General features: G+C 37.2%; 4 protein-coding genes across 7 annotated transcripts in view; 2 read left to right on the top strand and 2 right to left on the bottom strand.

Moving 5' to 3' along the window:
• The window catches only part of SIRT2 (sirtuin 2), a 23,562-nt gene extending 5,940 nt beyond the window's left edge, over positions 1–17,622 (top strand). The window contains exons 5-16 of the mRNA XM_072426616.1: positions 2,478–2,519; positions 4,387–4,493; positions 7,067–7,123; positions 8,029–8,097; positions 8,225–8,354; positions 9,528–9,587; positions 11,528–11,583; positions 13,157–13,233; positions 13,998–14,049; positions 14,141–14,208; positions 14,691–14,757; positions 15,831–17,622. Of these exons, the coding sequence (XP_072282717.1) occupies positions 2,478–2,519; positions 4,387–4,493; positions 7,067–7,123; positions 8,029–8,097; positions 8,225–8,354; positions 9,528–9,587; positions 11,528–11,583; positions 13,157–13,233; positions 13,998–14,049; positions 14,141–14,208; positions 14,691–14,757; positions 15,831–15,950 (905 nt within the window). The 3' untranslated portion in view covers positions 15,951–17,622. The remainder of the gene's footprint in view (positions 1–2,477; positions 2,520–4,386; positions 4,494–7,066; positions 7,124–8,028; positions 8,098–8,224; positions 8,355–9,527; positions 9,588–11,527; positions 11,584–13,156; positions 13,234–13,997; positions 14,050–14,140; positions 14,209–14,690; positions 14,758–15,830) is intronic.
• A 7,177-nt stretch (positions 17,623–24,799) lies between these two features.
• Positions 24,800–42,498, top strand: LOC140341056 (ras and Rab interactor 3-like). Of its 4 annotated transcripts, none has more exons than XM_072426594.1 (6): positions 24,800–24,894; positions 31,940–32,212; positions 33,551–34,342; positions 39,026–39,340; positions 40,076–40,204; positions 41,050–42,498. In XM_072426594.1, the coding sequence occupies exons 2-6, from the start codon at positions 31,990–31,992 to the stop codon at positions 41,262–41,264; spliced, it is 1,674 nt and encodes a 557-aa protein (XP_072282695.1). In that variant the 5' UTR covers positions 24,800–24,894; positions 31,940–31,989; the 3' UTR covers positions 41,265–42,498. The 4 variants fall into 4 exon arrangements, with proteins under 4 accessions (XP_072282695.1, XP_072282706.1, XP_072282681.1 ...); XM_072426605.1 differs by lacking the exon at positions 24,800–24,894 and adding an exon at positions 27,271–27,333 and having other exon boundaries at positions 40,079–40,204; XM_072426580.1 differs by lacking the exon at positions 24,800–24,894 and adding an exon at positions 27,271–27,333.
• A 2,648-nt stretch (positions 42,499–45,146) lies between these two features.
• On the bottom strand, positions 45,147–50,929 carry LOC140322546 (probable G-protein coupled receptor 139). The gene is made up of 2 exons (XM_072399103.1): positions 50,793–50,929; positions 45,147–48,482 (listed from the first exon to the last, which is right to left on the bottom strand). The coding sequence occupies exons 1-2, from the start codon at positions 50,863–50,865 to the stop codon at positions 47,536–47,538; spliced, it is 1,020 nt and encodes a 339-aa protein (XP_072255204.1). The 5' UTR covers positions 50,866–50,929; the 3' UTR covers positions 45,147–47,535.
• Positions 50,930–54,115: 3,186 nt separating this feature from the next.
• Positions 54,116–67,912, bottom strand: TMEM183A (transmembrane protein 183A). The gene is made up of 6 exons (XM_072413980.1): positions 67,870–67,912; positions 63,824–63,986; positions 62,693–62,873; positions 60,896–60,976; positions 58,530–58,685; positions 54,116–57,809 (listed from the first exon to the last, which is right to left on the bottom strand). Exons 1-6 carry the CDS (start codon positions 67,910–67,912, stop codon positions 57,624–57,626), a joined length of 810 nt encoding a protein of 269 aa, XP_072270081.1. The 3' UTR covers positions 54,116–57,623.
• Positions 67,913–72,089: the final 4,177 nt, after the last annotated feature.

The raw sequence follows: 72,089 nt of genomic DNA, 5'->3' as shown, positions 1-72,089 counted from the left end.
GTTCCACTATCAAGTGTATGTTCCACTATCACTTGAAAATGCATGGAGACATTTCAACCAAACTTGCTATGTTCCACCATCACTCGGACACACATTGAGACATTTAAACCAAACTTGCTAGACATATGACTCAGACTCATGTGAGTGCACCACTGATCTTTGTACTGCGCTGTGGTATATGTCAGAGGTATGTTTGCATGTATGTGTGTATGTATTGCTCAGTGACAGTGTGCCTTTTGCTTACTTTTTTTGGACTCTTTTACAAATTTGTAGCCTGTAATAATGCCTTTGACAAAACCTAAGGCAATTGGCAATCAAAGGCAAAAAAAAAATAAAACAACACCATAGACAGGAATTTCCAGAGGATGGGAATAGAAGACTTGCCACACTGTGCTTGAGAGCTACTACATCTAGAGCTTCAGAGACAGTACAACAACGTGAGACCCGACTACAGGATAACAGAGATAGAGCTACTACATTTAGAGTTTCAGAGACAGTACAACAGTGTGACACACGATTACAAGAAATGAGAGAAAGAGCTACTACATCTAGAGCTTCAGAGATAGTACAACAGCGTGACACCCCACTACAGGAAATGAGAGAAAGAGGTACTACATCTAGAGCTTCAGAGACAGCACAACAGCTTGAGATCCGAGTGCACGAAATGAGAGAAAGAGCCAGACGATCACGGACTGCACAACATTTTACCTTGGCACTGGAAGGATTCCACTATGATCCAGATAAAGACTACTCGCGGCATGCAAGTGTTACCATCGGAAAAATGGAAATGGTTTGTCGTTACTGTCAAGCCAAGAAGTTTAAATCTGAGTCTCCTGGTATTTGCTGCAAAAAAGGGAAAGTCAAACTCTGCCAACTGGAAACACCACCACAAGAACCTTGGAATTACACATCAGCAAGTACCTTAAGTAGTCAAAGCATTTTCTTAATTACATCAGAAAATACAACTTTTGTTTCCAAATGACATAATTCGGCGCCACATCAGTTGTTCAACAGCCTGGATTTCCATCCACGTTCACGGTGCAAGGGCAATTTTACAATAAAGCAGGATAATTTTTTCTGCTGCCAAATCAACCACCAAAATTTCCACAACTATATTTTATTGAAAACAAACTAATAGAAACTGACCAGAGGTGCACCTACATCTCAGGAACAACATTTCAGATTGTCTTAAAATTACAAAGAATGTTTCATGAGCACAATGTTTTATTGAAACATTTAAAACAGCATTTATTTAGGTTAAACTATTTTAATTGTATTTTATTTGTATTTTGAACTTATACTTTAAAACTTTAAAAAAAAAAACATTTCTTTGATTTAACACTATAGCTTCATTTGATTCCTCTTCCTGTATAATGTAAGATTGCAATAAATAAATACCCGGGCAACACCGAGTAATCAGCTAGTAATATATAGTAGCTAGTATAAATACATATATATCCTTTGCAAAAATGGCACAATTTGGTGATCTCCATATTTCAGAAATAAAATCAGGCCGCAGGAGCCGCAAACATTTTTTTAGATAAAAAGTTGTAACAATAGGATGATTTATCCTTACGTGTTTTTCAGTGTTATTGTACTGCCCTCCTTAATCAGCTGAACAAAAAACAGCAGTTAATGCAATTTTTTTGTAAGGAACATGCTGACAAGAGAAGACAGTATGGTGTTGACTTTACACTATTTCTATGGTGCTACAGTGGAATTTGAGCATTTGTTGTTATAGCTATTTATATAGTTTCATAAAATTTAATATTGTTTGACAGATAAAACTATTTCTTTTTTTGTTTTTAATTTTGTATTTAACTACTTTCCTGGAGTTTATCTTTAAAGAAAAGTTAACATAAAGATACACTGTTGAAAGAATATTAAATAATGATCTTTTGTAATATAATATATACATTTACCTATTTTATGCATGGTATTTACCTGTAAAAGGATTTCTTGTGTAGACATCCAAACATCTTCGACACTCTCATCTTAGATGAGATGTCAGCAGCTGCAGCACACTTTCACACACACTTTTTCACATAGCTTTTGTCCTGGAAGCTATGGTATGTATGGTGGTGGGGTTGGGGGGCAAAGGCATTACCTGCAGGAGGGAAGGCCATCCCACTGGTTTTGATCTTTGTACGTCTTGGTTGGCTGGGCTGGGATAAACGTAACTCCGGCGCATGCCAGGATCTGATGCTGCATTCGCAGCTCAGCAGGCAGGTAAGTATCTTTTATTGCAGAAGAGACATCGCCTGTCCCTTTCTTCAGTAAAGACCTGCCTGCTCATTAGTTTTTAAAGCAGAGCCTTAGTTCCGTTTTAGGAATATGAAACAATTATATTAATACATTAAAGCTAAAACTATTTCTTATACTTGCCACAGTAGGAATGGTAAACAGATTTTTGAAATATTTACTTTTACGAAAATGTCTGTAATACCTCCTAACTAATATTGTCTTTTTTATTATAGGCAAGAATGTTGTGTTTATGGTTGGAGCAGGCATCTCAACATGTAAGTTATTTGTTTACTTTTAATTCAGTACTATTTTTTACAATAAATTATTTAATCTAAAACCTTAAATCTGATGTTTAATCTGCTCATATTTTGCCTTCCCTGGTACCTAATTTTCTCTTCATCAACATGCTAATAAAATTCTTAAATTAGATCCTTTGCTTTTTTTTTTTTAAAAGCTAATGACAACATCACTAGGTCTCTGTGCCTCCTCATCAAGTGTAGGCAAGGTACTATACAGTACAAAGTTTCCTAGAAAATCTAAAAGCATCCTTCTTCAGTACTCCCCTCATGAACCCTCAGCACTGAACGCAGTGGGCTGACTCTTGGGGGAAACGGGCAAATATAAAAATGCCTTGATGAGTAGATGTCCCTCCAAAGAGTGGGCATTCCTGGACAGACAAACCTTGCGTGCAGACAACCTTTTGTAATGCCCACATGTCTAGGTGATACTGGAATTTTTACTGGAAACTTGTGCTGCAAGTACAATGAGGAGTAAGATTCATGGAGGGCCAAAGTGCTGCTTTCTGTGAGAAAGTAGCATTCCAACTGTTCTGTGTTCTGCAAGTGCCTTTACTGCAGTACTCAACAGTGGGGGAAAAAACATATCTTTATTGTATATGCATTTATATGCATTCTCCTACCTTATAGTAATTAACATCAATAGTTTAATTGGGCTTTAAAATGTTTAAAACAAGGGTCATACACAGTTTTCCCCCCAGAAACTTTTTTGAGCTGGGTGGGAAGTAGCTGTAGGCAGGTGTGCTGGGGAACACATGACAAATTTAGTACTCAGTCGTTGCTGTAGGAATCCAGTAAGGCCTATAGGTCAGTTTTCTATCAATTCCCCCCCCATTCCAACTTTGTAATACCCACCCTCCTGATATGTCCTATTTTTCTTTGTAAGATGCTCCAACCATATTGAACCCCTGTGTTGTGACCCAACTTTTCAGTATCTGTTACTGAAAAGTGCTGAGTGGTGCACCTGGCTAAAAGGGGCTGGAGAGAACACTGCATACAGCCATTACACAGCTATAGAATGTTCTTTTAATATAGTTAAAATGAAGGGATTGATTTTTGAATTTGATAAGTTAGCTGGCTTAGGTCCCAGCTGAACTTTTAGTTGAAATCAGCTAAATGTATTGCAGGTGCATTAAAACTTGCAAGTCCGTTTATTTTCTTTAAAAAGCTGCTACAGCTTGAGTAGAAAAGCTTCACTCCTGCCAGCATCTCAGAGTTGGACCCTTGCTTTTTGTGTAGACCCAGTGGTCTCTGTGTTGTTAGAACTAGATGTGTTCCCAACAACATCCCAAAAGTGGAGCATATACTTTGCTGATTTCAGAGCTTTAGGTCAGACTTAGTATTATTAAATTGTGGAGCCCCTGGGTTAACTCTGATTAACTCTAGTTCTGCATCAAGCAAAAACTTTTATTCTATTTTTTACTACCCATAAACAAATATGGTATTTATGAGCATACCCTGGATAGACAGAATACCTATCCTCCGATTTTCTACCTTGACCCTTACCCTTCCCTCCTTCCTTCTGGCTTTCCACTTCCACTTTAAAGTGTAGGTTCTAACACCTGGCCATACACCTTTCCATTTTGTTAGCATTCAATTGTATGATCCACCAGCAATATATTGATCAGAATGTTTTCTTGTTAGACTGTAAAAATGTTGTGTATAAACCCTAACAATGATAGGTTATGTAATGTAAATTGTATGAAGGGAGAAAATTATGCTCACGCTCACTTCTGTTTAGTTTGAACTTTTTGTAACGTGTACTTTTTAAGTTTGGATAAAGATATACAATGTAAATGTTCAAGTTGTTAAAGCCTTCAATTGCTGTCCATTGATTTTTTTAAAGCTGCAGGAATCCCTGATTTCCGTTCACCAGGGAGTGGATTGTACTCAAATCTTCAAAAATACAATCTTCCATATCCTGAAGCCATATTTGAGATTGGATTCTTTAAGGTGAGACCAAGTTGTAGATGAGAATTTATTTAAGAGTAAAAAAAATGTTTCCAAAAACCCTTCTTAGACATAAGATTACAACACCTATGGGAATCCAAATTTTGAGTCTAAAGCTACGTACACACGGCAGATTTTTATCGCCCGATAATCGGCATCGGCCAATTATCGGGCGAAAATCTTCCGTGTGTACAGTCGGTGTCGTCCATCGTCCGGACGACCGACCTGCCGGATCCACGGACGATGGACGACAGCCGATCGTAATGAAAGGGAAGGGGAGAGCGCGCAGCAGGGTGCCTCTCCGTCGCTCTCCCCCCTCCCCTCTCCATAGAGCATGAACGGTGCTGTATGTACAGCATCGTTCATGCATCTTGCAGCCCCTTGTCGTTGGAAAGGATCGTGAAAGATCCTTTCCAACGACAAAAATTGCAAGTGTGTACGCAGCTTAAGTGCTTAAATAATTCTCAAACCAAGGTTTAAAAGGTTTAAAATCTTCCCTAAACCTAGATCTCAAGGTTGAACAACACCCACAGAAAGTTTCATGTGTAACCAAATGGGAAGCAGACTTGTATGGTCCTTTAGAGGATACCAATTAGGATGCTATATGGTTACTGGTCTCCTAATATTGTAGCCTTGGAAACCTCACAAGTTCTATTAAATGGTAACTCTGGACAGGATCACGGAATGTACCTTCTTCATTGTTTCTGAGGCTGCCCCACCTGCAGATCCATGCTTCACATTAGCTTGGATCGTCCCATAGTTTAAAAACTGTGGATTAGTTATTGTTTAGGCTATTTTAATTTAGCAGATTTATGCATTCAGTTCACTCCATGCACAGATCAAACATGAAAGGTGAATTGGTTAGTCTATAGAGCAATGATGCAATATTATTCCCAATAAACTTGTTTGGGTTACAATTAATCCAACATTGCACTTTTACAAAAGTATACCCTTTTATTGTAATAGACGATTGGAGGTAAATTGAGAAGATGGCAGAGGCAATTTGATTTTTTTAACATTGTGGGAATCTCTGACATTCAGGGCAAGTGACAGTGTCTCTTGAAAGGACATCCTCAAACCCCCATATTCTCTTTTTCTGTGCTCCCTTTAAGCTTTTTGCTCCTCTACAGCTGGTCAGTACACATTTTGCGTATGGGAAACTTACTCTCTTGACCATGCTCAGACTTACCAACAAGTAAGTAGGCCCTGTCACATGACTAAAGGATTTACAATATTACTCACTGATTCAGTGCCAGCAGTGGAGGAGGAAGAAAGTGCAGGTAAGGTGAGTATATGGGGTATTTAAGTTTCTTTTTAATGTATTGTGCAAATGGTTAAAGCTAAACTACATATAGATAGATAAAAGACACAAAATTAATGCATCTCTTTTTTACATAGAAGAGCTTAGCACAAAATGTTTTCAGTTGTGCCACAATGCTGTATGTAGACAAGAAGCATTCTGTTCAGAAAGAACAGATAAGTAAGCTCTTCCACTGCCCTTCTTCCTTTTTCATTGTTCAATTACATCCTTGGGAAGAGCTAAGACTTGTAGGTGTTACTTAACTGCAAAAGATAAAAATTAGGTGCCCTGGCCTGCCAGACATTGCTGTGCTGTATGGTTAAGGTGTGTAAAATATCAAGGCTGGATGTACAAGAACACAAATTATTGGTAAATATAGCTGTTTGTCTAGAATGAATTATTAAGGCCCTCTGTGCTATACTGTACTTGGTACATTGGTAAGTTAGTCCAGTAGTGCAGGCCAGGTTCATCACCCTTTCATTATATTCTGAATTCTCCTACATTTAAAAAGGGCAGTTTACATCCTCTATGTGCATATGTTTTAAAATCATGTTTTCTCCAACACAAGAGGTGCATTTTAAATAGACATTATGTGACAGATATAACAGGAAATCCTGGTCATAGTGAAGAACTTGTCAGTCTGCGGAGAGGTGGTTAGTTCCAGTAGCTGTGGTGTACCGTTACCACCTTTCATTTTCATGTTGAGCATTTCATGTTCATGTTAAAATTGCACCATACTCTAAGACAGACAAAGTTGTAAAGACTTCTCTACAGATTGTCAGCTCTTTTTCATATCTTATGTAGCACTTCAGAAAGATGCAGGGACTTTCATATACAGCTGCCACTTATGTTTCAAATGCCAGTTGTCAGTCATATCATCATAGTGTAAGGCTTTTGTATAGATCCTCTGCTCATGTTTAAAATACAGACAGTATTTAGGGTCTACGACATTGGTGTATCTCTGTTGGCTTTGAGCTTAACTGTAGTGGCCAAACAGCAGGTTTTTTATATGTGTGTGTTCCTGCTGCCAACCAATTCACCCTTTGCAATTCTTCTTAGAAAAGCCAACATTGTTGCCCGTAATGACACTGCTGGGACATGAAAAGTATAAAACCAAACTAAACTTGATGTTCACATATCAGAAAGAAAGCTTAGGAAGTAGATTAAACAAACAACCACACAGTTTATCCTTCACAATGTACTTTTTAAAGTCCCGATTATTATGTTACTATATACACTTAGAAAATCTCTAAATTGGGAAATTCTTCTTTTATAGGAAAACCCAGAACCATTTTTTGCTTTGGCTCGAGAACTATATCCTGGCCAGTTCAAGGTACGTTCAGGAATGTTAAAAAAAAAAAGAAAGGAAAAATGTTCATGACATTAAAACACTGTATTACTGCTTTATGATACCAAAACTTAACCCTTAAATAAAACCTCTCCAAGTAGAAACAAGCTTCCACTGATTACTTCATCCTGTAGCTTTTAGTTGCTTGGCTGCCCTATTGCTACTTGCTTATGTATATTGTGCCATTGACTGAGTAAAAGTATACAAACAAAAGACTACTCTAATTCTAAACTATTATTTTTTTACAGCTAAATGAAGCATTGAAACCAATGTGTAGGCCAAAACAGCCAGGCAACTAACATTTCCAGGAGGATAGTCGTAGCAGCCCCAATTCTCTTTTTTCTTTTAAGGGTCCTCTCTTCCTCCTTTATCACTGTCTGTATCTGTCTGTCATATTCAATGCTATTTAATGTACAGCGCTGCGTACAGCCTAACCCTATAACTGAATAACATCTAACAGGTGGATTTAGCATTTACCAATCCTGGGTGGTAATCTTCCTAGTCCGTGTGTATCAATGGTGGTGAATGATTCTACACCAGGGAATGTTTAGCAAATGCCAAATTCACCTCATTATAAACAGACCTCTAATAATTAAGTGCTAGGTTAACATTATCACCAGGCTAATGAGGAAACCAAATCCCTAACATTTATACTAAAGATAACACCTAATCATAAGCCTTACTTTCTTTAATTGCAAAAAATATCACTTTACCTACTGGGCTCATACTTTGGTGCTAACTAATACCAGTTTTAGTAATGTATGGCACTAATTACCTGCTGCCTGCCAATTAAAAAAGACCAAGTTTCTAGTGAGCCTACTCTTTCATTCTTCTTCTGCATCGTTTTATATTACAAGCATTAATAACAACTTTTGTTTTTTTTTTTACAGCCAACTATTTGTCATTATTTTATGCGCCTGATGAAAGAAAAGGGCTTGTTTCTTCGCTGCTACACTCAGGTATTACTTCTTAGGTCTCATGTGATTAATAGTAGGTAAATATTTAAACACTGTATACATTAAGATATTAAGTATTGTTTTTCTCATCTGCTTGTGAAACATTTTCTTGATCCTATTTGTTTCTTAGAACATAGACACGCTCGAGCGAGTAGCCGGCCTTTCTTCTGATGACTTGGTTGAGGCTCATGGAACTTTCCACACGTCTCACTGTGTGGGGACATTTTGTAGAGAGGAGTATCCTCTGTCATGGATGAAAGGTAACATGCAGCTCAACACCAGTGATTACATTTTCTTTTGGAAGTTTTGTTAGAACTGGCCTTAGTTTATTTATATATACACAATATTCAGCCACTGCACCCCTTCCTGCTATGTACATTAACTGGAGGCTTACAGTTACTATTGTAACTAAATATATAAATGTAAATAGTGCCCACATTGTCCAGGTAAATAGCAGAGAGAATTTCAGTTGGCTGGTAGTTGAGGTGTTCCTGTTCCCTGAAGTTAACTGTTAGGGCCAACTACAAAAAAACAGTTCTTATTGGGTGACAGTGTTCTCCCAACTGTTCTTGTGTTGACATCCTGTCATATAGTGACATCCTGTCCTACTAATAAAGAATAAAGGCACTTTTGGCAATTTTGGCCATCTTAATTTTGAGAAAAAGAAAAGTTGAAAATTGAAAAGTCAGATGTCACAGTAAAAATTGGCTCTTAAGATCTTAGCAAATACTCATTGACATAGTCCAGTGGAATGTAAGCAGAACAGGACTCTGTGTTGGACTCTCCCTGCCAGCATTGGATCTATGTTCGTATATTATATATATATATATATATATATATATATATATTCATAAATATTAGTTAAAAATACATAGGGGTACTTTAAACCCTTGTACTCATTCCTCAAGGTGACTGGGCAGATATCTGGGGTCCCCCTATTAAGGGAGCATTGGGATTCCAAAAATGCTCCTTGCAACACTGAGGTCACATTGTATGAATGTATTAAATAAATACCTCTATACACTTTTTGTCCCCTTCCTTCTTTGGCAACCTAGGTTCCAAAGAACCTTTTTGAGTAGATTTTGGGGCGAACACACTTGCTGCCCCATGCTACCTATCCAAGAAGGTCCCCAGCTTACGGGAGAATCTGTCTTTAACTTTAGAAGGGACCCTGGCTAATTTTTTTAAGATTATTTTGCCAATAAAAACAAAAATGAGCAGTGCATTTAAGACTTCCTTCAGCCATACTATGATTACTCAATTTGCTTACATTGTTATCTTTGAAACTACAATGGTCTCCCTAGTCTTATGTAATACAATATGTGTTTTCATTTTTGTTTTAAAGTCACTTTATCATAGAGATGTAGAAAGCTGACAACTTTTGTTGATTTTAACAGACATCTTCCTAAAAAAAGGTTCTTGTATTTTTTCAGAAAAGATTTTCTCTGACCTGATCCCTAAGTGTGAAAAGTGTAACAATTTAGTGAAGCCAGGTAAGTTGTGAAAGGTACAAGGTGGTGTATACATAGAGGAAATCCCTTGCGAGATGCAATTTTAAAAATGATTTAGTCCTGAGTTACATGGAAGTCTTGCGAAAAACATCTGACACATGGAACTTCCTTAATTTTTTCGCAAGATAACTCCTTTTAACTAATAAAACCTTGAATTACTTCCGTGGCCAAAAATGCATTAGCACATGAAGAACTGTTGATGTAAGCTCTGTTTCCTGATAACTGTACAAAAAACATTACAAAAGTGTGTCCAGCAAAGCAAAGTGTCCAGTAAATGTTCTCTCTGCATTGTAGTAAAAAGAGATTTCCCATTAGCAGTGGTGGTTGGGTAGCCCAAACAAAGCAGCACAGTAAATATATGACAGAGACAAGTGAGCAGTTTTTCTCTCAATGTTACTTTCAATCAATATTACAGTTAGAACTATAATATATTAAAATCAGTCCTCCCTTTCCACTACATATATTCCACAAACTATACACCTGTACAAAAACTGATCAAAGATCTATTATTTCCACAGGGAAAGATGAAGTGAAAGCACAACAATAACAATAAAATGAGTTAGGTACATATTTGTCAAGTTTAAACAGGACAAACTCAGAATAAAATAAAACATCTGAACATAAGTGATAAGCAATAAAAGCAAAGGTATACACTGAGCTAATCTCATGACTCTCATATTTATAATAATAAATATAAATGAATGTAAACAGATAAGGTAAATGGGGGATAAAGTTAGAATAGAGAGGAAGAGATAAGAAGGAGAAGCACCATAGCTCCGCTGCTAGAAAGTTGTGGGCATGCTCCAGGATTATCATGGTTGTATATGGTTGTATCCAGTGTCGTCAAATACTTTGGAGAGGAGGTAAACGTGGTTTTTCTCTTTTGTCATTTACTGGAAATATAAATTAAGTTAAATCTTTCATTCTTTAAATATCTTGAATCTTAGGGAACCACTGCTCAATCCCTGGGCACTTTGGCTGTTGCCACAATTCAGGGATGTAGGCCTTGGCTCTAACATACATACAAACAGTATATTATGGGGTGAGAAGTTTATAGTTCATTTCTGGATACGAAGAACTAATGCAGGATGTATTGGCAAATGGAAAAATTTTAGCGGCCTCATCTTGTTAGTGGGACTACAATTCAATTCCGTGTACCATTTTAAAATTGCATGTTGTGTTGGCCCGAGGTCAACACAAAGGGTCTCAAATTTTGTCAGTGTGCAGGAATAGTTCCCCTGGGGTGAGAGGGAGGAAAAGTAATGATGTAGTTGTAAAGTCCTCCAAAAACCCAGAGGTGAATATAGTAGATCATCTAGCACTGCTAAAAGAATGGGCCAGTTTTGGAAGTGGGCAAAAATAAAATACAAAAGGCTGCTGGGACACGGCTCTAAGACCCAAACCCAGTAGGCCTAGAGAAAAGTTAGGATTACCCAGAATAGGAAACAGGAGAAAGAGGAGGAGATGCAGACTGACGAGATTAGTATTTCTGTAAAATCTGATCAATTTTACGATTGTATGGAAATATTAATTATAACACAAAAATTGGTTTTGATTTCAATACATTGGTCAACCATTCAACAAAATAAACCACCTTCTCCAATGAATTTTCAACTGCCTATCATATCTGAACATGTATAAAAAATGCGATTGTAAATGTAATTGTTTTGGCAATTTGATGTAATTAATCATCCACATATTTCACTGAAACTTTTGCATAATATAGGACAGGCTTTAGACTATGGTGTGTGCCTAGACACAGAGACAGAAAAAAATACATTTCTGACGTAGGATACAGCAGGTTTATATTTCGTTACATGAAGAAGGTGATTGCTGTTTTATGTGCCTGCTTAAAGTTTCCTTTTTTCTATATTGTAATGGAGAAATTCAATGCCTAATAAAGGTTTTATTTTTTGCTTTAGATATTGTGTTTTTTGGGGAAAGCCTGCCATCCCGGTTCTTCTCTACTTTAAAGCTCGTAAGTAGATTGCAACTGCTACAAATAAGTTAAATAACTACTTGAGATTATATGTGATAGTCAGCATGGCTTCAAGAAAGACCGAAGTTGTCAAACAAATTTTACTCTCTTTTTATGAAGAAGTAAGTAAACAGGTAGACAGTGGAATAGCAGTTGATATAGTGTACTTTGACTTTGCTAAAGCATTTAACATGAAGCCTGAAGTTCTGAAGCCTTCTTCGATAGTCCCAAATCACTCAACTCATGCTGGGGCCCAAGACTTATCTTGATCACCAAGTTTAACTTTGAAATATGCCAAATAGGCTTGCTCTACAAATGTGCTGATGTTCGCCCTTTGACTGGGAATGGTGAAACTGCCACAAAATGAATCAGGGTTGTTTAGGCGCTTACGACAAGAAACAGCAGAGCCAGACATGATCTGAAAGAAAGGAAATATGTGTACAAGTGGAAAAATACATTTTGCTTAGTCACTAAGTAGAGCAGCACACAACCTCTGACCACACTGTTTTGCGTTTAAATGAATGGCCTATACAAATCCACGCTACAGTAATCGCATTAATATAAGCGGTAGAGAAAATAGATAATAGAAGAAAACTAACTGCACTTTCAGGATCAGCATACCTATTTTAGTGTAAATAAGCTTAAAAATTGAAGTCAACAAAAAATGTGTTTAAAATTGTTCCCCAGTGTAATCTACAAGCAGACCTGGATGTACTGTTTGATTGGGCAGCCAAGTGGCAAATGATATTTAATGTAGATAAATGTAAAGTTATGCACTTGGGAGCTCTCAACATGCATGCTTCATACTGTCTAGGGGGAAAAAATTGGGAGAGTTAGAAATGGAAAAGGATCTGGGGGTTCTGGTAAATCATAGCCTTAATAACAGCATGCAATGCCAAGCTGCAATATCAAAAGCTAGTAAAGTACTTTCTTGTATTAAAAGAGGAATAGACTGCAGAGATGGAGACATAATCTTGCTCCTGTACAAAACATTGGTCAGACCACATCTGGAATATGCAGTCCAATTTTGGGCACCAGTTCCCAAAAAGGACATTGTTGAATTGGAGAGAGTCCAGAGAAGGGCAACTAAACTAATAAAAAGGAATGGAGGAGCTCAGCTATGAGGAGGGATTAGCTGAATTGAATCTATTCTCCCTTGAGAAGAGACATTTATACAGGGTGATCATATCCCCCCTTAAAAATATAAATGGTCCAAATTGAGAACTCTCTCCCAATTATTCAATTTGAGATCATTACAAAGAACAGGAGGGCACTCTTTGAGTCTGGAGGAAAAGAAGTTTAAGCTCTGGATAAGGAAGGGATTCTTCATTGTAAGGTCTGTAAAATGTGGAATCGGCTCCCTCAGCAAGTAGTTTCAGCAACTACTATAGATTGCTTAAAGAAAAAGCTGGATGTTTTTCTAGAAGCACAGATATAACTGGGTATTAAGGATTTAATGTAAAGACAACAGATACTGTTGATCCTGGAAACATCTGTTTGCCTCATGGAATAAGGATAGAATTTTTTTACCCTGTTGAGGCAAATTGTACCAGGGTTTTTTTTGTTTTCTTAGGATTTTCCCAAGGCCGATCTCCTAATTGTGATGGGAACATCTCTTCAAGTTCAGCCTTTTGCTTCTCTTGTTGGCAAGTAAGCATTATTTTGTTCTGGCTTCCTGGTATTTTTGTGTATTTATTGTGTGAATTTTTTAAATGATCGGTCTGAAATGGTATTCTTAGTTACTAGCAACATATGACACTTGTATGTTTATAAGTCAACTGCTGAGATCTCTTCCAGGTGATCCCCATTGCCACTGTCATTATGAAGCTAAATTATGGTGTCACGCTGCCTAAATTGATTTTTAGTAATGTAGAATAAATATTGACTTTGGCTCTAAGAAAGTGACGCTATTATTGCTGGATATATATATATATATATATATATATATATCTCTCAATATATGTAGTAAACAACTTGTTGATGCATTTCTGCAGAGCCTAACCACTTCTGAAATTTCCAAACTGACCTACATTTTTGCACAAATTTTAGACTGGTTTTTAAATTTATCTTTTAGTGTCATTAGGACTTTATTTTTTTATTTTGCTGTCTTGACTTGGCTAGAATTTCAGGAAATCTCTTGTATGGGGTCCATGCAGTACCAAACAGTTAGATATAGCTTGCAGATAAGCATATGTAGATAATGGAATTCATGACGCTATTCACTTATACTATAATTGTTTCTGGGAGGCTTTACACAGTTCTAGAAAGAGAGCATATGCCAGATCATTCATCTTTACAAGTGTGCAATTAAAGTATTTTATGCATGGTATTTACCTAAATATCTGCTCTTGTGTACAAATTGAAGAACAGGTCACTAGGTATACATACAATTTATATTCTATGTTCTCTTCCAGGGTGCCAAGTAAGACACCGCGTCTTTTAATCAACAAGGAAAAATCTGGTCAGGTACTGTCACAATAAAAAAAGTAATGTTGAAAAATTGATGTAACTTTATTTGGCACTATTGTATTACTGAATTTGTTTTAAAACTTTACAGGGAGATTCATTTTTTGGAATGCTTGGTTTAGGAGGTGGAATGGATTTTGATTCAGACAAAGCTTACAGGTAATGTAATTTTGGTATTTACTCCCTTTTTTTATCTGTTAAATATTCATTAAAAGTTTATCCTGCCAGAAATCCAATGCTGATTCATGTATTTTACAATGTTTTGTTAAGCAAAAAACATGCCCAGTTCTCCTCTGTGAATTATAGAGAATCTCAGCCGGTGTTCCATAGGGCTCACTGTTTGTGATAATGATTTTTTTTTTTTTTTTAGATAAAGAGAAGGCGTTCTGTAGTCTTAACATATTTTTTGTCCTAGGGTGACAGTGTTGCTTCTTCATATATACAGTGTAGTGCGTGATCATTTTGACCCTGGGACAGGAAATGAGTTTCTAAAAAAAAAATTTATGGCTGATTTATCTGCTTAAACAAAAGACCTATTTTATCAACTTTGTTATCCTCTTGACATGTTTAAAGAGCAAAAAAGTTTAGGATTTTTGGATAAAATGTTTCATTATCATTCTTCATTAAAATTTTGTATTTAGGGATGTAGCCTGGCTTGGAAATTGTGATGATGGTTGTCTTGCCTTAGCTGAATTCCTGGGATGGAAGGTATGTAAAATGATTAAAATGAAAATAGCCCAGGACATATGATGATCAGTACTCTTCTGACTTGGTTCTTTTCATAATATGATTATATGTGACGTGTAAAATGACATATTTGAATGTAACCAACAGACGTAATCATATTAGTGATCCTACATACTGCATGCAGTAAAAAATGATTAAAAAAGATCTTCTGGCTTATTTTGTATTTTAGGCTTCCTCAATGAAATACTTTATAATTTTAGTTTATAATAAGCCTGATCTTTATTTTTCTTGTTTAATAAATGACACAGAAGGTAATATACGGTCAGGTTATACTGCTGTCTACAGGAGGATGATCTACTGGCAAACTAAAAAAAAATGTACTGCTGTAAATGCTACTAGACACATAGGAAGCAAACTATCTGCTCTGTGTCCCTCGGCTTCTCTTCATTTTTATTGGCAGTTTAGGTTTCCTAAGTTTCTTGGCCTCCAGGTTGGAGTTTGGTTCCTGTGGGATACCATTTTACTCTCTATTTTGTATTTCTTTTTGACCTGTTGAATGTTGTGGTTGTGCCCTCCTCACGGATGACATTGGCTTTCCCTGTGGTATAATAATTCCTGTGTTCTTAAATTGTCAAGAAAGAAAGACAATTTTTGTAAAACTTACTGTAAAATCTTTCTGGAGGGACACAGGTCTCGCTTACTTTGGAATTCTCATAGGAGGGGTTATCAGCCAATCCTCAGTTTTCTGCATACAAGTGTTCAATCTTCTTGTAGACAGGAGCGTAACTTTATGGCATAAGACTTTGTTTTTTTTCAGGGACTGAAAAAAAACTTAAAAAAAAAACTTTTTCTTAGACAAAGTTGGGTTGTTGTGTTTATTGTCATCAAGAAGCTGTTGAGTTTGTCCCTCAAATGCAGTTGTCATTACCAGCCATAATAATACAAATCATTTTTTGTTCACAAAGACGTCTGAATGCTGTTGTATGGTCTGATTATAAATCATAGACATATGCAAGTGATAATGATAGCTTAGTTAAAATTTTACCTCTACAAATTAAGTTTGCTTTCTTATTTACATTTGTAACACTTCGCAGGCTGAGCTACAAGAACTGGTGAAGAAAGAACATGCAGCCATTGATGCAGCAGCTAAGAAATCAGACAGTGCATCAGGGAAGTCGGAAGCAAAGCAGTCCCCTAAGAAAACGCAGGAGTAAAAACCATCAGAATAAGAATAGACATTTTCAAAAGTTATTGTGTTTTTTTTCTTTTCACTTTCATCAATGCACCATAAACACTGCAGGTGCCATTCTCTGGAAATTGATTTGCTTTTGAGAATTTTCATTGGCCCTTTATATAGGGAGATGACAGATTTCCATGTAATTTCTGCAGAATTGGTAGCAGTTGCATTAACTGCACTTTGATATGGACAGATGAGTGATGAGTGCTTGTAGTGAAGTCGCTGCCACTGCTGTTTTTTAATTCTTGACAGTGTGTAGTTAATGATATGAGGGACTGTCTAATATTTCTGTGCTTTAACCAGTGTTGACCTCCTATTGTCAATTACCTTTGCATGTATATAGTATTATTAAATGGCCTGTGATTGTGTAAATATTCAATTTAACCTTTCATTTTATCTGAAAATGACAGTCCGTATAATAGAAGTAATTAGGGAGCATATTAAAATATTTGTAGAAACAGCATTAACCTTTTTAACATAGCATTATACAGTATATACAACACACACACACACACACACATATCCTCATTACAAAACCTACATTTTTGTACCCTTGCCCTGTTCACCCATTATTCTGTTTAATAATAACTCAGCGTCAGCTCTTGGTTGTAACTGTTCCAAATGAAATAGAAGTAATTTTACAGAATATTGCACAATATCTTATTGATGCTGCATTATGACTATTTATTATAATTACATGAGCTATTTTACATACATAGGTCATTAACATAAATAAACAAAAAGATTCCAACTTAAAACCCTTATAATGGGCCACTGAATCTTTTGAGGTACTTTCAATGTTCCAATATTGCAAGTGGGTTTCCTGCAAGCTGTTCCTACAGACCCCCACAACAAGGGAGCTATGCAGGTTATTCTTTATGGTGTCTGTTTATAAAGAAATGCATTTGATATTCACTGAAACATGCCCTGGTGGAAAGTCAATTACTGTCATTAAAACAGGGATCTGGAAGATTCTCCATCAGGGAACATTTCAGTGAATATCAAATTCACTGTTTTAATAATAGACCCTTATATGTTTCCTGGATTGAAAATAACTTCTCTAGGAGGTTCAAAAGTGGCATTTTAGTTCTATTGAAAATATGAAAAGCATCCATATTACAGTATGAATCCATCTGTAATGTTCTATTTTTATTGATTTTGCCAAGACACATGCATTCATTTTATCTTTATGTTGTACTGAAGACAATTGTTTGCTATCCTTCTTCAAGCCCTCGGAGCATTTCAGTGATATGTGAAGAAAATGTTCCCATAAGAGAAACATAAATTGTTATAAATGATGGTGAAAGTGAAAAATAACTCAATTTACACAAAATTTTAAACATTATTCTCAACAAAATACATTTATATTGTGTGTAAAATACTAGCATCTGACTGCAAATTCTGCTACAGCTTTTGTTGCAAGCAGTGGTTTTCATGTGCGGTTTTCCTTTATATCACACTACCTTAGGATGCAATAAACTAGAAATATAATTCTTCCACATTAAGGTATTGTACAAATTTGCCTAATATTTTACCATTCATCATGTTGCACTGTAACAATGTATAATGGATTGCAGTGTTAATGATGTGTACATATTAACATGAATCATGTTGTTGAGTTTATGTTGTAGTAAAATAATTTAAACATATTTTTCAAGGGTGTATTTTGCTTTTTTTCTGTTTAGGTATGTTTTTGTTATTACCCCTTCCCTTATTTCCACATCTAATATCATTCAACATTTGTGAGACCACTCCTTCTACACATAAAGTACACATCCTGGCAGAATACTGGCTACTCGGGTTGCCTGTGGTTGCTTTCTAAAGAAAATGAACTGTAAGACTTTGCGCATCTTTTGTTTTGATGCTTCTGGAATCTTTAGCTGATTTAAACTAACTGGGCTTTATGGCTTATTGTTACCTAGTTTGTGTCTGAATCTGAATATTGTTCTAAAGCTGCATACACACGTGTAATTATTGATCTTTCATGATCCTTTCCAACGACAAGGGACTGCACGATGCATGAACGAGTGGTGTACATACGACGGAGCCGCACCCTGCTGCACGCTCTCCCCCTTCTCTTCCATTAGGATTGTTTGTTGTAAGTAACCAACTGGCCTCTCACCTAAACAAACTCTCATATTATTAAAGAAGCCCTCAAGCATAACAGGGGTTTCAACTCCCACGCATTCCGCTATATTTTATTGCCAATGTGGTCTGGACTGAGGCGATTCTTTGAACCAATCCCAAGTCGACCATGTCAGTTTGTATTGCTCCAACTTATTCTCATCCTCAGCTATTAATCTTTCCATATGTTGTATTTTTTCCATTTCGGCCAACCAATCCCTCATGGTGGGTACCAAGGGTTGTTTCCACTTACGAGGAATAATCGCTCTGGCCGCAGTAAGAAAATGGCGAAGCACATTGTTCTTACAGGCTTTGAGGGACCCAGGAAGGATGGACAGTAGAGATATTTGAGGAGTTAGCTTTAAAGTAGATCCCGTCACCTCATTATAGATATCAGCTATTTGATCCCATAATTTGCGGATGCCCGGGCACTCCCACCAAATATGTAACAAGGTGCCCTGTTGGGAAGCACATCCCCAACAGCTATCAGAGACCGTAGGAGAAATATGATGGATATCAGTGGGACATAAATACCACCTGGAGAGGATTTTATAGTTGGTCTCTTGAGCTTTACAAGGGGGAGCCATTCTATGGGTCAGAACAAACGCCTTTTCCCAATCCAATGGGGAAATAACCATCCCCAGATCTATCTCCCAACATCTCATGTATAGAGGGGCCTTGTGTGCATAAATTCCAAGCAATATCTCGTAAACCTGAGAAATAACATGTAACGGTCTATTTTTAGAGCGGAGTAAAGATTCAAATGCCGTTAAACTCCTTTGTGTGGTATAGGAATGTAAAAATTGCATAATAAAAGAGGACAATTGAAAATGCAAGAACCATGCGTTCGGCAACTGCTGCACCCCGGCGTCCAAGGAGGAGAGGGGCGGAACCCTCCCGTTCTGGAGTATACTACAGATCTGCCTATGATCCTCAGCCGTCCAAGATAGAAACTGGACCACATTCATTGCCGGTGCAAACGAGGGGTTGTCAAACGGGGGTCATGGGTCCTATTTTAGAGGACACTAGTCCCCTCCTAGTCAGGGTATCCCACTCCTTTAAAACATCAAGTGTGACCCTTGGTAGCGATTGAGGAACATGGAGCCGGGTCCTGTCTATCCACAATAAGGAGCGAAGATCAACTGGGGATAAAATATTTTCCAATACAACCCAGGTCTTACGGTCTCTGTTGTGAAACCAGTCAACCACCCGAGTCAGCATCGTCGCCCTGTAATAGCTTCTAATATCAGGGACTCCAGCCCCGCCCATTGGTTTAGGTCTGATAAGATACCTAAGAGCTATTCTGGGGCGCCTCGAGGACCACAGGAACTGCCTACATAACCGTTGTATTTTGCCTAAATAGGTCTGCGATAAATAAATTGGGATCCTCTGAAAGACATATAATAATTTAGGCAAGATATCCATTTTAAGAGGGTTAATCCTAGCGAACCAAGAGAGAGGGAGGAGAGTGTATCTCCCTAGTTCTACCTTCAATTTATCAAGCAATGGTTCATAATTACAACTAAACAATTTGTCCATATCCGCCGTTATAAAGATCCCCAAATATTTGAGCTTTTCGGTACAAAGCCGAAACTGTGTATGGGATTTAATGTATTGAATTTGGGAAGGCGAGAGAGAAATATTTAGTATGTCAGATTTGTCAAAGTTCACTTTAAAATTACTCAACATCCCAAATCTCTCGAACTCCTGTAAAATCGCTGGGATAGATAGCTGTGGAGATGAGATATACATTAAGACATCATCAGCAAACAGGGACAACTTAAAATGGAGTTTATCTGTCTTTATCCCCTGGACATGTTGATTTTGTCTCAGCGCCACTGCCAAGTGTTCCATCACTATGGCGTATAAAAGGGGTGATAGTGGGCAACCCTGTCTAGTACCATTACCAATAGGAAACGGATTCGACAGGCCTCCATTGACCCTTACCCGGGCTGTGGGGGCGGAGTAAAGTGCGGCTATTCTGGCCATCATCAATGGCCCTAGGCCAATCTGGCGTAAGGCCTGATACATAAAAGCCCAGCTGACCCTATCCAACGCCTTTTCAGCGTCTACCGATACCAGACATACCGGAGTCCCAGACATTTTGGCAGCGTGAGTAAGTAGTAGGGTTTTGAGTGTATTATCTCTGGCCTCCCTTCCATAAATAAAACGTACCTGATCTGTATGAATAAGGCCTGGCAAATAACGGGCCAGACGGTTGGCTATTAATTTGGAGAAAAGTTTGGCATCTACATTGATTAAGGAAATTGGTCTATAATTAGAACAAATGGAATGGTCCTTGCCTGGTTTAGGGAGAACAGTAATGTGCGCTTCTAGACTTTGAGTAGGGAAGGGACTATCCCCCGATATAGAGGAGAACACCCTAGTCATGAACGGTGCCAGGGTTTGAACATGTATTTTATAAAATTTGGGTGTAAACCCATCTGGTCCTGGGCTCTTGCCTGCTGGAGTATTTTTAATAACTGCAGTCACCTCCGCTTCCGTGAACGCAGATTCCAGGCTAGTTTTTAGCTCTGGGGCTAATTCCGGCAGTGCTGTAGAGGCTATATAGTCCTGGAGGGAAGGAGGGAGGAGTGGTGAGGGTTGAATATTGTATAATTCCGCATAATAATTATGGAATACTGTTAATATCTCCTGGGGAATGGAGGTGTTATCTCCCGAAGCACTCGGTATAGAAGGGATATATGTGGCCGCAGGTCTGGGGTGCAAGCCCCTCGCCAAAAGTCGGCCACATTTCTCTCCATGTTGATAAAAGGATTTGCGGTATTTATCCCTAAACTTTAGGTGAGCCAAATCATAAAGTTCAAGTAGGCGTCGCCTGGCAGAGGTTAATTCAATAAATACATCCGAGGACATGTTATTTTTGTGTAACCTTTCTAACCTCTTTATGTTGTCAAGTGTGAGGTTAATCTCTTGTAATCTGATTTTCTTAAGCCTAGAACCTTGCTGGATTTGCTGGAACCTTGCGTGGACCCCACGCAGCACGGCTTTAAGAGCTTCCCATTGGAAAGGGAGAGAAGTCTCGTCAGACCTATGATCATTTAAGAAATTTTGAATAGTGTCCAATACAGCCCTTGCACAGACCGAGTCTCTAAAAAGGGAATCATTGCATTTCCAGGTCCACTCTCTGAACTCTCTTATAGGGATCTGGAAAATAGAGGAAACCAAGGCATGGTCTGACCAAGGGCAGCTTTCAATATGGGCTGTAGGCTGCAAGTCCAGTAATCTATGGCTAATGAAGATATAGTCAATGCGAGAGTAAGTATGGTGGGGGTTAGAATAGAAAGTATAATCCTTGTCGCCAGGGTGCAGGGTCCGCCAAACATCAATCAAGTGTAACTCATTCAATTTGGCCTTAAACAGATTCAATTTGGAATAGGAAACAGAAGATTTCCCTGACGATGTATCCACTCAAGGGTCAAGAGGGAAGTTAAAATCCCCCCCAATTATCAAAGCACCTTCCATGAACGAGTTAAGCTTAGTCAGAAACTGGACCGCTGCTTGAGTCGGCTGTTGATTAGAATAGAATGTGGCTACTGTATAAATCTTATCCCATAAGGAGATCTTTGCAAACACAAATCGTCCTTGCGGGTCAACACAGGTGTCCAGTATCTGAATCTGGATAGATTTGTGAAAAGCTATGGATACACCTTTCGTTTTACCTCAGGGTTGGAGCTATGAGTGGTATAATACCGGTTTCGTAGAACCGGAATCTTATGGGAGTGGAAATGAGTTTCCTGGAGCAGTAAAATATGAACCTTGGCTTTATGTTGGTTATATAGCACCTGGGAGCGTTTATTAGGGCTATTGAGGCCTTTAACATTGAGGGTACGGACTTTCAACCCTCGGGAATCGTGCGAGCATGTGTTGGACATAGTGACAGGCCAGTCGGATCTAAAAAATTATTGAGAGTCAGGTAAGGGGGGAAAGAGGGTAACAGGCGGCTGGGAGGGGCTGGGTCCCAGACGTCAAAGGGGTACACTAAGTGAAGGGAACGCCAAAAGATAACCTCCAAGACCATATATCCACCCGGGGGATAAACCAACATCGTTATAAGCCCTCAGGGCTCTACTCAAATCTTGTATATATAAGGAGCATAATAAGCAGCGACAATTTCAACATAAAACTACGAGCCAAGGGATAAATAAAAGGTAGTCCACTCAGTGCCCTAGGAAAATATTTATCCTGCCAATTACTAAAACAAGGCTCTATTGTAAGGGAACTGAAAAAAGAGAAACATATAATTCCATACATTACCAACGAGCCGATCCGCCCGTGCGTGTTCCCGAGATGAACATAATAGAAAATATGAACAACCGCCAATAAAACACATGTGTCCACATCTGAGTGCAACTGTTCAAACGATTAAGTCACATTAAAAGAGAGAAAAACCTTCACCGTCCGTCCTGGAACATCTTAGATGAGCAGTGGGGTATGCCTCCAGGATGAAGACAAAATAAAGAGGGCAATCAAGGATTTGAGAGCTTTGACATAAGGGTAGATGAATCTGTCTCCGGGCCAGTGCTTTGCTGCCTTCCAGGCGAAGAAGAAGTAGAGGGTGCGATTGGCCGGTGATCTGGGCGGTTGGAGGGTCCAGAGGGAAAAGACAAGGGAACATCAGGCCACGCCAGGAGCCGCACATCTGGGAGCTGTAAATTTCTCAAGAATCGTGGTAAATCATCGGGGCCTCTGAAGATGTAATTCTTGCCGCCTGATCTAGCAATGAGGTGGAATGGATACCCCCAACGATAAGGAATATTCCGATCACGGAGCACATCCAATAAGGGCCGAACAGCCCTCCGAAGATCCAATGTATGTTTGGACAGGTCTGGCATCAGTTGTATTTGGGCCCCAGCATATTCCTCATAATGTCCTCCTTGGTTCTGTAAAAATGAACCCGGCATATCACATCCCTGGGGCGTTGGGGATCCTTTCCCTTTGGGCCCAGAGTCCTATGCACTCTATCAATTTCAATGTCTACTTCTGGGGGGATCGCCAATAACTGAGCAAAGATAGTATATGCAGCATTGTACAACTCAGAATTAGGCACTGTTTCTGGCAACCCGCGTATACGGATATTATTGCGCCTGTTGCGATTCTCCGCGTCATCTTGCATTAAGTACAACATCTGAATTTGGGCAGCCTGACGTTCCAGAACAGCCTCATGAGACAATAGTTGAGAAGAAAGTTCCGCACATGTGTTCTGAAGGGTATTGGTAGTACTGGAAACTTGTTGTAAGGTCTGCTGGATATGTAAGAATTCCGCTTTGCAACTGGCCTCAAGCCTCCCGATACTATGATCTAAATCTGAGCGCGTTAAGTGCCCTAAGATGGGCTTTCCAGTCCCAGGTGTCTTCCTCTGCCCCCTGTGAGAATGAGGCCCTAGGAGAGTCTCCCATAGAAGATGGGGCACTAGAGGGAAACTGTGTATGGTCAGGGGAACGAGTTACCTGGCCAGATGGTGGTGTCTCCATGTCTAGGGCAGTCCTTTGTTCCCTGTCTGGAGAGGGAACTATGGAAGCAGGGTTGCTCCGGGCCGCGTCCGTCCGCGATCCGGCCTCCTTCACTAATTGAGGCCCCGGCTTTGCGGCCTGGTCACACGCGGCTTTGGGGCCTGTGGAAAACAGGCTTGGGATGCCTCTAGGCGCCGGCGGGTCACCTCCGGTGCGGCTCCTCTGTCCCCCCTTCACTTTAGGGCCCATCAGGCTTGAATTGCAGGCGCTGTTGCGCTGATATATGCGGCTTCCCCCCCCGGTGGAACACGGAGCAGAGCGGATGTGCTGCCTACTCCGCCATCGGCTGGCCACGCCCCCCAGATCCATTCCAGGTTTGCTGAATCACCCGGCTTCAATTTTTTTTCTAGAAACACCTGTTAGAAAACAATCAAAGAAATGACAAGAAAAGGTTTTACAAAGTGTGACAAAGCTATTTGCAGTTTGGGAAAAAAAGTGTTTTTTTAGTTTTGCACGTTTTCCTTTATTGTGAGAAAAAAGTATCAAAGAATTAAAATGAAAAATGTAAAACCCCACATTTTATGTTTGATGCTGATGGTTTAGTTGGTGTCACAGAGCATTATGGATTAATAAACATTTTATATTACAGTTATGATAGTGGTGTCACACAGCATTATGGATAAAAAAACATTTCATGTATGATATGGCAATGATATTGGTGTGACAGAGCATTATGGTTTTTGGAAGAGAGAAGAAACGGTTTGCATTTTGTCTCTTTCTCATTTACTCCCTAAGAGGGTTCCTAAAGAACTGTTGATCATGGTGTGGAACATGAGATTGGGTATGTTACTTCTCCGATGTCCTCAGAGCAAAAACTAAATGTGTAATTAGCAGAACAAAAATAATAGCTTTCTTTTCACAAATTAGTTTTCTACATATACATTATTTTCATAGAATCTTTCTGAACATATGTTAAAGAGGAACGTGTGGGAACGGAGTAGCAAATGTTTTTTCTTTTTGTACCCACAAATAATTGGGTTTATAAAAGCCCACAGCTGGAAAATCCATATTTCACTGCAACAAAATAGCCTGCAAACCCCACGTTTTTAGGTGGATTGCTGGCAAAGTCTGTTACATTTATTTGTTTCATTCTTTCTGCGGCAGATCTGTACTCTGCTTTTTGTTTCTGTTGTAGACACTTCAGAGCAGTACAAAGGAAATGAGAAGGTGTAAATGCAGTAAATTCCAGTAATGTCTCATTTACTTTTGTGACTTGGTTAATTTCACACCCTCCTATTCATGTCTTACTTGTGGCCTTGCAAGGTAAGTACTAATATTATTGTACTGGTGATTAAACAAAATATGTTATTCCGATAAAGCTTTTATTAACGGTGCATTTGTTACCAGTGTATAAATTTCCTCTTGCTATCCAAAACTATAGTGAATTGGCAAACTCCTGAATTCCTACGAGAATGTATTTGTGTGGTAGAGAGTTGGGACTTTTAGCTTGTTCTATAATACCAGTAGTTCTGTGGGCACTATATTGCAAAGCTTTTGATATAAAAATGATAATAGTAATTATTACCATTATATTGTAGTTACAAGTGGCAATGGTATACTACTCTTCTTTGCATTACTCAGATATGCAGTTTTAGTAGTAATGGGTATCTGCCCCAGCAAAAGTATTTATTGAAACAAGATTTGCTATGTTTTTCTTTCAATTTGTTTTATTTAGTGTGTTTAATGTGCTTCCTATTTGTCTTTGGTTAATCTTGCCATAAGTAGGGGGAGCATTGTGTATATGTTGTAATTAGAAAAGTGGTAATAATAATGCAATGTATTTAAAAAAGTGCCAACATACTATGCAACACTTTACAGTACCAACTGCTTCCAGTGGAATGTCCCGAGAAAACACAAGAAAGCATGAGAACTTAGAAACTCCATGCAGATAGTGTCCTTGCCTAAATGTTTACCTAAGTTCATATTACTACAAATCAAGAAAGTGACAAAGCCAGAGGTTCCTCAAAGTTTTTTGAAGGTCCCTCAAACTAGTATTAATTCATCTTCTATTTGATGATGCCTGCATAGGTTTAGGACCAACACCACGTGGTACAGCAGGCTATTCTATTCTATTCTACCCACCACAGCAGGGGTGAGCATTATTTTCAATGGCCACCAATATTAGAGATTTTAATCCCAATGACTCACTGTATTTCTCTCTGTGTTGCTATTGGTGAGTTCCCCTTACTTTCTTTTTGGTAAAATGCAGTTAGCGAGGTAGGAACTGCTGCCAATAATGTATCCATGAAACCGTTGAGTAGAGATTCATGTCCTCGGGATCACTGCGCATCCTTGGTGATGCACATCATACATGTGACATGATTGACAAATGGCTCTGCCTCCAACCTTAAAAAAAAATAAAAATGGTGGTACATGCTATACGGTTCCTTGAAAGGCTGTTAGATACATTCATGGCTATTTCAGGACCGTCTTCAGTAAACTTCAGATGAGAATGGGGAAAATGGTGTTTTTTTACTTGCACACTTTACATGCATAGACAAAGAGAATCTGAATCTATTGGTTATGTAGAATACAGATACATCTTAATTACTAGACCACAGGCATGAGTTCATAGACATAAACAAACCACAAGGCAAAGAATTATTTTGAAAAAATGAAACTATTTGATTCTACTGTGCAAGCTTTACTGCACTCACAAGCAGCTGGAAACCTTTAACATTTATTGGGGATCAGTGGATCCCCAATTTTTATATAGACACGTTTTATATAACCTGTCTATATAACCACCTTCGTATTGCAAATTCAGCTAGCACTACCAAGTAGCATTGACCCGTGAACATTGCATGCGTCATCAATTGGGGGGTCAATCCGACAAAGTTCCAGAATCTCTAGCAACCTCTGGGGGAACCCTGGTTGGGAATGGCTGGTCTAAGGGATAAATCCAATCCTGCCTAATATTGATTTTTTTTTTTTTTTTCTGCGCTGGCACAACTTTTTGGCACACACTTTTACACATAACATTTCCTTGTTCCTAACCAAGCTTACAATATTGTGTTAATATTAAATTACAGAATATAGGATCTTTGTACTTATAATGATAAACAACATTTGACAGAAAGATATAAAAGAAAAAGTCACCTATTTGCTGAGATTGGCATAATTACCTTCTTTTCTTTTTTTATGCTTAATTCATTAAATGTCCTCTGTAAAACAGTATGAGTTGCTTTTATGTTCTTGTCAATACAGACATACTTCCTTTATGCAAGTGTTCAGGAAAAGCCTATTATATATAAAGTTCAAGGTATACATGTTGTAGACAGTTTGCTTTGGCAAACTGAATTAAATTAATGTTTTAGGATTATGGCGTGACAATAAAGCAGTCAGGTGGATATGAAATAACAAATTGTTGTTCACATTATTTAGGTATATTAAGAATATATGTGTGCTTACAAATAAAATGATTACACTATCAGCATAACCTGTTTTTTGGCACTGACCAAAAAGAAATGCAGTCTATTTGCTATTCATTGTCTGAGTGTAAATTTAGACATGAACAGTAAAATGAAGCTATACAGATAATTATCTTGGTTTGTAGAGGAAATACAGGGAGGAGAGAGAATGGACATAATAAACTGACCCCTTCCTGTAAGAGTTTTTAGGAAGTCTTGCATAGAAAGTCTTTATGCAGTCTTCTCCTTTTTAACTTGGCAAGTCACCTCTTAATTGTTAGGACATCGCTGGGTAAGTGGGACATACAGCTTTTGCTAACAAAATTTCATTAATGCTTTGAAAGTTTTTGCTGAAGTTTTTATTCAATTATTCTAAATTGTTATGATCAGATTATGTAGATTATTTTAACTTCATAAATTATCTCAGAAAAGTATATAAATTGTATTATTGGAATATATGGTATAGTGTGGAATCCTAAGTGCCAAGCACTCAGGATTACACTGTAACCTTGAAGGTTTTTTATGGTATTTGATAAATGTATGTATGAATTACAAATACAAACAGCACAAAAAAGAGAGTTACGACTTTTAAGGTAGTAAAAAAATATTTAAAACAAAAAACAATCCATTTTTTAAAAAACATTACATACATTAAAACAATTACATTTATTCTGTTTATTTTTACAATTCACATAAAACCTTCACCAATTATGATGTACAATTTCAGATGAAATGGGGTTCTCGTTTATATATGGGGTAATATTATATTATATATTATATGAATTAGAAATAATTATGTTTATGTTATATATTTGTATTTTGGTAAACTTGTGCTATTCTTCGAGTTATCTTGTTTGTTTGATTATAGTCTGGGATAACATGTTAACATATTGGTGATGTTACTATGTTATCCCATATTATCATGTATTAACATATGTGTGGACATAAATATTAAGATGGAATAACAACTTTTGCTGGGATGGGTAAATAAAAGTAATAGATTACAATAAATACTTCATGGATTTTCTCAGCAGAGGTCACAGACCAAATGCTTATGGTTTTACATTATTGGCCTGCTTTGAAAAGTAAATCAATACAAAGCTGATATTTCAGTTTTGGGTTGATACTGTAGTGTTAAAGTACATGATAGTTAATTATGGGGCAATAAAGGATTTAACTGGTGAGTTCTCTACTCGATTCTCCAGTTGTGTACACCTAATATGGCTATTATGAGGGGTTTTTGCTGTTCTTAGTTTGCATTTATTTTATGATTTTTAAAAATCCACAGAAGAAACAAATATGTGCAGGAACACCCAACATTTCCAGGTGGATGGGAACAGGGTTAGATTAATGGCGGAGAATTCTTCTTTGTGAAGTATCAACGACAGATAAGAAATCAAGAGTGGCTCATCCTACCAGGTTTCGCCTTTAATGACACTTTTATGTCGGCTGATCCTGAAGATGGCTTCAGAAAGTATTAAGACCCCCTTTGCAAATTTTCTTAAGCTTATTCAGGTTGGATGGGGACCGTTGATAGACAGCCATTTTCAGGTCTATCCAGAAATGTTTGAGAGGGCTCAAGTCAGGGCTTCTGGCTAGGACACTTTAGGACATGCACCTAGATTGGAGTCCACCAGCCGTAAATTAAATTGATTGGACGTGATCTGAAAAGGAATGGCCTGCAGAGCTCAGAGACAGGATTGTTGCAAAGAGAGGGCTACAAATTTTTTTCTGCTGCACAAAGGTTCCCAAGAACACAGTGGCCTCCATAATTTTCAAATGGAAGAAAATGGCCATAACCAGGGCTCCTCCAAGTGCTGGTTGTCTGGCCAGGAAAAGGTGATTCAACTAAGTATTAAGTAAAGGGTCTGAATACAATGATACTCCGGCTAACGAGTTGCTTTGCTAATAAATTTTTCAGCTAACATTTTTTTTCACTGTTTATGGGACTTGGCTAACAAATATTTACTCGGAAGTAAGAGACACGATAAATCCTTTCTATATACTGTATCACAGGGGTCCCCAACCCCTGGTCTATCCGACAGGTGGGCCGCAGCTCTGGCCAGTGCCAGAGAGACCCCGCTTGGGGGGCACACGGGGCCAGAGCCACAGACCATGTCTCCCATACTGATTGCAGGCTCAGAGCGGTGGGCAGGTTGTGTCTTTGTACCTGCGATGGGGGAATGGGTGGGTTCTGGAAATATGAAGTTTCACAGGACGGAGGATTTTTCTCCTTTAAGTGACGCGGTCCGGAGTTTGTAGATTCAGTTATCTGCAAGCTTGAAAAAGTTGGGGACGACTGCTGTATCAAAAAGTGAGCGAAAGACATAGCTTTGACCTATATAGAGGGGGGCTTGTGTAGCTGTGAATTTGAGAGGTAGGTATTATTTATAGCATTTATTATTTACATACAAAAATCTTTTTCTAAAATCTTTTGCTTAACAGCTGAGCTCTTCTGTAACATTTTGTAACTGTTTAATGACCAAGACAAACTCTGCAGTTGTTTCTTTTTGCATATCAAAGCACGGTTTGCTGCAGAAGTTAATGAATGTCTAGGCTTCATAATTTTTTTTTTTTGCTTTCTTTGTGATTAGCTCACAGTGAGGATTTTATACAGTAACTGACACCACACTGCTTAATATTATGTTGAGACAAACATCTGTCCTAATTGCATTTATTAGAATAATGTACCTGTTACCTGCTGTTTCTTGTGCAAGCTGTTCATTTTAGGTGAGTTTGGTGAGTTTATGACCTTTTTAAATTGTGCTTTTTAATATTTTTTTTTAAACCTTATCTTTAAATTGTGATAACATCCGGAAAGAATTAAATGATTTTCTATAGAAACCTATAAGAAATCACGTTTCGGCTAGTAAAGATTTTGGCTAACAAATGTGATTTCGGAACAAATTATCTTTGTTAACCGAGGTATCACTGTACTTCTTTTTTAATACACTTAGACATTTGTCTACAATTTATGTTTTCACTTCGTCATTGTGTCATTTAATAGGAAAAACAAGGAATTTAAAGATTGTAGCATCAGTCCGCAACATATTACAAATGGAAAAAGTGAATACTCTAAAGACACTATATGCCAATGTGAAATTCAAGAAAGGTGCTTGTTATACTACTGAGAACTCAGTTACCTTATTCTTTTTCCTCAGTTGATATTTCCTTCTACTTCTCATCCCCTCTTAAGCATAAATGAGTATTAGTGCATTCTTTGCTTTAGTTTTTTCCAAGTTCCCTGACAAACAGAAGCACGTACTACAAACAAAGGTGTTCTTGTGTAGACATTTGCCCATGCTTGATTAGATTAATTTTGTACTTCTTGTTCTGTATTTTTGAAATTACAGTAGCATTTCTAGTCTAGTAAGTCATTGTCTAAGCTTCTGCATTTCCAACCACAGGTAGAACAATCCTAACTACTTTAAACCCTCTTTTCTTCTTTACTAGACCAGTCTTTACATTTGCGAATACAGATCACTTTTTACAGACTTGAGAGCATTATGGCCTGTTTGTACTTCCAATAGGCATGGTCTCAAAGTGCTAAAATGAATTTGAAGCCAAGTAGAGAAAAGTTGGACTTATGTCAGATTTTCATTGCTGTCTTTGTCCCCGCTGTGGTTTACCCACTCTAATAGTCCTGTAACCCTTGTCATCAGGACTGAATTCCATGTCCCCATAAGAAATATGCTTCGAATTTTACTCCTTGACAATGTATTAGTTACCTTTAGGTAAAGCATATTACGTGCTTTATTAATACCAATCAATAATATATTTATCAACATTCAGTTTTCTTTTATTAACAAAAAACTGTAAAATACATTATTTGTATGCTCGAACTTTCTTATCAGCCTCTGAATAGCTATGATCAGAAATAAGGCAATTATGTCATACTGGACTTCCCTAAACTTCTTCATAAGTAAAAACAGAAGTAATATAGCAATATCCTGCTACCGTATATTAACATAAACATGAGCTGTTAGTGTTCAGTTCTAGTTATTAAATGTTTTGCAAAGTACAATTAAAACCAACAAAGTGTTCATTATGCGAACAAATACATAATATTTAGTGCCAAGTTAGGCCTGTTGTGAGATTTATCAACTATGGAGGACCTAAAATAATCTCATATGTGGACTGAATTTAAAGACAAATGTGGCAAAACATTAAGGGACGGACATTGTGGAGTATATGCACTACCTAAACTGTTAGGATAATTTCGAACATGTGGTGAACCGCAGAAGTTTGCCCTATGCTCAATCCTTTTCTAAGCTGCTCCCATTCAAGTGCATTGGGGTGGCTGGTAACCATTTTGTGCACACATTTGCATTGAAATGGTTTGTGTTACTGTTCCTGGATGCAATGTGTAGCTTCCGTCTGCCTTTGAATACCCAGCTGCTTCTAATACAATGAATTGCACAGCAACCGCAATATAGAAAGAAGGAGATGTTGAACAATACAGGATTCAGCAATGGGTTATTTATTCTGGATTTTTAGTAGTAGGAATTGTGTAAAGCCAACTGAGCCAAATATTTTCAGAATTGGTAGAGGAACCGTTGTTAATAGGTGATTTCAAGAATGCTAAATGCTACCTTTCTGTTTTCCTGTCACACCTTATTTTTGACCTGGTGACTATTTACTGGGTATTTCTGCTTCTCTGTGCAATGCAGGCAGATGAAGGCTGGTAAAGGAGGTTCGGCAGGTACTGTATATAGCTTGTGGATCCTCAAAGTGGGGGGCTTTGAAAAATTGTGACAGCTTGTGTGGTTGCCCTGATCTTGAATATTGCGGATTTGAATAGGGTTTAATGTTGTCATAACTTCAGCTGTTACAGTATTGATATATATGTCCAATGTTCAGGCACAATTTTAATCTTGTTTTTATTGTTTTGTTTCTAGGAAGTTGTGGAAGCGTATATGCATTTCCAACTGGATTTTTCCTTTAGAGAATGAAACTGGATCTACCACAAAGCAACAAGCCGGGGCAACATTTCTGTTCAATACAGGTAACATCTGAGAATGGAGCCCTCTGTATCATCAATCCTCTGTTTCTGCATGAACACGGAGACAGTTGGCTCACACATAACCAAGCAAAGGAGAAAAGGAAGAGTGTACCATGGATATCTGGAGAAGGCCAGGAAGAAATAAGACTTGGACCTCCTGCAGAAGATGGTGAGGGAAACAAACCTGACAAAAAACAGTCCCATTAGTATTTGCTAAGATGTGGTTAAAAAGTTCACAAACCTATACTTTGTATACAGGTCAGGTGACTGTTGCCTAAAACATCATGCTGATGTCGATGAAAATCTGACATGTACATCAGTCCACTGGCATCATTTATCAATCCACTGTGGTAGATTGATAAATGACTGATCACGAATTACCGCTTCATTCTTCCTAGAAAAACATATACCGTATATAAAAATATCTAAAATAAAGGAGTAAAATCATCAGTATCAACGGCGTATGCCTAACTTGGATGTATGCAATGATCCCCTGGCTCAACTCACCAGGTCCTCAGGGCTTCATCTACAGTTCCCTTGCTTTATCCTGGGGCCCTAGGCACTGGCCCAAGAGCGTCATTATGCAAAATGCAATCTTGTCCCTAGGAAAGCATAATATCTTGATAGGAAGTCCAAACTGAAGGTTCATTTTCCAAATGTGTAGGCATTGACAAACTTTTTTTTTTTTTAATTTTAACTAGACACTTGACAAGATTCAGCACATAGAAAACCATATCTGCACTTTTTTAGGGCAGTGCAATGCAACATACAGTGCATTTATATACGTGCACTAAAATGGTGAGCTCAGCACAACTACTGACATATGAATCTGCTATTCATATGAATGACCCAGCACACAGATATGCTGTTGGAGGATGGGACAGTTTTTAGCAGTTGAAAAAGCATGACAAATGTTTTATGAGAGGCAACCACACAGAAAGATGTTTATCTGCCCTACATTGAAGAGAGAGTAATTAATATCTGTATCTCTATATGCAGATTTCAAGGTGCTTTCAAATACCACAAATAACCCTTAATTAAACATATTCTAATTAGTGTTGCTGCTCACAGATGTAAATCCAGCCGTTCTATATAAAGCATGTTGTTTCAACAATGCATCAGAGTTTAAACTTTTTCAGCAGCAATAATTGCATAAAACACCACAATAAGAGGAACACATCTTCTTTGTATAATTAACTTTGCAGTCACTATCATGTGCAAAGAGATATCCACAACAGGGTCCAGGCATTCAGTAAATGGAGATTCAGGCCTCTAGCAAGGCAACTCTATGTGATAGATGTTTTTTCTTAATGTAATCATCATTATAGTCAGAAATAATATAATACAAATTGTATAATATGCAATTAAGTACGAGAATCTTGTGTTATTGTGTCATTCAATCACCATCCACCATGAATAACTGTTTTTGTACATCATAAACAGTGTGAAATTAAAAAAAATTACCACTTCCTTGCTTAACCTGGGGTAACATCTATTATTCCTGCAGATATACAAGATGGTCATCTCAGCAATCCAGATAAACCAACAAATGTTTGTGAAGATTCATGTATGGAGGAACCTAAAGTTGTTGTTACTAAAGATGAACACCTAAATGCTTGCTGCAAAAGTCAAGAAAATCAAAGTACTCCAAAGCTTCTAAGAAAATCTGTGATACGTCTACATAGTGATCCAAAAAGAGAAAACATGGTGGAGATAAATGAAACCCAAACTTCGGATAATATTTTAATTGAAAGGAATAAGACACTAAGGCTATCTCGGGAAAGGAAATCTGCCCTGCTTCGACACAGAGTGTCCTGGATTCAAGAAGAAGATATTTTAAAAACTGTTTTGAAGAAAGCTAATTCAGACACTTCTCTGAGTTCCTCTGACAGTTTCCTCCTCCCTCCTCCACCAGAGCTGGACTCTGTTTCCATTAGTAGTGTTGAGGAGGAAGGAGACCGTTGCTCCTTGAGGCCAAAGAGACACCATTCACATGGACTTGGAGATATAGTTAGGCACAGTCTACTAGCTGTTAGCACTGCACTAACTGGACTTGTGTCCCCAGAGAAACACCTGGGAAACAGAATCCAACAACTGGCAGAAGACCCTTCATCGTACTTGGGTGGAATAGTTCAAACATTCACAATCCAACTCCAAAAACGATCCGTTGTGTATCTTTCTTCTACAGAAATGCTACAGGCTTTACGTCAACTGCTCACCAACTCGAAAAACCATCTGTTGGAGAGAAACGAGACATTGGAAATCCTGGAACGCCAAGAAATTGAAGAATTTAAAATTGGTATGACTATTATATTTTTTTACTAAGGAGTTTTAAAGTTATTGACATCTCATATAGTAAGAGATCAGAGGGAAAATAAAATAGAGAAACAACTGGCTACAGCTTAGTGATAGACATTAGATTACATGTTTAAAAGGTTTTTGGTAGACCCCATTGCTGTATACCATATACACCCAACATTTAAAGTTTCATTATGGACAAATTTTATCATTTGTGGAGTGCTTAATTGTTTTTTTTGGATAAACGTTGTACATATGTGTACAGGATGTATAGTAAGAGCAGTGATGACAATATATTTCTTGATGATATCATCTACTGGTTCCCAAGAAAATGTATGCATTACATTGCACAAATTAGAAAATGTGCCAATTACTTAGAGGAAGCATAACAAGAGTAAATACATTTATGTTGACGGTGCATGGCTATTTTGTAACATACCAGTGGTTAAGCAAGAGATGGTACCGTATGTGTCCCATGTGTCAATACTGCAGTGCTTTTAAAGAGATTTATTTATAAAGGGACACATAACACCCAAGATACACCATGTAGCTGCCAACAGATCATTTATCTCAGTGACCTATATACACAAGTTATTATTTGTTAATGTGTTCACCTGGTAAAGAAAGAAATACCAAAAGTTGGATTTCACCTTTGTTTGTGAACTTGGCCTGGCCTAGAATGTGCCTAGAAACCCTAACAATAGTGGTAAAGTATGAACTTTTGTTGTTCACAGTCTTTCAAACTGATTTTTGTGTTCTTGGAAAGCCAATTAGATCCTAGTCCCAAGCTGGAGAGAATACACTTCCATCAGTAAAGCCGGATGATACAGAAAACCTGGAATGGATTTCCTAAAAGTCATTAGCTACAGTTAAGTCCCCATACATATTTGGACAGAGACAACTTTTTTTCTCAATTTGGTTCTGTACATTATGAAAATTAATTTTAAATGAAACAACTCAGATGCAGATGAACTGCAGACTTTCAATGTGACTGCATTTAGCTGGATTTGAGCAGACAGTATGTCTCTGAACACCTCAGAATTCATTCGTCTGCTTCTGTGTCACATCATGGATAAACACTAGTGTCCCAGTGCCACTGGCAGCCCAAGCCATCACACTGCCTCCGCCATGTTTTACAGATGATGTGGTATGCTTTGGATCATGAGCTGTTCCACGCCTTCTCCATACTTTTTTCTTGCCATCATTCTGGGAAAGGTTGATCTTGGTTTCATCTGTCCAAAGAATGTTTTTCCAGAACTGTGCTGGCTTTTTTAGATGTTTTTTTTAGCAAAGTCCAGCCTAGCCTTTCTATTCTTGAGGCTTATGAGTGGCTTGCACCTTGCAGTGCACCCCCTGTATTTACTTTCATGCAGTCTTCTCATTATGGTAGACTTGGATATCAATACGCCTACTTCCTGGAGAGTGTTGTTCACTTAGTTGGCTGTTGTGAAGGGGTTTCTCTTCACCATAGAAATGATTCTGCGATCATCCACCACTGTTGTCTTCCATGGACGTCCAGGTCTTTTGGCGTTGCTGAGTTCACCAGTGCTTTGTTTCTTTTCTGTTTCTGCAGCTTAAGGATGGCTTGTTTCACCTGCATGGAGAGCTCCTTTGTCCGCATGTTGTCTGTTCACAGCAAAATCTTCCACATACAAGCACCCCCACCTCAAATCAACTCCAGGTCTTTTATCTGCCTAATTGCTAATGACATAATGAAGGAATTGCCCACACCGGCCCATGAAATAGCCATTAAGTTAATTGTCCAATTACTTTTGAGCCCCTAAAATGAAGTGATTGTGTAAAAAAAAGGCTTTAGTTGCAATCTTTTTGTGCAACCTACTGAATTAAAGCTGAACTTCTGCAGTTCATTTAAAATTAATTGTGGTAATGTACAGAACCAAAATTAGAAAAAAGTTGTTTCTGTCTAAATATTTATGGACCTAACTGTATTTGTTAGCAAATGTTTTAAATTCTGGACCGGATCCATTCCAGGTTTGCTGGATCACCTAGCTTCACTGATGAAAGTATATTCTCTCCAGCCTTAGGGGACTTTAATAAATCAGGGCCATTGACATTTCAGATTTGAATAATAAAAAGTAAGGATGCAAGGAAGAGACAGGGCCAAATCTAGTTGGAGAATAGGTGAAACCCCATGTACAACCTAGGCATTCCAAAGAGGTTTACTGGATACAGGATTGATTTCAGTACTACCTTTAGCATTGCAGTTAGGTTAAGCACTTTGTGTGTTTTTGGACTAAATGATTTGCATTGAATGTGTTTTTCCAATACCAAGGGCATTGTTCATAAAGAAGAAATGTTATAAGATTTGTTTTTTAAATGTAACATTCCAAAGGTTTCTTGTGAAGCTTGCAATTCTCTTTAGCTTTAGACTACAGTGAAAAACAGTTAACACATATTTGTCATTGTTGACTGATGCTTTACCAAAGATTTGTCTAATTTTGTTTGTTTATATTTTGGTTATTTGTTCTTTGCAACCATTGCAAAACAAGCTTTACAAATGCAACCAATGTTGCCCGTAAAGTCCATTTCGGTAAAGGTTTCTGGATTGGTCCAACGTAAAAATAATGACACACAGTAATATACAGTAAACCACAAATATATTGCCTTATATACAAGAATTAGAGTTAGATATATGAATATTTTTTTCATTCTTACAATTCTAGACATTGATGAAAGAATCAACAGTTTTAATTGTGAATACCTTACCACAGAATGTTTTTACTATTGTTGCCTGTTCTGGTTGTCTATGCTGGTAACTCAATCAATCAAAACTTGAGTGTAAGATAGGGAAACTCTCAGAAATAACATGCTTCTGTGGTTTTACATTACAAGCTGAGACTTCCGTTCACATTTTAGTGCTTACTGTGGCCTGCACATCAAAGTAGAAGAGATAATGCATTTACTAAACTTGGGAAATCAAATACCCGTATTAGCCTCTGTATACTACACATCTAACCTTTCTACCTCCAGAATTTCCTGTACTCATTCTGAAACTAATGAAGATTTTCCTTATATGGGGAGTCTACTCATACAAGGATAGAACAAGAACCACAGTTTTATATTTTTATATACACAGACTAAAAATACAGTTTGTGAATTACCATATTGTTATTAGCTAAATGGTTTAAAACTTTAGATAATTAATGCAAAAGAATATGTAATGCTCAAATGTTATGATTAAAGAAGGATTATTATAGGGATATTATTATAATACTCCAGTAAGGTGTTGAGCTAAGGTCCAGTTTTGACCTATTTTATACAAAGTATCTGTATTGTTTGTCTGTTGTATGTTTATGTCTGCCTAGAGTTTAGCTTTAAAGATAAATAGTTTTTAAGAATAAGGGGGTTGACAGTTTAATGGGGAACATCATATAATGTCTTATAAACAAAAGGTAACATTAATATCAGTTACGAAAGTAGTGACATTACATCTAGAAGTAAATAAAATTACCAACATTTTTGTGTAGTTAAAAATGTTGTATTACTACTCCTTGAAAATCAATAAATATATTTAAATAAGGTTTAATTTAAGGTTTAACCTTTAATAACGTTAGGATACAAATAGGAAACAAACTAACCTAAAAATAACCTAAGGTAATTCCAGGATTTTCAAGGAAGTAGACCAAATCAGGGACCTAAATAAATGAAAGAAATGTATTATTTAGTAGAATATGGGATCTACTGGTTCCATGTGATGTGAAAGTCTGGGGGGTTATATTTGAGAGTACTAGTGGGTTTGTCATTGATCAAACACCATTGTGGTTTGGGCTTAATTCCATCAAGTGAGAGCTGCTTGGGTTGCCATGATTTAGCTAGGTTGACTTGGGCTGTTGGGAGCATATATCTAAGTAGGCAATAAGAATGCTTGGGCAAAAGTAAATCCATTTAGGTAAATTAGGCACTAAAAGGGTTGGTGGACAACTGAGTATCTAGGACAGAGGTAGGCAAACTCAGGCCTTTAGGCCAGTTACGGCCTAGCCTGTAGTTTGTTCCGGCCTAACGCCCCCTTGCTGATCTGGCCTAATCACAGCCGGCAACCTGTGGTGGAGCCGGAACAAACTACAGGAGCCAGAGCCGCGGAAGCTCCGGAGCCGCATGCAGCTATTGAGCCTCCATGTTGTGGCTCCCTTCGCTATTTACTGTGGCCGACATTAACACTGCCGCTGCCAGGGTAAATAGGGACCATTCCCTCTCCTCTGTATTCATTGCAGAGGAAAGGGATTTCCCTTCAGGGGGCATTCCTGGTGAGGGGTGGAGCCATTAGAGTGGGACTCGAGAGGGAGTCCAGCCTAGTGTGCTCCTGCCTACCCCTGAAATGGCCTAGTGGCCAAAAAAGTTTGCTGATCTTTGATCTAGGATCCTGGAACATAGGACACAAACTGCTCTCCAATATTGTTGTTCAATGGCACAAGACCACCAAATATATTCCATTGTACCTTAGTGCCAAGGGAGGACAAGAGGTGTGCATAATGGAGTTTATCTGGCACCAAGTACTACCTTAAGAGAGTTTTATATTTGGATTCAATTATTGATATGTTAATAGATATTTTCAATATAGAGTTCAGCTCTATATCAAAACTGAACCAATAGAAGTATTCAGATGACTTATTTCTGAAACAAATAAAATCAGTTTATAATACATGTTGCTTTACTTTACTTTTAGCCTCTGTCATCGAATCATCTTTGTACAAGTGTGTTTTGAAACCCCTTCAAAGTGCAATTTACTGTCAACTTCTGGAGATGCACAACAAAGATGGCTCTTTAGAGATGTTGCTAGATAACCAGAAAAAGATGAAGAAATGGAGCCTTAGTGATCAAAAGCCACGAGCAGGAATGCCTGGGTTGGCCACCATGGAGAAGATCAAACAGAGACTGGCCCACATGCACAAAGCTTATTCCCCAGAAAAGAAAATAAGACATTTGTTGAAAGTCTGCAAACATATTTATGAATCAATGGAAGCATCCAGTGGGAAGAAAGGTAAGCTTAATCATATGTGGTTTTATATTCCCCCATTGGTTTGTTATGTATGTTCTAACACTAAGGAAACATTGTTCATCAGAAAAATATGATGTCTAAAAAATAACCTTTCAGCTTGTGTTAACCGCAAGTTTGAAGGGTCAATTTTGGCTTTGGACATTGGATGACATTGGTACACAATCTGGAATTCTGGTCTTATTTGTTGAACAGATAGTAGCTTAGAAAAATTGACAAGTGGTGGTTAAGCTTGAAGGTCTATGCGTGAATTAATGATAAATTCACAATTAAAAACATTTGACTGGTGTGGCATACAGAAGTATGGTGGTAGCCATAGGCATAGGTAACTTTATCTAGTTTATCATTGGTAAGATCAAATGATACACATCTAATATCCGTGTACATCCTTATTGTTTGTGAAATAGTAAGATGCTCATGGTTTTTGGAGAGTCCCAGTGTAGAACCTTTATTTCCTATAAAAATAAAGTACATGGGGAGACTGCGTTTAAAGAGCAAGGAGACACAGTAGACAACCTTAAATATACGGAAGCATTAACATACTTTAGATATTTGTGCTGAACCCCTCAAGAAGGAAATGATTTGTTCACACTAAGAAAATTTAGGCTTGCCATGTGATTTTTTTCTTTCCATTTCCCACACTATAATAGACTGTTTTTGTTTAGATTTATTAAATGTGGCTTACAATTCTGACTTCAATTCTTAATTTATTTCTCCCAGAAGCATTTGGGGCTGATGACTTCTTACCAGTTCTGATAAATGTGTTGCTGGAATGCGACCTCACTTGTGTTCAGTTAGATGTGGAGTATATGATGGAACTTGGGGATCCTTTTCAGCTTCAAGGAGAAGGTACGTTTACATTGATTGTCACGAGCTCATATACATCATATTTTCTTTTTGTCTTTATTCTTTTCCTTTTTTATCTATATACAACAAACATTAACTCTAGCTTTTTGTTTTACTCTTTTACTCTACTCTGTCCCAGTTGGAGAGATTTACTCTTTCTAGCTTTATGATTCTTGATGCAATATCCACAATAGGTGCTAAAATGACTAAAATAAAGTATGAAAATGTTTAATGTTGAATTGATTTGGATATGACTCCAGGACAAAGTGAATACATAAGACCTTATAACACATTCGTTTTGGGCCTCATTCCCACTATGTGCAATGTAATGCGGTTTACTGAACTTCACATACTCAAGGACAACAGATATGGTGTAGAAAGCAAAGTCTGATATTTGCACTTATGTGTTGCCCTGCAGTGTGTTTTTACAATATACTACTGCACGCATTTCTGTTTGTTTTAGTGCGTTTCCCATTCAGTTTAATAAATGGGGTCAGCACTATGCATTGCGCTATAACACACAACAATGCACTTTCTTTTAGCAGAAACAAAGCCTTGATTATGTGGAGGCCAGATCCATTCTGTCACCTGTTACTTTGGCTCATAAAGTAACTCTCGCTTACAGGAAAAGTATTTTTTTAAAACACAGCTGAATGTGGGAAGGGGCATACAAGCGTTGCTTGATCAAAAAAGACTGTAGGTTCCTTCTATACCTGTAATGCCTTTTATACCCATTGGCATTTTAAAGAAAGGTGGCTTGTGCTTATTGAGCTTGTATTAGCAATAAACTTACCATTACAGATCTCTCTGTTTATCTTGTCATACTAATTCTTGTATTTTATTTTCAGGAGGTTATTATTTGACTACTTTGTTTGGAGCTTTGTACCATATAAGCACCTTCAATACCGTATCAAGACAGCTCAGTGTGGAAGCCCAGAATTCCATCCGCCAATGGCAACGAAGACGAACTATTCATCACAAACAAACCTTTCGAAAAAGCAATCAACTGAATGAGAAAATGTCAGAAAAATATGCATCTCTGCTGGCCTTAGAATCATCTTAGAGTAGCCTAGAACTAGTTTACAAGCTGGCAGTGCCTTTCGATAGAAAGCAATAGGAAAAAAAACTAAGGATTGTCAAACCCAAGGATGAGTTGTTCCACAATGCCTATAGCTACAGAGTTGGGTGAGGGTTTGTTGTAAAGTGCGTTAACTGCTTAAGCCATGTAAATACTTTCGTGTGCAGTATATTGGGCTCTCCTTATAGAAATTGTATTTGTATTTGTGCAGTAGGGCTAAGCAGTGTAAAATCGGCTTGTACTGCTTCTGAAGTCTGTCTTTTGTAGATAGAAGAGGTGTGGTGGAACCTGTATGGGATCATTAAAAAAACGGTATTCCTGTACAACTATGGGTCCAATTAAAAAAAAATTGACATCTGATGCAATCTGTTATTAGCATTAACACAACCATTTTTGTTATTCCAATCCCTGTTATTTTTATAACATATTTATATGATATAAATCATTATATTACCTAATAATTCCTGCCAATAAATCTCTTTTTCCTTCTACCTGTAGAAAGGGTAGTTGATTATGTGCATGCAGTTTTAAATATATAGTAACTAAAACTGCAACTAACACCTTTTAGTTAGTTACACTTATTTTTAGTTACAGTAACAGTTTTTGTTTTTAATATTCCAAAAGAACTGACTGTTCTAAGCACCCCCACCAGAGCTGTAACTGTCATTTTGCTACACAGATTGGACTGGTAAAGAAAATAAAAAAGTAACTGATTCACAGGTTAAAAAAAAACAATTTTAATAGGGGTCCCAGTAAAAAAAAAACTGCTTTGTTAATACTATTACCAGTAATACCAATATTACAGTAGTATACTGTATATCTCATTTTGAATTTTGCCTATTGTTACACATTATTTGTATGGCCACCCAAAGTAGCAGACACAGTCTAGGATGGATTTTAATAACATTCGGGTTTTAGAAGGCCAAGCAATGGAATAGGTTAGAGGACCAATGATCTTAACAAGACATTCTGGCCAGAGTTTTTTGACATTGTAAGAAGTTAAGAGATTATGTTCACTGTGTAATACATTTTTTGTGCTTACATTGTAAATTATTCTCATAAGCAGTTAAATGTTCTATACAAATCCAAAGTATCAGACTTTTATCAATGTAAAAATATTTTATTATATTATATGTACATTTTATTTTATCAGTACATGTCTGTATCGGCTGTAAAATAAATCCTGTACATAGAAAATAAAATGGCTTTAAAGTAAAAATCCAGTATTTCAAGACTGTAGTCTGTACTTCTTCAACAAGACATAGGTTATGATCAATATTTTTTTTATTTTTTAATTATTTTATTACATTGTACGGATCAGCATCAAACAAGGAACTGATTCGCGTTCTAAGCTATTAGAAAACTTTTGTCTTCAAAGAAGGATAAGACTTTTTTCAGTATTTTTTGATAACATGTCAATACTGAAGATACAGATCCTTTCTGCCGAGCTAGTTATTTCAATGACCAGAGTCAATTTTTATTCTTTTTACACTTATACTAAAGCCAGGTTCACACACTAGATCTTCATCACCCTATTGTTATAATGTATTTACTGTGGAATAAAAGCTCAGTTTACAACATACATTTTGTGAATACAACATGTTATGTGAAAATAATTCCATTTTCTGTAACACTCAGCTTTGAAAGGTCCATGATATGCTTCTTTCCTGAGAGAAACATGGTGACTATCAGTGGGGACTTCACTGATCATTGTGCAAATTATGGTTGTCTGGTTCTCTTACTGGCTCTCTTGCTTTAAATAGTTTGAGCCACAAAGTCAGGACACATACTGTATCCATATAAGAAACTCAGACTTCTCACTTACTCTGCTAATCTGCGCACTTATTCTAGTGTTAGTGACTAATAAGATCCAGGAACATTTAGGAAACACCAGTATAAAAGAAGCGTAAGAGTGAAAAAAAAAAAGAAACTGTGGGTTAACCATAAATTATTTTTGTAATAAAGCAGAACTATATTTTCAATGGTATGGATGAGCATTTGCCATAATCTGCGTACTTGGCAACTTTGGCACACCCTTATTTTTTACAGGAGCAGATCCAGCTCTAAGAATCTGTCAAAGCTGCACCCCCTGAATATCCCAGGTTTGCCTCCAGCTGGGTTCCAAAGCCCTAGGTGCCAGGGTACATTGGTGCACAAGGAGGTTGTACACGTACTGAAAAGTCTATTGCTAGTAGACACAATGCTTTCTTCAACATGGTGGCTGGAATAAAATGTGAGCATTTCTCTTTGAGCGGCACAAACACTTCAGTGTCCAGTAAAGTAAAAACAAGACAGGAAATAAATACTGTTTTTGAACATTCCCGTAATGTTTCAGCTTATATATTTAAAAAAAACGTGATGTAAAACCAAGGCTAAATTTACACTTCCTTCTTGCTACATTAATTGTTCTACGCCCATCCCCTCCTAACCCAGACATAAGGTAACCTTAGTACAACAGTAACAGAATTAAAGGGACCACAAGCTATGCAGAAGGCAGGGAGGCTGAAATATGCAGTGTGCATTCCCTGCATAATGTAGAAAGTAAAAGGAAATAAATAAATAAAATAAAGGAAATAAAGTCTAGATGTCATTTTACTGTACACTGGTTGTGTGCTCTCCTAGGCGACAGCATATTTTAGCAATGCAGAAATTCTGTCCTAAGTAAAACTTTAACAGCTGTAGAGATATTATCAATATCAATGTGTTTGCAACACATTCACTTTATCAATATTATAAATTATCAATATCTCACAATCCTTTCCAACGACAAAAGGCTGAAGGATGCATTCTCCTGCTCTATAGAGAACAGAGCTTTCATTGCTGTCATTCATCGTTCGTTATTCATGGATCCGCCAGGACGGATCCATGAATGATGTTGGACGACCTCTGTACACACGTCAGTATACCGTCTGATACTAGTCCTAAAGTGATAATCGGACGAGAATCATCTGACGTGTGTATGTAGCCTTACTTGTGTGCAGGCACCCAGCAGGATTAACAGGTCCAGGAACTGCATCTTGTGGAGCCGCTGTCTTTGCTGCTATCTCTAATGGCAGACTTCTGGGTCCTCTTTGGCCATTGGATAGTCACTGATGTTGTAACTCCTAAGCATGCGCAGGGATTACACTATATGTGGCACTGTTGCATAGAGAACCAAGCACAATGCATTCACTTTGCAGTTGGAAATAAAACAAAAAGCCAACTGGAGTCAGGGCTTTGTTTTTTTGGAGAAAAGTAAAATGTTGCATGTATCTTTTCTCAATTAGCAAAACTTTTAGTTTTTTCAATTTAGCTCTGTTTTAGAGCTTTCTGAAAACAGTTAACTAAACATGTGTTAATCCTTTGGGATTTTGAGCCAATGTAAAGAAAATCCTTCTGCAAATAGTTTTAAAGTAAATGATCTCTTATCTTCTTTATTACACTTCATCTTTGTTATTGGCCCACTGATCCTGGCACTCACAGATATGAACAGTTCCATATTATGACAACCTGCTGTTTTGTGCTTGCTACATTTTGTGGATGGTGACTCATCAGTTATAACTTCCATTGTTTGAGGATGGAAAAACAAATAGCCTCGTAAATTATTATAGCACAATAAAACAGTACAGACAGTTCTCTGCACTGTAATAAAGGTAATTTAACTCCAACTGCCTAAATTAAACCTTCTGGATGGCTGTAGATGGATGAATGGGTGCTCAATCAGGTAAACAATCAATATGTCTTTTATTGTGTCAATATTTCTATTGTTTACCTGGCTAAACCACCATGCAGCCATTTACCAGTCTGATCAATTGCCACAAATCTGTGAGGAGCACTCCTTAACAACCAATGAGAATATTGCATAAAGGATCATCATGTGCAATCTGGTTTACTGAGATAAAGATACTTTAATTTTATAGTAAATACAAGAGAGGTATTAGAAAAAGATTTAATGTTAAAAATGATTTTTTTCAAAATTAGTTTTCATATACATATTGCAACCTCAGTTAACCATCATAAAGTCAACAAAGGTTTCCAAAACCCAATAATACATTATATAGTACGTCCTGCTCTCTGAAGGCAGAGAATCATTAATTTATCTTCTGCTGGTGGTATGTGCATGGTTTATACCAATGTAACCCTACAGAACTAGAGGGATTGGCACAGGTCACTGAACATCATGCCAGGAATAGCCTTCTTCTCACTGACAGTCTTCCTTCCACTGATACCAATGTAAGGCGCCCTTCTTCTCACTGACACTAATGCAAAGGGCAGTGTTTCTTCCACTGATGATATTGTTAGGGTCAGTCTTTCTCCTACTGACACCAATGTTTAGGTTTGTCCTCCTCCCACTGCCATCAATGTAAGGGACAGTCTTTTACTGATATCAATGTATTGGCTTGTTTCCCCCCAATTACACCAATTTTGTAGAGATGAACAGTGAATTTGTTTTTTTACCACTGCCATCAAGAAAAGAAGCAATAAAAAAAACTTGTCTGAGTCTTGTTTGGGTGATGCCTGTTTACTTCCTTGCCCTGGAGTTACAGAATAAATATAAATAGAGGGTTCACTGGTTGGCGAACATTCAATATAATACATTAAATGCCCATATGCCACATCCCAAATGTAGACCAAACTGATATGTGCAGAGAAACGGGAATAATGATATTATGATATGATATGTATATGTATATAATGATAATATGATGTACCAATAAAATGTATCAATAAAATAGGTTTTATATATGCCGTTAAAGTTCTGTTTCTCTGCACATATCGATTTGGTTACAGAGTAAATAACAACCTAGTCGTAGGTTGTAAAGTTGAATTCTGCTTTTCTTACTCTATCCCAACTAAAGAAATGCTTGAGGAAGGCTGTAGGGTGAAACTTTTCTCCAGCACTTTAAGTGTATCTTTAGGCAAAAAGACAGAGTAGCAGTCCTCTGTAATAGTTTTTATTACTGTCTGTGTCCCCATTGAAGAGTTTCATCCTTCTATTTGTACTGGTAACCATTACCATAAAAATTTGGGGAATTACTGAATTTTCGAGTTGTCATGAGAGCAAGAGGTGAGGGGATATCTTCTAGCTGTGGCACCTGTTCTCCTAAGAAGCGAATTTCTCTCATTTTAAAATTTAAACTTCCTCATGCCTCTAAAGGATAGGAATGAAACAACGCTATGATACACAAACTCTTCTCTTCCCTATCCAAAGAAAGTGTTTGCAACACATTAAAACTTTAAAGAATATATAACTAGAGAATCAAAACTCCTCCTTGTAATTATTGTAGATCAGGCATTCCCAACCACGGTTCCAAATAACCCCAGGGCTCCAGTGGCTGCTAAGGGTTTTTTATTGACTTCCTATCTGTTGATGTCTGCATTGTTATGGGGCAAACACTACTTGGTAGAGCCAATTGTGTGACTTATTATGAAAATTACACAGTATTTATATAGCGCTGACATATTACACAGCGCTTTACAAAGTCCATAGTCTTGTCACTACTTGTCCCTCAAAGGAGTCACTACTTGTCACTACTTGTCCCTCAACCTAACAATCTAATGTCCCTACCATAGTCATATGTCTTTAATACAGGTCAATTTTGGGGGAAATCAATAAACCTAACTGCATGTTTTTGGAATGTGGGAGGAAACCGGAGTACTCAGAGGAAATCCACACAAACACCAGGAGAACCTGCAAACTCCATGCAGATAGTTTTCTGGCTGAGATTTAAACCTTGGAACTAGTGCACCATGCTGCTCTACTTAAATGCTGTTTTTAGGTGTTAATATAGTGTTATTCCCGCCACCACTATAGGGATCATTCTTTCCACTGGCCACCAATTTAGAAGTCTATTTTTTCACTAACCCCCCAAAAATTCTAGTAGGAGTTTCCAAGACCTGCAATTTATTTCATGGTATCCCCAAGGTTAATAGGTCAAAAAAGCTGGTCTAAATCTAGCACTAAATCTAGCTGGTCACTAACTCCCCAAAAATTGGTTCTAGTAGGAGTTTCCAAGATCTAGCTGGTCACTAACCCCCAAAAATTGGTTCTAGTAGGAGTTTCCAAGACCTGCAATTTATTTCATGGTATCCCCAAGGTTATTAGGTCAAAAACAGCTGGTCTAAATCTAGCACATTTACATTAATGATAAATAAAGGTTGTATTATCCTTCAGTAATAGTTTTAGTAGACTTAGTGCTTAAAAAACAACTATTTTGGTACAGTGTTTGATACATACGGATAAATCACAGTAAAAATGAATGCAGTTTTTCCAAGTCTAAGAAATCATATTTTGTGGATTACAACAGCGCTTTCTAGATGAAATGTGAAAGATGGCAGGAAGATTAGTGTGCAGAATGTCAGTTTTGCATGGCTTTACCACCATTTTTACCATCTGTAGTAGCTCCTTCCGAAACCTGGATTGGGTGCAGGCATAAAGGTACATGTTGACAGCAGTGTTTGTGAGGTCCAGCATGGTTCCAATGTCAGCAGCAATGTTGATGCTCTGATTATAATCTTTTCTTTCTATTGTGTAATGCATTGTCTTGATGATGATTTGGGTAACAAATCTGGTGGTACACAAGTGGACAAAAGATAATGACACGGTCAGTAAAAGCACCACTGATTTCATTCTCTGTTTTCTGAAGTTGCTGCCGTCTTCACAATGGACTTTGCTCCTGTGGCATATTTTTCTCAACACAAAAGCGTTCAACGTGAAGATGATAATGTAGGGTAAGATATACACAAGAATGTTTTGAAACCACACCAGACTTTCCACATAGAGCTTAGGTCGCTTAGTGTTGTAGATGCATATATAGCGTCCAGTTTCATTAACTAGCTTGGACTCATTAGCCCAAAAATATGGTACAGAAAACAGGTGACTGAGGGTGAACACTGACCCTATCACATAAAGTGTGCATTTCTTAGTATTTAACTTGGATTTGCGCCACAGAGTTCTGGCAGCAATGAAGCGTTCAAAGGTAAAGCAGACCACCAGCCAGACAGATGAATTGTAAGCTCCATAACTTAGTACATCCCGAATCATACACCAAGGCGCTCTGCTCCAAAAAGGTTCTGGAGTGAAGTTTTGAAGAATCAGTTCAAGGATGACGATATGGATGAGGACCATTGTATCTGCTATAGACATTGCCACCATGTAACAACGGCAAGATGGTGAGAGCCCACAATCTCTTTTCCAGAAAATTAGTAGTGTGAGAACATTGGCTGTAAAGTAAGTTAAGTATGGATGAAAATTTGGCTACAACATTTTTACAACCTCATTTTATCACAGACAAGTTTTGCTCAAACATTCAAAATATTTGCACACTTGGGCAAAGGCAGCAACCAAAAACAACTGGATTTGCAAAAGTCAAGACTGGGCATTATCGGCCATTGGCTATTTCTCACAATATTTTGTTACCAGAACTTTTGCTATAATGTGTAAGTGCATTACCTTTTCTTCATTGTTCCGCCACTGGTTCTTCTACATTCTTCCCAAATTATTGTAATCTTTTAGCTATGACTTCTAGGAATCTTTGGCTATGTTGATTAGCCAGGGCATGATGATATAATGGGATTTCCGCTTATAGAAATCTCTCAAAATGTTTTACTTTTCAGACTTAGTTCTGCTTTAAATAGGGCTACCTGTAGATGTACATTTGCCATTCTTTTTTTTAAAACATAGCATGACGTGCCACATATTATTATAATAACTTCCTTAAAACCAATAGTAAGAAAATAAAAGTCCACACATAGCACGTTATTTGTAATTGTGTGGATATTGACAGCTTGAGTAAGCAACCAGCTGTTCAGGAAACCTGCCTGAAAGACTTATCCACAATGACAGTCACTGTTCTTGCTATCCAATGCTTCAAGCCATCTAATTATTCCTGGATTCATATATTCCTATAGAGAATCCAGCTTTTAACCTTTCTGGAAATGTATTTTCAATGCAAAGAAGTTGTATGTGGCTACTGGTATCTTGGTTAGAAGAAAAAAAATGCCACCAAATGGCTGAATCAAATCAAGTCTAAAACAACCCAACAGCAGTTTTGGGTGGTCTTAACTTTTTAGGCACAATAAAATTCTATTGCAATTTGAAGAAAAGATGTACAGTTCAGGACTGGTTTGTGAAAAGGGCACAGCAAGGTATACCAAAGGTGGCACATTTCCATTTTATGTACACTACTGTAATATAGTTTCATGCACCTTTAAAGCATAATTTATTCAGCAAATACTTTAAAATGTATTTATTAAAACAAGTATTAGATGCAGTAAGAGACAGCACTTGGTACACTAAGTGCCCAAGAAATATGAGTATGGAAGCCATTAGACACCAAAGGAATAGAAGCATAAAACAACACTAGATTCTAGTTGGATACCGGCATAAAAAATGTTGGACAAGGAGATAACAAAAATCTCATTACCTGCCAGAGTCTACAAGCACATGAAAAATGCCAGCCTTCTACATATAAATCTCAGCATCTGATTAAAAGAATAGAGGAAAACACCAACATGGACATCATGCATATTAAGTAGTATCAAGGGGGAGAATTGCAGGATTTATTAAGCACAACCAAGAAAAAGTCTTCATGTCATATTTTATTCCACCTATTCCTTTGTGAATTATATTGTGGTGAATTATGGTTTTGTGATAGTGTTACTATTTCATGTTTTATTGTGAATGTAAAGCTGTTTTTATAGGCAGAAAACTACGGATGGTTGATGAATTGTAAATGTAGTCTTTATTTTCCAATAATTCATAAATACCTAATAAATTAGTATATAATTCTGGTTTATGAATTTGTATTTTAATATTGTGTTTTCTCTTCTTAAAATTAAAGAAAAGAAAAAGAATACAAGAGTTGTAGGCATTGCAATTCATCATATAAAATCCAATGATGTGAGACGCTTTGTTTGCTGCAGTGCAATTCTGCAATTACATCAAACACGATTCTCCAAATTAGAAAGGACAGTAACTATAATCTTTGCAACAAATTACCCATTCACAGTTACTATTCCTAAAAAGGTATTAGTAGCCAACTAAATAATTAGTAAAAATATATTTAAAATAATTAAGACTTAAAAGAAGTTTTAAACAAATGCATGAATAAATTCCCATATATTTACATACATATTATACTGTTATTGGATCACAAAAATCTGAATGTATAGAATGATTGTTATCTGCTTATTTTAGGATTCCTACTTGGTAAAAATTAGTATGACTCCTGATGAAGTTTCCCATTGGGGAGTTTTTCCTATTAAGATTTCTATTTGCAACAGGAAGTGAAAAAAAGTCCTAAATAATGTGGGAAATTTACCCTTTAGACCAAAACAGATGTTCCAAATAGAAACTTTTCATCTCCTCCTGCTGTTCTGACAGCTCCAAAGTTTTGGAATATTACTTGTGAGTATAAAGAAAATTGGAAAGTATCCATCAGGGAACCAACTGAGAACATGAATTGTCTAAATGCATAAGAGTAAGATATAAAATAAAACAATGAACACAGTAAATATCATACACATACTTACATGGGATTCCAATAACAGCCAAAAGGGGATAGAAAGTTTTCTGGAGTGTTACCATCCAGTGCTCATTCCTCATTGTACAGCATCAAGACATCAGTTGGTGCTTAGGTTATATTAATAAAGCTTATCTAGTTAAATCCACATTTGATGAGAGTGATACCTTTTGAGTTTTATTTGTATCTCATCTTTAATCAAACTGAGTTTTTAATTTACTTAGGCAAACAGTGAAAACCCAAACAATAAAACGATGGTAATAATTAACTAAGATGGGGACTGACACATCCATTAGAGTCACATTCTATCATGCATATAAAGAAAACAAGATGAATGTGTTTAATTTAGAAAGGTATTACAATGTGTTCCCTGCTTTGGCTGGTTGGAAGCTTTATGCCCTTTTATCTGCCATTTGTCTATAATGCTCTAGAGATCCAAGAATATTAAACAACAGTGTTTAGGTATAAAGTATAGGAAAATGGAGACCTCCTAATACTTTATACTGTATTCTTCTTACCTGGGACTAGTAAACTAAACTGAAAATCACTTTATCTCATGTTGACAGCACAGTCATTACACATAATATTGTAATAATAATAAAATAATTTCATGCTGATATGATGTCAGAAAAAGGTGAAATCATTAATTTAGCAATTTGAAGCTTCAGATATGAATAATAGTACAGACTCCTCTCCTGTACTGACACAAACTGCACTCTTTGAGCTTTATACTACAAACAGCTCTTTTAACAACTGTCTATACATTGTTAGGGCAAAATAAAGTCCCCAAGCCTGCAGGGGCAGTGTTATGATCTGGGGTCAGGTCCAAGTTATGTGAGGTCAGCTGACTACCTGAATATACTGGATGACCAGGTTTTTACATTAATGGATTTTTTATTTCCTGATGGCACAGGCATATTTCAAGATGATAATGCCAAGATTCATTGAGCTGTGACATTTTATAAGCTTATTGAAACATAACCATGGTGACTCCATGCTGTGATAAATCTAAAGGCCACCCAATGAAATATTTTAGTGTGTGACCTTTTTTTGGCCAGGCTGTATATGTTCCAAGGCAAGCTCCAGTCATGATTTAAAGTTCATTATGTTTCATGGCACACCTTCCATGTAGTTTTAATTGCTCTGCAATATAATTTTGTGGTTCTAAGGCAGGCATAGGCAAACTATGGCCCAATACAGTGGTTTCTCTGGCCCTTTGGGTGTTCCGCGGCTCTGGCAGCTAGGGGAGGGCGCACCGGCAAGAGATGAGGAAGCTCGTGAAGGTGGGCGGGCTGTGTCACTGCACATAACCCACCCACTCTCCCATCACAGGCTCAGATCTGCAATGGGAGAGTGGGCAGGGTCATGTCATCATGATGTCACGTTCAGTGGGATCATGATGGCATAACCCCACCCACTCTCCTATTGGCCTGGCCCCTCCTTCAAATTTTATTATGCGGCCCCTGATTGAAAAAGTTTGGCCACCCCTGTTCTAGGGTAACAAATATTCACTTTTTAGCCTGATTTTGCTGGACCAGCCAGTCCTGGACACGTAAGCAATTCTTAAAAATCTGCTCTTGTAGATTATTTTTTCCTTACAGTGGAATGTCTGAGTTTATAAATTGTTGATCTTTTGCAATCCATTGCTAGACTCTTAGGTGTTCACAACCTTCTTTCTGTGAACCTGAGATAGTTCTTTTAGCATTGGCATGTTAGCATCACACACATCAATAGCAAACAGAACACCAGACCCGCCGTATTAGATTCTACATTTTCATTCATGAAAATTAATACGTTAGTTTTGATTTTGCAATTTGTTTCTTTCAAGACTATGGCTACAGAAATAATTTTCTTAAATGTATCTTTAATTTGCAACATTAACAAGATTCAGGTTACATACTGGTGAAATTCAGACAAAAACATGATAGGGTGAAGCAACAATTCTACTGGTACTATACATAGCAACAGCAAATAAATATCATACATGGTAAAATAATCAGACAACTATTGGTTAAGAAATTGAGGTAGACCCAGTACATAATTTCTAAGTATTATCACACACATGGATACAAGACTTCTCTGGAGCTGCCCCAACTCACTGGAATGCTCTTCCTCGTCCTATTCGGCTTGCTCCTAATTTCTCCTCATTTAAAAGAGCAATCAAAACTCATTTTTTTCAAACATGCCTACCCATCTTCTTCTGTCTTTTGAAACCACCACTACTTCCTACCACTACATATCCCCCTCCTATTGTGTGTAAATTCCCCCACCTACTGGATTGTAAGCTCTTTGAGGCAGGGTCCTCTCCTCCTGTGTCACTGTCCGTATTCGTCGGTCATTTGCAACCCCTATTTAATGTACAGCGCTGCGTAATATTTTGGCGCTATATAAATCCTGTTTAAAAATAACAAAAATAATAAGGTTTTTTGTATTCACAAGAAATTCATAAGAACAGAGTTATAGGAATGTTGAGGTTTGGAAGGGTGGTGTTAGGTCATTAAAAAAAAAGCAAGAAAGTTAGAATAGCCAATGCAGTGTGTCTGGTACTGGCAACAAGGATGGATAAAATCACGTGGGCATATTTAGCAGTTAAATCACAATAAAGAACAATATTTATTCAACTGAATTATCAAGATAATGGACAAAAAAAAGATGGATGATGTCAGTTTTCCTATTAGGAGGAGACTTGCCCCAGAACCAGGGGTTATACCTGACCCGCCTCAATCTCTTTAACTATATATTACAGGAGGGATGGCGTGACATTTGTGACATGTGGGTTTGTAGGATTCATACCAGCAACACCCAAAGACAAAGCATGCTATTTCTGTTCATTCCTGGTGGCCATTGAGGAAACTGTGTGTTTAGGGAAGAATCACAAAGATACATAACAACCTGTTATACCTCATGCAGCAACCCTAATTACTCTAATTGACCCTTAAATGTTGAGAACACTGTGGAAATATAGAAAAGAAGGTCCAGTTCAATAGATTTGCCACAATATTATTGCTCCAAGGAAAATACTTCTATTTAAAAATCAGTTCCTGAAATGGTTAAACTTATTTCGCTTCAGGTTGACAGACTCTGCACCTGCTGGAAGAGAATATTTATGTATATTCAATTATTTTTCTGTGTACTTTTTTCCCTCTATACCCAACTCTGATTGCAGAAAAGAAAATCCAAACCATCTCCATCCTCAGATGTCTTGTGAAGTTCATGATTTGATGAGTGAGAGCTGTTTTAGGGGCACAAGAAGAACCTATATATTATCAGGTAGTTTTGATGCTTTGGCTGATCAGAGTATGTTGTGCTTTACAAAAATGCAAACTAAACCAGTGAAGCAGACATTCTTTTATTTTGCATTCATTAGCACATCTGGCTTTCATTATGATTCTTTAGCAATACCAGTAAAAGAAAAGATTTATTCTCATGTACATCCAGGAAATATTTCATTATTATTTTAATTGTACAAAGACATACACATCTGAATAAAAGAATATTTTTCTTAAAAAATAAAGATTCCTTTTCTTAACACATCCACACATAATTATACATAGAGATCAGGGTTTTTATGATTTTTCTTTTTCTACGAGTTCAAAAAAACTTGTCCAGTGCAAATAACTATTACAGAGTCCATAAAGAAACTACAGTCATAGAAGCAATCATAGTTTGCAATGTGGCCTGCTAACAGCTTACGGAAAACAGCAAAAAAACACCCTAAAAACCTCTGACATAAACACTTCAATATAAATAAAAAATGTAATCTCACCACCGGATTTATGATGAAGCAGGACTGTACCCAGTGGCAAAGAAGTTTATTGAATTTGACTACAATAAAGTGAACTGTAACTGGTTGAGTTGTGGCACTGCCCTACTAAAAAAGTGCAGGTGTGGACATTATTCACATAGTTATAAAAACATCTATATGTGAATAAAGAACAAATCAGAAAATAAGCGTAAAAGTTAGAGATGTGATCTCATTATGCTTAAGTAATATATCAATTACTGTTGCCTATACTCCTTTCTGCTGTAGCAATACCAGGTCTGTGAGCTTCCTCACATTGTAGACATCTTTGTCTCATCTTCTTCAGAATTTTCAGCCTGACACTTGAGCATATTGACCTGTACACCTAACTGCAAAGCACATGCATACTATGTTTCTTCTGCAAAAATCAAGTCTTGTGCATTATCCCAACACGAAATAACACATTACTGACAAACCTTTATTGATCCAATGATTCAAGGATTTATAAATAAAACACAATTGCTTGGCACTATCATGAAGTCAATGTTCCATGATTCTGGCAATAAAGCTGAGCGGTGCATATGCAATATCAGCTTTGGTTGTCAGGATACCCAGCATTCCCAGCTTTCTCTGCACACAGCAGAAATGAACCAACTCCTGCCCATCTACAACATCCCAGCTTGGCCAATCGGGATGGCCAAAGACTCCTGCAAGGTAATAGGGACAGGTGAGTAACGCAGGGTTTAGTTCTGCTTTAGAATTACTTAATATTCTCAGCAAAGCAAACCATTGGGTGTACCAGGCACTGCACTGGCTTCATTGCATATATTATAGAGGTGAAATGGACCCATACTGTCATGTTTTACCCCTGGTTCTTTACGATTTCATTAGGTTTAGTGTGACTTTCACGATTTGCTGGAATCAAGACATAGCTTTAATGATTGTCAGCTAGTATAATTAAAGTTACTTAATCTTGTTTGCATTTTGCAGGTTCAGGGTGATAAGCAACACACCACAATCAGCCTGAATTTAAGACTGAAACTACAATGATCATTTGAAATATTATGTTAGGAAATTAGAAGTAGAAAAAAAAATGTCAATGTGCCAAAATATAGCATGCTCCTACCTGCTCTCTTTAATACGATTATTCCTAAGCACAGGTTTTTTTTCTTCTTCTTATTCTTATACTTTTAAGTCTTTATAAATCCTCCTTATCATGTTTGCTGAAATTAACAAATATATTTTACACTGCTCAAATGTAACAAGGCATTTTAATGGTATATTTAGTAGAAAATAGGAGAACGTTATTGTTTGTGTCGATATACAATTATAGAATAGAAAATATACATCTAACTAAAATAATTCATGAAAGACAAATATGAAAATTTTTATCATTTTCAGTAATTTCAGAATTCCTTTTTAAACTAATAAATAGTACATTTCAGAATAAGTCTTGTAACAAGTTGTGTTTTCAAGCTTTGGCAACCCTTCAAAAAAAAGTAGGAATTCTTTGGAAGTTGGTCAATCTACTGTAATACTGCAGCTTTCTATTTACAAGAGGTATGTTCAGTGTAACTGGAAAGGCATTTCTACAGCAAGGGAAAAAGAAGAAGGCAATCAACCAACACAAAGTTAGGATTTTAGAATTTCGCCATGTATTACACATCCTAACAAGATAATTAAAGTATATCTAAACCCAAAAACAAAATCTCTTGAAGCTTATTAGTACTTAAAAGTGGTGGCTGCATTAGTTTATATTTCCAAAGCTTGCTTTTCTCAATTTTTGTCTGCTAATCCTGCCAGTAATACATTTATAGTCCTACGGTGACAATATTCACTCTCTGCACTTTATGAAAGAGCATAGTTGTCACCCTAGTACAGGAAGTGCATAAGTACCACAAAACACATCATCCCCTCAACTCCATCACAGGGAGTAGGTGTTCTGTAGTCAATGATGAACTAGACAGGGCTGATACCACTGTCAGTGATTCCAGTTCAGAAGCAAAAAGCATAAAATAAACAACCTAATTGGATTTTAAAATTTAATTTTTCAAACACTTTCAAAGGGTTTATTTAAAAGACTGAGGGCACAAATAATAGACGCGTACTGTTAGGGTTTAAATACACTTTAATGAATGTACTTATAATAGGCATAGTGAGACTAGAACTGCTCTAGAAATAAACAGGCTCTAAGACTGAACAGATTTGTCTAAAAATGGTAAAATGTATATGTAGTAATAAACTACACCAGAAATAAATCTATATTAGATACAGATTTATATCTGATATTATATTACAAATAAACTAATACTTTCCCTAAAATAAAATTATATTATTTTTTCAAAAGCATCAAGTTTGCACTTTGGGGAACATTTAGAATGTGGTGAATCTAACATTCACTGCAGATAAAGCTTCCAGGTGTATGTGTTTAAAATAACAGTGAATGATTCACCATTGGAATGTTTACCGAAAAAAGACAGTTACTGCTTTATAAATATACCCCAAAAATATGATTCCTGTTGCACTTTGGCACTGTAACAATAAAACTGCCTGTTAGTTTGTGTTTTATTTCTTTTGGCTAGAGACTTTTTTTTGACGGTGTATTGTAGCCAGAATTTCTGGAAATTCCTCCAAATTGGCCAAAAATGAAACACCATTTAATTTCTTAATGGACTCGCTGTCAGACAATGTGTTTATTGCAGTCACTGCTGTCTTGTTTCAATGACCACTGATCCCTTTTTATCACAGACATCATCAGGGAAAGAACGGGAGAAACATATCCCAAATAGGACAGAAAAAACTTGGCTGCAAGTAAGTCTTTCAGAAATATAAAAGAAATTTGACGACACCCAATGCTGACCTACCTCCTACCAACAATACTAGCTACCTGGCTGTCTCTAAGTCACTGACCAGAAAAGAATCAAATAGTGGAGCTCTACAGGTTTGTTTCAGTCAGTGACTCAAAGTATTGAAGCCTTTAGACAACTTACATATTTTCTTGGATTACAAACAACCCTGTAATTCACAATATTTGAACATAGTTAATGCTCTTTGGTTCTAAAAGAGGCTGCTACCAGCAAGGAGGTCTCAGTTGAAATACTAGGCCTTGGTTGAAAAGGGATATTTGGGATGCCACCAGTCGAGAAGATGGAGGCTGTGGACAGGATCTAGAACTATTTGGAGTCCTTGTTCGCCACGAGACTTCTTGCCATTCAACACTGGACAGTCTTGGAAGACCAGTCGAACACGATGATGCCTCATGTCAGTACTGACATTTATTGTGAGCTAAAAGGATAGGACAAAAAATTAGCTCCCAGGTCACCACCGAAAACAGTGGGCAATACTTGATCATAATGTCAATGTGTATAACACACAATCACAGGTTGTTCTCACAGACAGAACAAAGAGGAACAGGAAGTAGGTTTTCTTCAAACCTATCCCCAGTCTATCCACAATTAAATAGGTTTTGGATATAATTATTATTATTATAATAATTTATCCAACTGGGTTTCAGTTGACGTCTAACAGGTTAGATTAGCTTGGTCATATAATTAGTGAGAAAAATGGAATTAGTTGTATATTAGTTTATTATATATGTTGTATTACTATATTAGTGGGAATTTGGCAACAAGGGGCAAGGCATAATCTTGCTTTAAATAGATATTACTAATATGGAGATAATTTAGTGTGCATTGCTTGGACACAGATTAGCATAATATAAATATTGGGGTGAGGTACTTTCCCCACCTAAACATATAAATTATGGAAGATCCATACAACTTAAACCTAAAGCATTACCACAGCAGCTTTTTTCTCCTAGTGGTGTCAACACAATGAGGCATGATAACTGTGTAATATGCTTGCCGCAACATAAGCCATGATGGATATGATGAAGTGCAATGTTTAACTGATTGAGACAAATATGGGATTTGCATAAAAGCAAAACTTCCAGTATAACTGAAGAAAAAAATAAATAAAAAAGGAAGGACAGAAGAAAATACTTACATAAGTCAGTGTCATGCCCATGGCCACAGGGATGAAAATAAAGTTTAGGGTAGTAATCTGAAGTAGGCAACAGTCTTGGTCTGGGTTATAATGTACTTCTTTGTACTCTGCGGGAGGCTGCAGTCCATTAACACAATGATTCTTCTGTTTTAAAGGCTAAATAACAGGGAAAAGGTTTATGAGACCATATATACCAAGTCCTTTTCAGTAAAGAACACAAACATTCACCTAATCACTGATTTTGTACACAGAAAGGAAATAAAGTACACCTTCAAGAATGAAGTACTGTATGTATGATACAATGGCTATTGGACAATGCTAGTTTCCTGGCTGTAATGTTTTACACTAATTTACAGCATGCATAATCCAAAGCATTGCAGCAAGGCTTACCCTGGCAATTTACATTTACAAGACGCATCAACAGCAGCCCCTGTATTTTTCCTATTACAAATTAAAGCTGGGTTGGTTGGTTGGTTTATTCCTAATTGCAATCCATTTTGTGTACCGTGTTGCAAACATATGACATGCCCTTTTATGACATAAATAGGCTGTCACAGATACATGAACATTACGGTGCTATGTAATAGGTATGTGTTACTAAACTGCCGATATGTGAATGTGGCTTTATTCTTTTAGCTGCTCCCTGGAGGATTGGTATATGACTTTTGGTCCTGGCAAATACTACTGTTACAATGCACCGAGAAAGTCTGCAGGAGAAAAGAACCCTTACAGAGAAACCATCCTTACTTCAAGAGTTAAATTCCTATTTTATCCAGGGGTAGAACATTAAACAGATATATTTGACCTACTCTACTTTCTACAGCAGCAATGCTCTGGGATGTGGCGTTAACAGTCCTCACACACAATACAAACAGTTTTGCACAGTACATGGAGACATCAGAAAGCCTGTAAAGCACACTTGGTTGTACAGTGCAGAGGATGTCTGCAGCATTGTATAGCTGGTACATATAACTGCTAAAATACCAGCTATACCTGCTTGCTCCTCTACCCATACACAAAACAAACACTTAGGTCTTGCAATGTGGGGGAATCTACTGCAAGGGTCAAAACTCACTTTTAAAAGACTAGTGTTATTTAAAAAATAAAAAAAAAATAGACATTTTACATGAAACTGAAAGGGTTAAATATATAATGCATGCATTAATTATACTATAATTTAAGCAGTTAAGATTGCATTAAAAATGGCCAGTATTTCCACATATGTACATGTGAAATCCACATAACTGGAGTGGCATCATGAGCTAAAGTGATGTGTGAAGACTGATCTGTTGTGTGGAGGATTAACAGCTCTGTAACATTTCTTTATGTGTCATAAAGAACATTTAGGTAGATTAATTTTTCTAATGGAAGTTTTCCATTAATAGCACAAATGAAATCTATTTTATTGCAAATATTAGCATGACTTTAACCCTTTTATCTGTACAAGGTAGGCTCATGAAACAGCCTGTACAAACTACCTTGTACATATCTTGGATCAACTACTACTACGGCTAACGTAACAGGCAACATGACCTGATACAGTAACTCCAAAACTAAAATAAAAATTGGTAAAAAAAAAATAAAAAAAGAAGGTATTGTGTGCTGGTAAAACCCCCCAAATATATATATATATATATATATATATATATATATATATATATATATATATATATATATAACTTGGCATAATGAATAATGACAAGGCAAAAGCTAAATATGTAGGCCCATAGCAGAAATGAAAAAAGGGACTGCTCTATGAGTATTTTACAGATGAGAGAGCTTAGTAAATGACCATAAATTTAGGGAGAATTTGGTGAGCAGAAAACCTGCCGATCCTGTGTAACACTCTTCTAGATGTCAGAGGAGCTACCGTAAAACTGTTTTTTTTGTTGTTTATGGTGAGGTAAACCGTATTATGTTTAACAGGAAAATTGATGATGTAAAACTGTTTTTTTTGTTGTTTATGGTGAGGTAAACCGTATTATGTTTAACAGGAAAATTGATGATGTAAAACTGTTTTTTTTGTTTTGTTAATAATTTGAATTAATTTTTGGTAATAATTTGAAAAATTGATATTGCAAACCTACCTTTATTTTTTTATTGTGTTATATGTTATAATTTTTGTTCTGTTAGTCTAATGTTGTATGGCAGCAATAAAAAAATAATGTGCTGAAACTTTTATAAGGAACACTACTTGGATGGGTAAGACCAGCTCAAACCATTGCTTGACTCAGAAGAAAAAGAACTACACTATTTGTGTAGAATATTTACTATCAGTGTACTTAATACAGGTCCACATAGTGCTTCAGCTACGAATTCTGATTTAAGTGAAATATTATAGAAGTTATAATATAGGTACACCATACCTGCTTCATGAATTTGAAGTAAAACTCCCACAATGGCTCAGGCCTACTTCCAGTTATTTTTTTGCACCAGAAAAGTAAACACTGAGGAAACAAAAAAGTCAGTATGTTTTAGTACCAAAAACTATTTATAGATATACGGGTGACTCTGGCACATGTTATACACATATTCCAGATTTTAAGTATAGGAGCAGTATAAAATAAAGTGTAACTGTGCTCAGACTAAAGACATTAACACACAGCTTAGGCCATGCTTACATGGACAGGCTTGAAATCCACATATAAAGGATGTTTGCAGATTTCTAGGCATTCATATTCATTATATGGAAGAAGCAGCTATCCATGCAGTAATGTTGTATATGTTATGAAGGGCTGCAGAAAACTGCCTGACCATTCAATCATCTGTGGCTGTTGCCTGCAGAAAATTGCATATCACAGGTCCAATAAATATCCTAAGAGTGGAACACACAAGCTAAATAGCATTTTCGCACACAAGGTATGGGAAAGGCTGTCAGAGTAATCTTCCTTTTTTTAAAGTTATCAACAGAGGCACTGAAAGAACAGCTCTTCTTTACTTGTTATATCTACAAGGGAGTACTAATATAAGAAAAGAACAAAGTTAAAAGTTTCTAAAACCAAACTTCAAAGTTTGTATTGTGATCTTTAAAATATATATCACAGCGCTTGCAGCAGTGAAGGTCAGTAAAGATTTCTTTTTAAAGTTCCTTTTTGGCTTGCCGAGAATGTATTTGAACACTTAACCATTCATAATCTGTGCACAAGTGCACCCTTATGATTGCCTTTTATATAATGGTGATCAGATATTCAGAGAAACACAAACATGTCAGCTCCGATTTCACAGAAACATTACCAGGTACATACTGTAATTATGTGCCATAGAAAAGGCTGGGGTAATATTCCAATAAGCCTCACCTATTAGATTCATAAATGATTTTTATTATTTATGCTTTAACCTCCTGGGGGCTTAATTTCTGTCTGGATTTATATGTCCAAAAGCGGTACATTGTTTTTTTATGAAAATTTACCTTACAGTATAATAAAATAGTATGAGTATAATAAAGCTTGAAACACAAAATCATATCATAATAATAAATTTAAATAAATTTGACATTTTTTTAAATAATTTAAAAAAAATTTAAATAAAAAAATAAAAATAAATATTATACTCATACTATTATATTATACTGTAAAATGCAAAAAAACCCCCCAAAAAAACAAAAAAAAAAACAAATGCATTAAACAATCACCTGGGTGCCCTCTCCCCCTTATTCTACCAGAAGAATATCTTTCTATAGCAACTTTTGGGACCTATGGTCCTAGTATTACCTGTATTATAGCTGTGGATAATTTCACCAAACAGCCCAATGAGTGCAAATTAAACAGAACTAAACCAGTCTGCAAATAATAAAATAAATATAATATAATAATACATATAATAAAGTACAAAGGCCCTCTAGTGGACATTTGCAATACTTCCAATGCCTTCCAATGGACAACAACAAAGCTACAGCACATCAAAAAATTCCTCCTACATTCCAATGTGCAACCATTTTCCTTTTTCATTGTGCTATATTTCCACAAGCCCAGTAAATTGTGCAGGTAGTACCAACCTAAAACAAAGCTGGGACCCTATATATAAGAAGATACCTATATTCAGGTGTCTCTTAATTTTACTAGCAACATGATTTTTTTGGAATGCTTAAATAATGTCATGTGACACTGAATAATAATGAAAAGACACTCCTAAAGTGAAAAAACAAAACAAAAAAACAAACTTACTTTTGAATTCAGTAAAGTGCTTGGAGTTGACTCAGGCAGAGCTGGATTTTTAGCAACTCTTGAACTAAACGGCTCGTACATGTGATATAGGGAACGGATAACACATGCACGTAAAGATCTCAGCCTGTACATACACTCTGGAAGAAGACGAACAGGAAGGTAGGTGCTGGTTCTGTAATATCTGAAAAAAATAACATGGAATAACATCAAAAACGGGCAACCACTTTTGTAAGTTTATTTTATGACCTTAACATTCCTGAGATTTCAAACCCAACCTATGTTTCCCTGCACACACATTTTCAGTCCAAGAAAACAGTTTTAAACTTTAACAGGTTCAAATAAAGGTATTGTTAGTCTTACAGGGAAGCAGATAGATGGAGGAATGGGTAGTGAGAACATGAATTTACTCTAAAGGTGGCAACATCATAGTACAAACTGTAATTTAAACAAACAAAAGGCTTTGTAGCAGTTTAGCAATCACATGTACATAAAAAGATTGTGTTTTTTTTTTTTTTTTTTTAAAGATTTGTCTCCCAAAGAGTGATATTTCAGTTATAGATGCATACAGACTGAGAAACACTTAACATATACCTGGGGACCTCACTGTACTCAAATCTAGGTATGAACCAGCCTGGGGTAAACAGTCCAAAATTTCAACCCAATGAAAGGCATTATCATCCACGTAACAGACAAACTGTATTCCACATTTTACACAATGTGTTTTTAGCAAACTCTGGACTTTGAGCTTTAATGCTCGTATGCACCTTCCATGCATTTTGCTGTTGCTATACCTGGACCAGGTGGGCTGCACTTTGTACCTGTTTATAAGCCAGACCACCTTGGAATTCTGGGGGTTTGCACCCACCATGGTTATTGTCACTCCTTCCAATTGAAGTGAAATAAATCAGCAAAGAAGGTATAATGGTTGTTTGAAATATCTGGTTCTATGATGAAACATGGAGATCTAGCCACAAATTACGATTATTCAATTCTCAGGCATCATAAGAAACTATTAGGTGGTTTAATTACTTGGCATCTAGCAAAATCTGAAATATCAGTTTTGTGGGGACTAGCCCTTAAGTTGATTAAAGCATAAACTGCAGAATTAACATTCTACACAAATTATCATACCTTTTGTACAATCTCATCCAAAAGACAGCAGTGCAAGTAACGGTCCAAGCTTTCTTACAAATAAGAGCAAACGTTACAACATCTTCAGGTCTTATATAGTTGGCGAGGATAAGCCAGATGTCAATAGGGTAATCCCCTCCAGTGCCGTCTGCTTCGTAAGTCACTGAAAAAAAAGAATAAAAAAATACAAAATCAGTTTGAAGTATTCATTAGCCCAGATCCAACAGCTCTACCATATGGGCAACTAGAGGTTACAATTACCTTAAGCAATAAAATGTTTCTGATGCCAATGCCATGCTTAAATTTATATAGTACCAACATATTATGCAGTGCTGTACAAAGTCCACAGTCATGTGATTTGTTGTCCCTCAAAGGGGCTCACAATCTAATGTCCCTACATAGTTCTCCCCAAAGGGTTTTAGCTGGTTGCTCTGCCTCGCTGCTGTGAATACTCCGCCCACCTCTCCTCTGCAGAGGATTGCTGCTGGGATAAGAGGTGAGCACACAGTTCAGCCTTCATGTGAAGGGGACACAGGCAGCCCTGCCCCCATCTCATACCACGAGCTGGGATTTCTATTTAAAAAAAAAAAAAAAAAAAGCTGGGATTTCTATTTAAAAAAAAAAAAAATCTGCCTGTGAAATGTATCCACTGCTAGAGCTGTGTGTGAAGTCTGCATGTCATTCTGCATCCTCACAGCTCTGTGTACAAACCTCCATATCTCCTAAACTGTATGTCACAATGACCTGTATTTTCAGGGTGTACAGGGGACCCTCAAAGTTACTACAATTTCAGCCCCCCAGCTTTACAGAATTACAAGATATGGGGGTCACAAATGTAAAAAGTTATGAAAATTGAACGTTGTGGTTGCGGTTTTAGAGGAAAGTGCAACTAGGAGTCCTAAATTGAAAATTCAAATTGGGGACCCCGCAGCCACTAACATAACAAGGAGCATTGGAGTGGGGCCTTAAATATACCTACCTGTCACAAATCTATACCTATGAAACTACTGTCTGCTTTTCTTCTTTGAAGCCCAATTTCTCTGAGGGTGGGGGGTACAAAATTAAAAATATAGGTCCAAGTGGCGGGCACATTCTCCCCTTACAATCTCATTACTACGGCATCATTAGAACATAAAACACTCTGCCCATTAAAATGGACTTCCCTGCCCTTTTACACATTTCTGTCCACTTAAATAACATTCTGAACTTCAATTGGGGAATGGGCAGGTGTAAGAAACCAAAAATATAGGTACAAGTGGGGAACATGAACTCTGCCCACTACATTTTATTGAGGTTGAGGTACTGGAAGGTTACAGTTGTGTAACAAGGAAGTGCATTTTGATGGACAGTTTTTTTTTTTTAATGTTGTAAGGATGCCATGGGGATGAAAGGTGGTAGCCACCCGTGTCTCCCACTTCCACCTATTTTTTTGTTTCCCTGCACCTCCTAATTCAAGAGAAATTGGGGTTTGAGGTAGAGGTCGAGACAGATATGTGTAACAGAGAAGGTAGCACATTTTGCTAGGTAGAGATTTATGTTCTCATAATGCCATAGTAATTACATTTTAGAAGGGTTTAACCACAAGTGTCCCCCACTTGCACCTACAGGTAATACAACCAACGGTTTAGGAGATCTGAAGGTTTGAACATAGCGAGTTGTTAGGCTGCAGAATATGACAAGCAGTTTTTACACTCACATAGCGATCACACTGCGCTCCCGATGACATGATTACACACTGTGGATAAACGTCACAGACAGTGTTTATATAGAATATGGGCAGTGATGAGAGGGGGTCACTGTCTGTCTTGTCCCCATCTGATATCACATGCATGATGCTATTAAAGCATCTCCACATTTTTACCATTATATTAAATAGTGAATTTCTCTGTTATGTAATGGAAAAATGTGTGTTTTTACACTTTTTTGGAGAGGACCTCTCCCCTTCACTCTTCACTTCCATTTCGGTAAAGACCCAAGGGGAAATCTGCAGCCTCCTGGGATATTTGTGTCACACATCCCAGAAGGCTCTGCACTGCTCCTTATTGCTCCTTGTGTGCATGCACCTTCAGAGGCTCTCCAATAATGTAAAAAAAAAAAGTGTTCAATCTCATGCATGCGCAGTGCAAGGGAGCATTGGTCGTACAAGTGAGCATTAGAGAGAAGGTGAAAGCTGAAGCAGTGTGGGCCCACTGGGCTAATTTTGTAAAAGAATCAAGTGAAAAAAAATGTTTTCACAAAAGTTCACTTGAACTAAATATAGACACAGGAACACATCTGAAGTACGGCTGAATTCACACCGGCAGTAAGGTTACATTTGTCCATTCCTCATGCCAGGAACCACTTTTTTTTTTTTCTAAAAAAGAACAAATCAGATAACACAAAACTATAGTACTTTATAGTGATCTATAGAAATGTGTATCAAGTCTCCTATACAAACAAGGGCAATTTATTGAGGACTTATCACCACATTCGTATCATTATATAAAACTGTGGCTAACCCTTCAATGTAAAAATATGTTTTGTTTTTTTTTTAAATTGTTTGATGTTACATTTTTGGGGGAGGAGCCCCCCCCTTCCATATGTAAAGACTAAAAAAGGAAACCCGCAGCCTCCTGAGATTCACTTATCACATATTCCAGGAGGGTTTGGGCTGCTTCTACTGCATCATATAGGGCAGCGGTCCCCAAGTGGTGGTCCATGGCTTAGGCAGGGTCAGAAGAAGGACTCCACAGGGCGGCCAGAGCTGCAGACCATGTCTCCTGTACAGACTGTAGGCTGGGGGTGGGCAGGTTTTGTCTCTGGACTTAGACCTGCCATTGGAGAGTGGGTGGGTTTTGGGATTATGACATCACTTGAATGACACACGGCTCCCTGCGCATGTCCAGTTGGGAGTCCCTGCATTTAGTGGTCCGTAGGTCCAAAAAGGTTGGTGACCACTGATTTAGGGCTTTCCTAGAACATAAAAAAGTTTCAACTTCGAAATTACTGAAATCAGCAATTTTTTTTTTTTTTTACATTTTAAGGAAGACAGATCACCCGAACTTGCACTGCGCAGGTGTGAGATCGAGTGATGTGTGAAGAACCTGGAAGAAGAAAGATGGTAGCGATGGGCGCTACGATAACAGAAGAGGAAAGCTGAGCCAGGTTGGGACTCACCATTCTCAGTTTATGGACAGATCAAGGGCTTGCCATTGGGAAATGTAAGTTTTCATGAAGGTTCTGCTTAAGAATGAAGAGCAATTACCACTAGAGCACCTTGCTAAGTGCATTTTACACTCCTTACAGGTTGGAGTGGCTTACTACCGGAGCCTTATGAATGCCTTATGGCCACACTGTTAGCTCTGACCCTTAGATTGTAAGCTCTTGGGGGCAGGGTCCTCTCCTCCTCCTGTGTCACTGTCTGTCATTTGCAACCCCTATTTAATGTACAACACTGTGTAATACGTTGATGCTATATAAATCCTGTTTATTAATAATAATAATGGCTCCCTTGTTATTTCTGTCCCCCTCTGTAGGCCCTGTCCCCTTATGTCCCCCCATTACCCCAGCCCCCCCCATGTTAGTCCAGTCTCCTATAGACTCCCCTATGGGTCCGGCCTCTTTATGATTCCCCGTAATACCAGTAGGGGTTGTAAAGGTTCCTATGTGTGTTAGTTAGAACTTTCCCCAGTGACATGGTATGACAAGCACTGAAGCCGGAACACATGCGTCCCCTCATATTTCTGCAGCTTACCTCTGTGGGCGCTTACATCATCGGCCCGATATTTCAGCCGTTTTCTGTTCCCTTTCCTAGGCATGACTGCAGCTTTGCAAGCGAGGGGATCACACGAAAAGTGGGAGAAGGGGCGCCGGTCCGGGCCATGATTACAGACCATGGAACAGGCAAAGCAGTGGAGGAGAAGGTAGAAAAATTCCGCCGGGATCTTCGGCCATCATGGACCTACGTCATCCCAGCGCATAATGACCCGGAAGCTCTTACACTTCCGCCATCCACTGTAACACGTATTGGATGGCGGAACTAGAACTACAGCTAATCTGCGCCTTACCTGAAACCGAAATGTTTGGAAGGGGCGTGTCCGTTGCTGCCATGTTTCCGTAGAAACAGAAGGGAAAGGGAAAGAGTAGGGAAAGATAAACCTTATTGGCGTGACGTCACCATAGTAGTACAAGAGACATGAGAGCAGTGACTACGTGTTGTAGTGTCACCTAAATTTACATTGCAGCTTCCTGTTGTAGTCATACTAGTGAAATTATATGTTGGCATTGGCAGAACAGTTTATAGGGTGACATAACTATAATTGGCTAATAACTCAGGCTAAGAACCGCAAACTCCTATCAGCCCTGTCATAATTCCATTGTCACTTGCTTTGCATTGAGCTGACATTCCAATGTTATCAGACATTCCAGCCACATTCTGTATATTACACAATCCATCAGCATGTTATAGTAATGAGGAGAACAGAGGTATTTGCTGTATGAATCTGGGGAGCAACCTAGGTGACAACACTCTGCTTCTGTAGGTACAGTGCAGTGAGTGTTGTCACCCTAAAACAGGAAGTAAATTACAAGGCTTCACTTTCTTTGGGATCTTTGGCCTTCATCATCTGTGTTCTGCTGACAGAAAGCAAAGCATCTTAAATCATTTGGTTTTCGTTGGCAAATGTTTTCAATTCTGCACTAAATTTAATCCAGGTTTGCTGGATCTCCCAGTTTCACTTATGATAGTCTATCGTCTTGGAGAGCTTTAAAAATCCCATATTTATATGCAAGTATATCATTATATTCATTTCTGGCTTCCCCTGCACATGTCAGAACTGAATGAACTTCTACACACCTGCACAGGAGTTACATCATCCCGGCCTGGCCAATCAAGATGGCTGAAGATCTCATCAAGGAAGAAAAGAAGCAAGATAATGGAAACACTCTGCAACAGAATAAGGAAAAGTATATAGCAGGGTTTAGTTCTGCTTTAATAGGTAATGAGTTGCATGCCAAGTCTCTTTCTTTTTAAATCTTTGTGAAACGAGTATTTTGAGAGATTGTAGTAACAATAATTACTGTGAGCAACCCTAAAACAGACTAAATCTGATTATTAAAAATGCCAAATGATATCAAATGTATTCCTACTTTAAACAACTTCTAGAACTGTAACTCACAACTTATTCCAGCAGGTGTCACTATATTCCTGTTTTCAACTTTTCATGTCTAGTTCATCATTTATCTTGATTGTTGCAGCTCTAAAAGGCTTTTAGACTAACTGTTGTATCATCAAAATCTTACAGCCTGAATCTTACAGCTTAATTTAATTAGGTTAGCTTAAGTAGAAAAATTACATTTCAGCTCTTCACATTCCGAAGCAGTGCTTCCAAAATCAGGTCACCAGGGTCATCCTTTGTCTGACAAAAAAAAAAAAAAAAAAATGAGAATGTATATGTGTTATTGATGATATTTTATTATATTAGTATTAATGTGTTGAAAATGCTACATGTCTATGTTGTAAACTAAATATTTAGCATTAAGTGGTTTCCAATTGTCAGTATTTTCCTAGGGCCTGGATCAATATGGAAACTAATAATCAAAAACTTCTTAGTTTTCAATTCCAGATCTATGTTTATATTAATGTTTATCTTATATAAATCTTGACTGAATGGCATTTCCTCAAATTGAAACCAATAGGATTTAGGCCCACAATTAAATTAGTATTACGATGCCAATCACAAAAATGTCCTTTTTTAAAAAAAAATTACCATAAATACAACAAGATATTGTGACCGTCATATGAAAGGGTTAACTCAATCCGTATTTTAATTTCAGTCCTCTCCTATGACCCAACGCATTTTGCAGATATTCAGTCTGCGTCATCATGCAATAGAACACACGAGTTCTAAAATTAAATGTATGAATATGGCATAATAGTTTAGCAATACAAATCATAGGTTTTAAAAAGTTACTAATTTATATTACTTACACATTCCATATAATGATTTTAAGACAAGGTGGACTACATTTGCAAGGTCATGTCCATGAGTGATAACATAATCCCTAAACTGGGGGGCTCAGAAAAGCAGCAAAAAATTATATCAATGTGGGATTTTAAATGTAGATTACACTACATAGTCACAATAGCCATGATTTATTTAAACTCACTGAGACTGGAGAGAATACATTTTCATCAGTGAAGCTGGGTGATCCAGCAAAACTGGAATTGATTTCCTAAAAGTCATTAGCTATTTGTTAGCAAATGTTTTGAATCCTGAACCAGATCCATTCTAGGTTTGCTGGATCACTCAGCTTCACTGATGAAAGTGTATCTTCTCCAGCCTGGGAGAGCTTTAAAAATCAGGGCCAATGGCTCAGAGTGCTTGATCTAGTGCAATAATAATTATAGGAAAAATCATCATCAATTAAAAATAAATGTCCAACTCATAGTCAGTTTGTAAGACCAATTAAAAAAAATAATTATAATCAATAAAATAGTTCTTAAGCAAATAAACAATAAATTCTGCATTTACTTGTTACTGTGTTTTATTTGTTTGCAGCTTTAAAATTTCCATCAGCTAATGTAAAAGAATTTAATTCTAGCTGCAAATGTCTACATAATAAACATGTTAAAGCAACGGTTGTGTAATAAGCTTTCCTAAACTGTTTCATTTTATTTGTGTCACTTATGCACATGAGGCTGATCTTGTTCCCTTGGGGACACGGGGCAGTAAGCGGTGAACAAAGTACACCCCCTGGGAATGAGAAAACATTATGATGGTTCACTGATTTCCTGGACTTGTCAAAACAATAAGGATAACTAGTGTATCATCTGCATTTTATTGCAAGTGCTTGTGCCACTGTCATTATTGCTGCCTTGGTCTGTCAACCATGGACTGACCCCTTATCTAACCAAATACATACACCAGGCCATGCAACACTCCTAAATCAGAATTCTGACTGTACCATGCATATTTTTTAAGCTTTCGTCTCTATACACATTTCGTCTGCACACTTTTTTTTAGACAACCTGTTGTCACTTTTGCTTTAAGTATTTCTTTGCACTGCTCACTTTCTCTGCACCTTGTCTTCAACCTGTTATTGGACTCACCAGGCCTCTAAGTTTTTATATGCTCTTTAAGAAGGCATCCTTTCACGATGGATTGCTTCAAATGTACAGGAGCCACTTGAGGGATATTTGGACCCCTTTTTCTTGACACATGAGATTGACATTATGGTTACATTCCACTGAAAACATTATTTGAACCTTTAAAGACACAATTGTTTGCTGCTTCCTCAACCAAAATATTAACAATGCCACATACCAGCTTATGAATCCAAAAAACCCCAAAAAATAGGAAAATGTTTATAGGGGACTTTTTAGGCATGTAAAAATGTCAGCAATCTTTATTATAGTATCAAATCATAAAATGACATATGTTTGTTTTTGGCTATGTGTGTTTATTATTATTGTTTTATAATATATTATATTATTTATATAGTGCCAACATATTACACAGCACTGTAGATTAAATAGGGGTGGCAAATGACAGACAGATAAAGACAGTGACAGAGAAGGAGGAGAGGACCCTGCCCAGAAGAGCTTACTATCTAGGAGGTGGGGGAAGCAACACAAAATAGGAGGGGAGATATGGAGTGGTGGGAAGTAGTAAGGATTTTAAAAGACTGAAGAAGACAGGTAATCAAGTTTGAAAAAAAATGTGTTTAGATATATAAACGCTGTCTATCCACTATTGATTTATGATATAAAATTATTATTAGGATAGTTCAATTTGCAGCATTATAGGGTGATAAGGAAGGGTTACATCATGGGTTCTATGGGGTGACAGTAAAATATACTGAACAATTTGAAATATTTTTAAAGCAGCAAGTAGGTTTTGATGGTAATGATATTACCCATTGGAATGAGTAAACATGGAAGTGTTTCATGCCAAATTACATAGTGTTTTAACCTAGATGATTGGAAATCTAGTGAGAGATAAGTGATTCATAATATGAACATTCCTTGCCCATAGACTACTGCTTATCTATTATTATCTATTGGTCAAACAAAGTGTTTGGTTCCATTCCTGTTCTCTCCCTTGATGCCGCTCTATATTTGTTCAGTTTGCGCTGAAGATAAGGGGAACACCTATCTGTTATGCTTCAGTATGTGTGTGTGTTGTAGATACATGTCTAAAAAATCCCTTATAAACAATTTTGTTATTTTTTTTTTAATTTTCTGAACCTAATTATACCAACTATAGCTGAGATTATTTGTAAAACT

Source organism: Pyxicephalus adspersus, chromosome 1 (genome assembly GCF_032062135.1).
Source record: "Pyxicephalus adspersus chromosome 1, UCB_Pads_2.0, whole genome shotgun sequence".
Taxonomy (NCBI): domain Eukaryota; kingdom Metazoa; phylum Chordata; class Amphibia; order Anura; family Pyxicephalidae; genus Pyxicephalus; species Pyxicephalus adspersus.
The sequence above is the reverse complement of the archived record's forward strand: the minus strand, read 5'-3'. Positions and strand labels throughout refer to the sequence as shown.

What these genes read in the sequence shown, in the direction of transcription:
- LOC140341056 (XM_072426594.1), top strand. Translation starts at nt 31,990, where the DNA reads ATGAAACTGGATCTACCACAAAGCAACAAGCCGGGGCAACATTTCTGT. An exon ending in AATTGAAGAATTTAAAATTG is followed by an intron (nt 34,343 to 39,025) that starts GTATGACTATTA and finishes CTTTACTTTTAG; the next exon opens with CCTCTGTCATCGAATCATCT. An exon ending in AGCATCCAGTGGGAAGAAAG is followed by an intron (nt 39,341 to 40,075) that starts GTAAGCTTAATC and finishes TATTTCTCCCAG; the next exon opens with AAGCATTTGGGGCTGATGAC.
- LOC140322546 (XM_072399103.1), bottom strand. Translation starts at nt 50,865, where the DNA reads ATGAGGAATGAGCACTGGATGGTAACACTCCAGAAAACTTTCTATCCC. An exon ending in GGCTGTTATTGGAATCCCAT is followed by an intron (nt 48,483 to 50,792) that starts GTAAGTATGTGT and finishes CTTACTTTACAG; the next exon opens with CCAATGTTCTCACACTACTA.
- TMEM183A (XM_072413980.1), bottom strand. Translation starts at nt 67,912, where the DNA reads ATGGCAGCAACGGACACGCCCCTTCCAAACATTTCGGTTTCAG. An exon ending in TGGATGAGATTGTACAAAAG is followed by an intron (nt 62,874 to 63,823) that starts GTATGATAATTT and finishes TATTTTTTTCAG; the next exon opens with ATATTACAGAACCAGCACCT. An exon ending in ACTTCAAATTCATGAAGCAG is followed by an intron (nt 58,686 to 60,895) that starts GTATGGTGTACC and finishes CCTGTTATTTAG; the next exon opens with CCTTTAAAACAGAAGAATCA.